This window comes from Arachis duranensis, chromosome 10 (assembly GCF_000817695.3).
Source record: "Arachis duranensis cultivar V14167 chromosome 10, aradu.V14167.gnm2.J7QH, whole genome shotgun sequence".
NCBI classification, from domain to species: Eukaryota; Viridiplantae; Streptophyta; class Magnoliopsida; order Fabales; family Fabaceae; genus Arachis; species Arachis duranensis.
This window is the reverse complement of record NC_029781.3, coordinates 6,412,518-6,474,169: the sequence shown is the minus strand read 5'-3', so window position 1 is coordinate 6,474,169 and position 61,652 is coordinate 6,412,518. Positions and strand designations below refer to the sequence as shown.

General features: G+C 29.7%; 3 protein-coding genes and 1 long non-coding RNA gene across 11 annotated transcripts; 2 read left to right on the top strand and 2 right to left on the bottom strand.

Moving 5' to 3' along the window:
- The first annotated feature begins 1,002 nt into the window (after window positions 1-1,002).
- LOC107468832 (uncharacterized) lies at window positions 1,003-6,757 on the top strand. Of its 7 annotated transcripts, XR_008003873.1 has the most exons (8): window positions 1,033-1,508; window positions 1,593-1,671; window positions 1,752-1,806; window positions 2,786-2,896; window positions 3,205-3,510; window positions 3,754-4,424; window positions 5,172-5,279; window positions 6,176-6,757. It is a non-coding gene; the product is annotated as an uncharacterized LOC107468832 (long non-coding RNA). The 7 variants fall into 7 exon arrangements; XR_008003874.1 differs by lacking the exons at window positions 5,172-5,279; window positions 6,176-6,757 and having other exon boundaries at window positions 1,003-1,139; window positions 1,290-1,508; window positions 3,754-4,599; XR_008003872.1 differs by lacking the exon at window positions 6,176-6,757 and having other exon boundaries at window positions 5,172-6,169.
- A 7,980-nt stretch (window positions 6,758-14,737) lies between these two features.
- LOC107468819 (uncharacterized) lies at window positions 14,738-17,365 on the top strand. Its single transcript, XM_016088190.3, has 7 exons — window positions 14,738-15,348; window positions 15,465-15,608; window positions 15,985-16,057; window positions 16,345-16,450; window positions 16,550-16,646; window positions 16,760-16,855; window positions 16,938-17,365. The coding sequence occupies exons 1-7, from the start codon at window positions 14,827-14,829 to the stop codon at window positions 17,091-17,093; spliced, it is 1,194 nt and encodes a 397-aa protein (XP_015943676.1). The 5' UTR covers window positions 14,738-14,826; the 3' UTR covers window positions 17,094-17,365.
- A 4,223-nt stretch (window positions 17,366-21,588) lies between these two features.
- On the bottom strand, window positions 21,589-26,506 carry LOC107468823 (sterol 3-beta-glucosyltransferase UGT80B1). Of its 2 annotated transcripts, XM_016088196.3 has the most exons (15): window positions 26,380-26,506; window positions 26,085-26,156; window positions 25,483-25,576; window positions 25,235-25,377; window positions 25,011-25,081; window positions 24,676-24,757; window positions 24,376-24,477; window positions 24,153-24,208; window positions 23,926-23,960; window positions 23,074-23,278; window positions 22,753-22,962; window positions 22,459-22,518; window positions 22,307-22,346; window positions 21,956-22,177; window positions 21,589-21,788 (listed from the first exon to the last, which is right to left on the bottom strand). In XM_016088196.3, the coding sequence occupies exons 1-15, from the start codon at window positions 26,446-26,448 to the stop codon at window positions 21,735-21,737; spliced, it is 1,515 nt and encodes a 504-aa protein (XP_015943682.1). In that variant the 5' UTR covers window positions 26,449-26,506; the 3' UTR covers window positions 21,589-21,734. The 2 variants fall into 2 exon arrangements, with proteins under 2 accessions (XP_015943682.1, XP_015943684.1); XM_016088198.3 differs by lacking the exon at window positions 21,589-21,788 and having other exon boundaries at window positions 22,095-22,195.
- Window positions 26,507-32,478: 5,972 nt separating this feature from the next.
- LOC107468769 (protein SUPPRESSOR OF GENE SILENCING 3-like) lies at window positions 32,479-35,509 on the bottom strand. Its single transcript, XM_016088132.3, has 5 exons — window positions 34,694-35,509; window positions 34,194-34,488; window positions 33,554-33,798; window positions 33,168-33,298; window positions 32,479-32,701 (listed from the first exon to the last, which is right to left on the bottom strand). The coding sequence occupies exons 1-5, from the start codon at window positions 35,507-35,509 to the stop codon at window positions 32,479-32,481; spliced, it is 1,710 nt and encodes a 569-aa protein (XP_015943618.1).
- Between the last annotated feature and the right edge of the window lie 26,143 nt (window positions 35,510-61,652).

Genomic DNA, 61,652 nt, shown 5'->3' with positions numbered 1-61,652 from the left:
ACAATTAACATTTAATGAATAATGCATGATTATACTAATTTAGAGAAATATTTTTATTATAATTATATAAAATCAATATTTGATACATTATCAACTAATAAAAGTGAAGTGTCAATTCCTCATGAATGTATTTTTCCTCCAAAATGAAAGTACTATTCTCTCTTCTAAATTTATTTTAGAAAAATATATTTATTATAATTATATTACAATATTACAATTAGCATTTAATGAATAATGCATAATTATAATAATTTAGAAAGTAAAATAAAGTCCAGTAATTTATCTTCCGACTGCACACGTGTATAGAATAACTTTTAAGAATGAGTCATGTATAGTAAATACGGTCGATAATTGTAAAAATGTATACTAACATTGATATAATATTATTTCACGTATATGTTTTGCAGGCATCAAAGAAAAGTGTTGAGTTGTTTTTTAGTAGATTTAGATTATTTATTGTTTATTAGAGAATTTTATGCATTAGAATTCTCTAATAATTTCTTATTTATTTTGAGCTAATTTTGATATATTCTTACTTTACAGTAAAACAACATATAAAACTTTGTTGGTGGATCTAAATATTATTAAGTTATTTATGGTCACATTTAATATATATGTTTGATTTATTAAAAAAAGTAAATTACTAAAACCAATTAATAACTATTTAAGAATTAATATATTTAACTAGCTTAAGAAAAAACAAATAATACATAACATGTTATATTTTTATTAATCAAATTATTATAATTTAAATTAATTTTAATAAAATAATTTAAAATTATAATTTTAATTTTATCACGTGCATGGCACGGATAATTAAACTTTTATATATAATAGGAGAGTAGTAATAGATTTGTTATCCGACAAGTGTCCAGCTTCAATGATCAACAAGTGGTATGTCTGCACTCATGACAAGTGGTACACTAAAAAAACTAATAATAATAATCAATATATGATATGATGAAAGATAATCCTACCGAACGAAACAAAAGCCTGAAGTTGTCAGTATTCAATACAACAACAGAAATTAGGTGGGATATTTGAAATTAAAATCAAATTTGGATTCTTCTCATATTTCACCTGTGGGCGCGTTCTTTCCCTTTTGGATCAGAATTTAAACTTGAGCATTTGAAATTAGGGTAAGAGTGAACAAAATTAAAATTAGAAGTTTAAAAATCAAAGCTTTCTTTGATTTCTTTCAATCTCTCTTTCTCTTCTTTCTTTCTCGCGCGCTCTCTCTGGTTGATTTTCTTTTATTATCTTCTTCGTCCATAACGACGACGTGGTAGAAGTACTGGACAAGTCACAGGCAAGAGAGTTGAATATCAAGAAGAGGAGAGGAAGATCTAAGAGACGAGGAGGCGGAGGAGGAGATGCAAGCTTTAGGAGCAGAGGCGAACAGAGCTTTCACGGTGATTTCAGAGGCGACAGAGTGGGGAAGAAGCAGCACAGCAAAGATAGGATGTTCATCGCACCCCCTTCAAGCAACTTCCTTTCTGTTGCTGCGCGTAACTACTCTCCGTCTAACTCTCCCTAAGCTTCCCCTTTTTATGTTAATTATCTCTTCATCTTATACTTTTTTAACAATTCAGGCTTTCATTTACTCCGTTTGAATATCCGGTGTACACAACTGATGGGAGTATATGATAAATTGGGTTTGCAAATTTACTGGTAAGCCATCACAAGTGTTTTTCTTAATCGAAAGTTAATGGGCTGTTATATGATAAATTGGGTTTGCAAATTGGGTGTAGGAACATAATCTTGTAGCATAATCCCGTGCAAATTGGGTGCAAATTGTGAGTTACTGTAAGCCATCACTCTCTCTCACTTCCGCTGCATTGACTTGCTATTCCTTTTGCTTTTTCTGCGTTGAGATGCATTTGGTTGAGAAACCTCGAGCTTGAGCTGAATGGTGAATTATAATTGCATGTTTCTTTGTGTATCGTTTTCTTCAATTTTTTAGGAAAGAATATTCATGATTGAGGAATCGAACTGTGTTTTTTTCTTCTCCTATTCTTTTCTGCCATTAAATATTTTTTTTATTGAAATACAACGTCTTGAGTAAAATATTAAGGAAGTTTATACTGTATGAGAAGGACAAGAAACTAGCGTTAAGAGCTTTTCTCACATTGTCGATGATTTGTTTGATTTCCTTCTCTTTTATTTGGTGATATAAGCTTCAGGTTTCCATCAAGCTGGTCTGTGAGTCTGTGACTCGGGTTTTAATAAACTGAAAATTGAAAATTGTAAAGGATATTCATACACATCATTAGAGGAAAACCTAGGGAGAAAGTACGTCTGAGTATTCAAAAAAAATATTGAAGTTTGATTATTAAACCGTATTATCATTGTGATTGTTCATCAGCTACTTATTCAATGTAGCTTTATATTGCTGATTAGGTTGTGGATGCAATTCAAATATCTATGCATATATACTTTTACATGTAAATATATAATTCCTTTTAATACATTAGCCTCAACAGAAAAAATAATTAATTGCTTTCCTTTACTATAAACTGCAATCAAAAGCCAAAGAACCAACAGTATAATTGTTGATCAGTTTTTAAGGACTGTTTGCTGTGATATCAATTTTCAATCTCTTGGATATGAGTCTTTCATCTAATATTACTGTGTAAGGCTCTGAACTGATGTATAGATAGTGAAAATTGTTGTATTCCTTAAAACTGTGATTGAATCAGAGTAAAAAAGCTTTGTTTTTTGAGAATGTTGATGCCATCTATGTATGTTCTCCATGTCTTTTAAAATTTTCATAATTATTCTGCAGTGTCTGTTAAGGGTCCTTAGAAAGGAGAACTCAATCTTATTAACTGCCTCTTCAGTGTTTCTTCCAGTTCACCCAATGATGGTTTCAGTTATTCACACTAGGCTGATGGAGGTAATGTTTGTGAGAACTTTGTCCTTAACTTTTAAATGTTGAATGGTTTAGGGTTTCTTTAAATATAGCATTCATGTGACCACCTTAATATTTAATATAAAGAAATTAAAAATTAATTGTGGGATTAGAATCAATCTTCTTTAATTGTTTTTGTAGCAAAATCTTAATAAATATGATAAACTACATGAACTATATATGAATTATTGAGAATTTCTGATTTGTCCTCTGATCAAATGATATTGGATTTTGGATAAAATTTAATTTGTGCATTTGATAGTTGTTTATTTATTCTTTTTGTTGTTTGATAGCTTACAAGCCAGCCAGAAGCACCAGATAGGGCAGTGGCTCAATGGCATCTCTGGAAGAGTGTAGTGGCAGAATGGTGTGCCGTACTGGAAGAGGAGATGATTAGGAGATCTTGATATCAGAAACGGTGGAATGATTCGACAAAAGAGGGGAGCACACAGACAAGCTTTTGGTGGTTCGAATTCACTCCCTCAAAGCATCAGAATGAGTTTCCATCAATGCCTCCTGTAAACTCAGCTTACTCTATCCAGTCAGATGCAGTTGAAAATGAATCATATCAAAGCTCCCTAAAGTACCCCAGCAGACAGGTATTATTCTATCATTTCATTTTTGGATTTTGATTATATTTTGTTATGACTAAAATAACACAGATTTATGGATTTGCACCCACCATCACATTGTTAGAAATTTTTCATTTGGTATGTCAATCCTCTCATCACTAGCACTTCACATACGCCAATATAAATTTTCTCGAAAGATGTTGAGTTCTTGATTTATTAGCTGGAATTGGTTTGAATAAAAAGGATTTGTTTTTGGAAATTCTATAACAGATAATTTTGGAGTAATGAAGATCATCAAGTAATGCAAAAAATAATTCTGTAAGAGAATTTTTTGCTGAAATGTGAACATGAGTTGTGGTGTTGTGCATGTCTTTGGTTCAAGGGAGGCTTACCCTTCAAAAGCAGTGCGAGCTGAGTTACTTTGAGCATACTTTCGAGTACTGGTAAGTGGTAACTAAGCTTTGTCCCTCTCTTTTTCCTTCTATAAGAAAAAATTAAAGATAAAAAAAAAACAAACAAAGAAGGGTCTATTTTGAGCATACTTTCAGGTAAGATATTTTGAGCATACTTCAATATCTTGGATTGTTTTTTATGTTACATCATTAATGCTATTAACTATGTTTATATTATATGGATTAATTCTGTGGATTACAAGATAAGAAGATTACAATAGGCTAAGGCCATTGAGTTACAAACAAGCTGATGTGTTTCCTTTGTATTTTTCTTTCATCAGCAAGCCCAGTTGTGAGAATGTTTCCAAAAAGGTTATCTCATCAGTAGGGGTGTGGTCATTAACAAAGGATTATTCATGGGATACTATTATTTGTCATGATTCTGTTGATGTGAGATGGACAACACTTGGTGATCTCTTAATTAATGGAAAACTTTTGGGATGCTTATACTACCGAAACTTTGTTGTAGTCTGTGTAGCAGATATATCGGTAGGATTATCTTTTGTCAATCTGTTATTTTCAGTGGCAATTTTGAGTTTTTGAGTGCCAAATTTTTAATTTTCAATAGAGATTTGAGAAATTACATGTGTATTTATAAACTACTCTATGAACTCAGTAAACAAATTGATTTGAGTTTCAAAATGATTTTGTTTTTAAAAAATTATATGACATAAAGAAAAGAAAGGATAAAAACATTTCGATGTTATATCCATTTTGTTTTGAATATGCTCCCATCATCACGTTGTTAGCAATTTTTAATTGATCAGTTGGGTTTTAATTAATTGGATCCTACACTAAAATATATTTATGCTTTCCTCTTTATTATGAAGTTCGAATATATCTTTTGTTTTGAGTTAACAAACTAAGACTAAATTCTAAGTTATTTTGTGTTTTGCTCTAATAAAAGAATGTAAGTTTAAATATATATGTCAGTAATAAGCTTCAATGGAGAGTTTGGTTCAATGCATATTCATTAAGTACTTCCTCAGATGAATGGCAGAAAAATGTGTTACATGCATATCATTCTGGACTTACTTTCAAATGCTAACACCAACAAAATGTGAGAGATTATAAAATGTTTGCAAATGTTTTTTTTTTCAAAAATAAAATAAATTGAGCCCTTATATTGAATCCAACCACTATGAGGTTGTGAATATTATATGCATCACTTTTGTATATGATTTTTCTTTTAATATTTAAAGTGAAAATCTATTATGGTGCTTGGTAATTGTGCAGGGAGTTTTCATATTTTTGTAATTAGAGGACTTGCGAGAGATAGTGAAATCCAAAAAGGTAGTGTTTTGGAAGCTGAAGTTGAGATGTTCAAAAAGTTTTTAGAGATAAGTGAGTGATTGTATATTTATCAAAAAGTTTTATTTGTTTTGGACATTGATTTTATATGTTATTTTGAACTTTGCAGCTTTTATCTTGATCATTGATTAGGGAATCTATTTTGTTTTTTTATTGGTGTCTTTTATATTAACCATGTGGACCTTTCATAAGTTCTCTATTCTATTTAAGTTAATTTTCAATATTTTTGTGTGTATTTATTATTTGTTACTATTTTGGATTTTTATGTTCTCCTCCATTATGGGGCTCGCAATGTTCAAAGTGTTAGGAATGCTATAGTTTTAATATTAATTCTTTTATGATGTTCTTAGTGTGCTTTTGATCATTTCTGCTAAGCCAACTTGATAGAGAATGTGAATTCCTAGACACACAAGAGGATAATGAATGACAATCTTCTAATTGGTCTTCAAAAAATGAGTTGTATTCCGGTATGGGATTTATTTTTCTTTTCATATGAATTTATTAGATCATTGTGAAATATTCTTATTTCTTTTCATATGGTGAATCCCACCCCCATTGGATATTTTGCATTCCAATAAGAATTTGCAAATGGTAGTTTTGTTTAAAATCCTAGAATGGGAGAATAATAGGTTGGTTTGGCAAGGGCTTCTTTTTTTACTTCTCTTTTTAAAGAATATAATCTTTTGTCATGTTTTATGCTTGATTATATTTCTTGCATTCTGTTATTTTTTATTATATTTAATAGATTAGTAATTACAATTAGTTTCTAGGTGTTTACTTTTAATTAGTTGTTGGGCTTTAGGCTGTTCAATTTGATGTGAGTTGTCTTAATTTACGTTAAAAATTGCTGTTCATGATATTCACATCTATCTTTGTTATCTTTCTGATTTTTGTTTGATGGCAAATCTCAACTTTGTTATTATAAACAGAATTGTTTGAAGATCAAGCAAAGACATTGGTAAATATTGCTGTTGATAGTGGATGTTACATATATCAAAGTCCAAGCTTAAATATTCTCATGGATTATCCCAACTTTAAAAAGATGACTTCATTGCAATTTCATGATTGGCCTAAGGTACCTTCCTTTAGGAAAAAAAATATCTTACAGGAATTTAGATACCAAATTCACATATTTGTATGCACGGTATGCACTATCTTGGGCGGTTTTCGTAGGTGTGTATGTTTATACTTTGGATCTTTCAATATTTTTTTATGTTTTTGGTAAATTTGTATATAACATAAAAAAAAGAAAGACAGCGAGAAAAGGAAAAACAAGATAACACTTGAATTTTAAAAAGGAAAGACGGTGAGAAAAAGAAAAATAAGATAACACTTGAATTTTTTCTTCTTTCTGAAACTATGCCACCTTTGTTGTGGCATATACTATACAAATGTAAGGTGATGTAATGTTCATGGTAGATAATATTTTTGTTTAAATAAAAGAATTTTGGTGCTGGACAACAAAATGTTCAAATTTTTTGGAGAAAAAAAAAAAGAAAGTGACCCAAGCTACTGATGCAAAACTACATAGTAAGTATAAAATATAACATTTTTGTGTATTTTTTAATTTTAGTCTAGAAGATTTTAGCAAAAAGTTATGGAAGATAAAAAAAAATTATTCATGACTAAATTGTATGATTGATGGTGTAATCTTTTGAGAATAAATTTAGTTTATCTGATTCTTCTTTGGATTTGTTCATAATGTGTTTGAACAAATTGTTTTTTGTTAGCAATTTAAACATGTGATGCTTTGATGAGATGGTTTTATGTGTGATTTTAGGATTTGGGTTGAGACAAACCCAACTATTAACTATTCGAGATCTATTTGGAAAAGGTAATTTTGTTAGTGTTGAACAGAAAGCTTAGCGTTTATCCCAAACTTGCTAAGATTCAAGATGTTGGCAACAAGGCAAATTTGTCGGTTGAGCATTTTCTTATTTTGTTAACAGTTGAGTATTGTTCATTTCAGCAAGAAGTCAGATATAAGAATGTCAACCAACCCAACTAATTCTGCTGTTGGTGTCTTTATTTCATGACGGTAATGAATCCAAGGTCAAAACTCACAAACACACCTTAAATTATGAATTTTTGAATAAATCAGTGTCATACTTGGAGATGACTTATTGATTATGCTCTTAGTTTAATTTCCTTTGGCACTTCGTTAGTCAATATGAAAATGCAAAAAAATCTTATGACTAGAATGTATAATGATGTAGATATTAAAATAACCACAGTTTTGTAGGCCTTTTCATCAACCAGTCCTATGATATACTGTCTTCATATGATGGTTACACCCACCTTCAAAGCATATGTCATTAAATCATATGATGTTCTACAATAGCATCGTAGCTAAATTAATAGGGTGAAAAAGTGATTACTTGCTGTATTTTACATTCAAAGATGCTTTTGAAATTTTTAAAGTGATGTTATACATAGGATCAAATATAAGGAAAGGAACTGAATTATACATTGAAATTTTAAACATTTATCAAAAGAAGTCTCTTGAAATTTAAGAAAAAAGAGTCAATGTAATATTGCTGGTGGATCAAAAAAACTAAACTTTTATCTGAAAATTATACTTTGATAAGTAAGCTTGGATAACGTTTGAGGACGTATACCAAACTAACGAGAACAAGTGACCCAAAAATTTGATTCATGTGAATTTCTCTCTAACAAATGATTGGTATAAGTTATGCACAACAAATTTGTATCGTGCCTTGGTCCATTTTTGGAGCTTATTGCGACTAGAATCTTCATTTTCGGACAACTATTTTGTATATCTTTGGGTGTAAATTTTGTTGGTTGATCCATGGTAAAAAAAATTTATCATTCAATAAACCTGAAAAATATATACTTCATTGTTTAAAACCCTTGATAATACCCGTCCAAAAAAAAAGCGTTGATAATAACAAAATAAGATTTTTTATTTAATTGAATTGAATTTTTATGAACATTGAATTGTTTATTTTTTGTTTATAGCTTAAATATGTCATGAGTTGATGAGATAATTTCATTATAATACTATTTAGCTCAAACAAAATTTGCATATGAATACATCAAATACTTATCGTATAATGTGCTAAACTATAAAAGTTAAATGAGTATAAGTAGTGGCAATTTTATCCCCCATATCTTTGACATTGTCAACAAGCATCAGTTTATAAATTTCATAATAGGCTTTTGCTTCTTACTTTTTACAACTAAAACACATTCAAATAAGATAACATTTTTATTTTTATGGAAAAATATATATAGACTTCTTTCAAGTACTACTTATATCAGAAAATAAAAATTACACAAATACCTCTATTTGAATATTAAGACATGTTCAATTTATTATTCATTGGCAAACCATTGTGGTTAACATTTTGTATTATATTTTGTTTTTTCTTCGTTTAAATTGAACTTTACAAAGTGTGGTAAGTAATAGGCAGAATAATAAAATAAATTAGGATTATCAAAGTCGAATGCAATTTTAGAATTGTATTTATTAAAATACTTTTTTTAAAATTTCTAAGTGATTGATATTTGATAGTTGACACATTTACATAATAGTTTATATATATAAAAAGAGAAATCATTTCAATAATCTTCTTTTAATAGAAAGTTTATTTATTTTTTATAATTTTAGTTAAAATGTGTTATTAAAATTATGAATTGAAAAAAAAAATTATAGAAATGATAAAAAAATATTAATTAAAATATTAAAAAAATTATCCACTGCAAATATTAATATTAATTTTTTAACCGAATTAAACATCAATAATATAATAAAGATTAACCACTAAATATGCATATATATTAAATAAATTAACTCTTTCAGTAAAAAATATAAATTTAAATATAACAAAATAGATTAATTAGTGCATGAGCCATACACATGATAAATTTCAATAATTTTTATTTTAATTTCTACTTATTTTTCTAATACAGTAAGTGTGTTAGATTGGCATGATCAAATTGTTAGTATGAATGGTTATTAATTTTCAACCTTTGAAAAATTAGACCTTTTTTTATATGTTTGTTATGTAACAGTAAACTTAAACTTATAAATGTACAATTAAATTCCTACGCCTAAATATAATTTTAGCAGTATTTATTAAATATTATTTGAAAAGTTAACATAAATATCATATATATTAATGAAATATTGTTTGGCCGGGCGTAGCCCGGGTTTTAGACTAGTTAGTATGAAATAAGAAAGAGATGATTAATCAGATTAAATAAATTAAAAAATATTACTAAATAAAGTAAATATCACAATAATTATATTACTAATTGAAAAAAATTAATTTAATCAGAGGAAATGTTTATTGAAAATAGACAATTAAAGATCATCAATGAATAAAAATAAATAGGATGTAATACATTAAAGAATAATTTGGTAGTATAAATAATAAAATCAAATTATTATATACAATTTTTACTTTTTACATTATTATGATTGAAGTTAACATTAATGGTAAAAAACTAATTTTAAATAGTCCCAATTTATATTTTACAACATAATTAAAGCACAATTAATAATTTTTTATTTTGTGATTAATCAAAATTTTTTAAATTTTTTGATTAAGTCTTCTGTATTTTATGATGGATAAATTTTTTCTACAAAACACAAAGTATATAATTAATTAAAAAAATCAAGAAAAAATTATAAAAAATCAAATAAAAGATAAAAATAGAGTAAATATTTATTTTGAAACTAAAAATTATTTGTTAATTGTGCTAGAAATTTTAAAAATTTGTATCTTATTATATAATTAATTTTGTTACTCACTTTAATTTTATTATTCATTTATTGTATCTAAAAAAATATATAATGTCACACTTATTTTAAAAAAGATGAAATTTTTCAAATACATGGTATAATATATAATTTAAAAACAATAAAATAAAAATATCTAAAATTTTATAATAGTATTTAAAATTTTCAATGGCAATAATACAAAGTGTTTAAATCGACCAAATGAATTAAATAGTTATCCTTTGCACATCTTATTTAAATTTGAATTTTAAAATTTAATTTGTATCTTTTTTTCTAATATAAATTATTTTTGACAAAAAATAGAGAAAATAATTTATTAGACCAAAAAAAATCCTATTAAAAAATTATTATAAGAAGATTTATAATTAGAGAATAAAAGAATAAAAGTATTAATAATAATTAAAAAAAAAGAACGAAGCTTGTATTAAAGAATGTTAGAAAAGAAATAATAAAGTTTATATTAATAATAATAATACTGAGGAATGGTGTTGTTGCTTTAGGCTTCTAACCTTTGTTTTTGGCCATTTTTCTCTTTTCTTTGCTTTTTTTTTAAATTATCAAGTCATAAAAAAATAAAGAACAATTCAAGAAAACGAAAACAATAAGATCGAAAACAGTAAGATCAATAGTAACTATACAAATCAAAATACATAGGAGAAAAACAAACTATTATATGATAGAATTAACATGAGTATATTTCATCATTAAATAAACAAAGTTAACGCACAACAAAATTACATATAAAGAGAAAAAAAAAGAAAAAGAAAAAAAAGTCAAACTATCGAAAGTGATAAAAAGATTATTTTATATAAGATTATAAAATAATGAATTTCTAACTAAATTAAGTTATATTTATTATTATTAGAAAGGGTAAGAGAGAGCAGTAGAGAAAATGTTTGTGTGTTATCAAGTTGTGTAGAATGATACGATATAGAAGGGTATTTATAGGTGCTAAGAGAATCGAAATAATAAAAACGTAATATCCTATAATAAATATTCAGATATGTTAAATAATGCTAGTTGATCTAATTAATCCTAATTGTACTTTAACAATTATATTCAATTAATTGATATACATAATATTAAATTGTGTGATACTTAAATATCTAATCAAATTAATTAGTTGATATAATTAATCCACCGTAATAAATTGTATTTAATGCCACGTCAACTTTATCGTTAAGTGCAAAAATTTGATTTTTATATAATAGAATAGATAGATATCTCATTATTCGTTATTTTAACTTATTTATTATATATTTTTTTATATTTACCACTCAATATATTAAAATACAATTTATATTTAGATAGGAATTACATAGATATTTAATTAAAAGAGCATTTAATTTTTTAAAATATAAAAATAGTTTTAATTTCTTTGAATTTTTTAACATTTTTTGTATTTTTTAAATAAACGACAAACCTATAGCAAAAATAGGAAGAGATGGAAGTTTTATTGAAGAGGAAAAAAACAAATATAATTAAAATTTGTACATTTAAATGTATTTGAACTTTAAAAAATGAGACGAGATATGAGAACACACAGATACTTGGCTTCAATGAATTTTTTTATACCATTCAACTCATAATTCTTTAGTTTTTTATTTTATTTTCTTTTATTTCATATGAATTTATCAGTGCCAAACATGCATCATATAGAGTGTTTTTTTAACTTCATCCTAATCCATATATTATCTTTGCTAAACAAAATATAAAAAGAAAAAAAGACAATAAATAAATTAAAATTATTATTATTTAAAGAGAAAAAGATAGATTAGTATTTTTGTATTTTAAATTAATTAAGATCTAAATAAAAGATAACGTTAATTTAAAAAAGTTAAATTAAAATTAACTCAAATATTGATATTTAAATTATAAAATAAATTGATTTTCATATTTTATAAAATATTATACTCGCAGTAGTTGTAAATATGATGCTACTTAAAATTAAATAAAGTAACACAGATAAGATAAATAAAAAAAAATAACTTAATCTTGTATAAAATTCACCTATAAAATTCTGTACCGAAAAATGAATTTAATTTTAATATATTAATAATATAAAATATTTTATATAGTAATTCAATTCAATTAGATTTATCTATTTAGATCATTATTGAAAAATAAATTTTTTTTTGTGACTGAAATAAATTAAACAAAGAAAAACAAAACAAATAAAACAAGGAACTGCTTAAATAGAGGGGCAGTCCTGTTTAAGACTACTCTTAAACTCTTCCCAAGGTGAAAGAAGCTCCACATGCGAAAGTTGTAACTTCATCGCCATCTTTGCCATAATATCTGCCACCGTGTTTGCATCTCTCATAATCAAACGAAAGTCAACACGCCAATTCCAATGCATGATATCTCTTATTTTGAGCACCAATGGATCAATAAACCAAAAACTATCTTGGTGATTAGTAACAAGATTAAATGCTTCCACACAATTCGTCTCACAAATAACATCTACAATCCGTCTCACAAATAACATCTCGTTGACCCACATCCCAAGCTAAGAGATATCCTCTCCAAATAGCAAACAATTCTCCTTGAAGAATACTATTACTCTCAATCATTCCCAAACACCCCCTTTGCCAACTCCCATTACAATCTCTAATAACACAAGCAAAACAACACTATCACCCGAACCAAAATAACTAGCATCACAATTAATCTTAAAAGTACCAATGGATGGGGGATTCCAAAAACCATTTAGAGTAGAGGGAAGGGACATACGTTGTAATTCAAGAATATTCCTAAGCTCCTTTTCTGAAGTTAATGCCAGACAAATCACTTTTTCCGGAGGCCAAGTTTCATGGGGATTAAATATGTCATTATTCCTTACTCGCCATATCCACCAAAGTCCCGAAAAAAACTTGAACGGATGCTCTCTGCTATCCCGAAAAGAACTTGAACGGATGCTCTCTGCTATGATACAAGAATCAGTTCTTCAAATCCAAAGGATGACAAGAAATATCCAACCTATGCCAGACAAGCTGAGCTTTTGGACAATTCCGAATACAATGTAAAACTGATTCCTGGCTAGAAAGACATCTTGGACACCTATCCGATGACGACATCCCTCTTCTAAAGCGAAAACTTGCATTAGGAAGAGCCTCTTTAAGACACAACCAAGCCAAAAACTTATGCTTTCCGGAACAAGATGACGCCAAAGCCAAAGCCAATTCTCCCGCTCCTCCCAACCAAACAGTTGCTTACACAACCACAAGTAACCATTGCATGAGTTATAGACTTTGGTAGCAGACCCACTCCAATACCAACCCACTTCCGGACTTGCTTGTTCATCTGGATTGTAAGAGAGAATATTACCTTTCAGATTTTGAGATAAAGGAGAATAAAGAGTATCCAAATGCCACCTACCAACCGATCAAATATCTTGTATCCGGAGATTCGAATCAGAAATGTGAACATAATCCATCTCATTAGATAACCGTCCTTCTCTCCTCCAGCTAGAAAACCAAAAATTCTGGTTCAAATCTCCAATACACCAAGCAAACACATCCTTCAACACTTCCCAAGCCTTGCAAAGACATCTCCAAATGGGAGAGTCCTTGTTCTTAGGATAACTAAAACAGTCATATAGAGATGATCGGTATTTGGCATCCAACAATTGGACCCATAGCTTGTTTGGCTGCTGGAAAAAAGTCCAAACTAGCTTCCCAAGAAGAGCAATATTTACACGATAAGGATCTCTAATCCCCAAACCTCCATATTTTTTTGGAGTAACTAGTACCTTCCAACTAACAAGATTCAATCCTCTTCCATCAACTTATCCTTTCCAAAGAAAATTCCTCATCATAGACTCCAATTTACTAATGATTCCTTTGGGAAAAATAGAGACTTGCATCTGGTACGTGGGAATAGCGGCGACAACAGAATTAACCAAGCAGAGTCTACCAGCCCGATTGAGTAAACTCCCTACCCAGCACGCCCGGACGAACCGCGCCCCGCACGCCAAGGCGCGTGCAGGCAAGCGGAAGCATACGGGAGGGCCGAGCCAACGCCGCTCGGCAGGATTCAAAGGAGGCGACGAAGGATACTCGAGGGACAGGCCGAAGCGTCACCTGCTTCGGCCAGAACCGAAAAGCCGCATTGAAAAATAAATTTAACATATCCACGTACAACTACTTTAAATTAAATAATAATTATCAATACTATATGAGGATACATTATTCCACTAAGAGTAATTGCCATAAGAAATAATTCTCTAATTTTCTATACTAATATTAGAAAGTTTATATAATACTATATAATAATATTATCATTATCAATATTATATGATATCAAAAAAAAATCACCGTGCTAATATAATATTATCAATATTATATAAATCATCCTTATATTTATTTTTCTATGCATATATAATTAATTAATTAACTAATATAACAAATTATAATTAATATAGTAAAATTAATTAAGTAATATATATTATAATAAATTATATTAATATTTAAATATCTAATCAAATCAATTAGTTGATATAATTAAGTCATAATAATAAATTAAATTGAATGAGTTAAAATAATTAAATCGAAAAACATTTTTTGAAACATACCACATTAGTTCCACCATTAAATGCAGAAATTTAATTTTTATATAATAGAATAAATTTGAACACCTAAATTTTCACCCTTCAATAATGAGCATTCCGAATCAATTTGTACATGTTGACTCATCAAATATTGACACAAAAAGAACTTAATTAGAACTCAGAAAAACAAAACCTAACATGCATCGTGGAAATCGAAATCACCGACCAAAAGAAAACAAGTATGTGTTGTGTGTGTGAGTTTGTTGATGTACACGTTGATGAACATGGCTCCTACTGCACTCTCCTATCTTCTCTCATCGGCAAATCTTCACCGTTTCCCTTCCCCAAACCCTAACCCTAATTTCCTCCATCCGCGTACCACCACCCAATTCCTCACCTTCGCATCCAATTCTTCACCGCAAAACTCCACCGCCACTCCTCCTCCTCCCACTCCGCCTCCGCCGGAACCCTCCGAGAAGAAATCATTTGCGGTGTCCACCGGCGAGCTGTTCTTAGGTATCGCGACGCGCCTGATCAAGGGCAGCAGGGGAGGAAGCATCGTAGCGGATTCCTCTTCGGCTTCGGTGAAAGAGGAGGAGAGGATTGGTGCGGTGGTGGAGGATGAGATCCAACCCGACGTCATTTGGGAGCAGAGAGTGAAGGACGTTGAAGCTGAGCGCAAACGCAGAGTCGTCACAAGCCCTGGCTTTAGTTTCTCTGCTGCTGGTCTTCTCTTCCCTTACCATCTTGGTGTTGCTCAATTCCTCATTGAAAATGGTTACATCAAGGTCTTTTTTTTATAGAACAACTCTTGTTTCATGTGCTGTTCTTTTTGCCTGATTAATTATTTGGGAAATGATCAAAATTATTGATTTTTAGATTGGAATTGTTTGTATTGATGCAGGAAACTACTCCTTTAGCTGGTTCCTCTGCAGGAGCTATAGTATGTGCTGTGATTGCTTCTGGAGCTAGCATGGAAGAAGGCTTGAATGCTACTAAAATCTTGGCTGCCGATTGCCGCGACAGGGGAACTGCATTTCGACTTGGGGTTTGACTCGGCACTTGTTTAATATTTAGTCGTTCTTGGTATCTATGCTTGTTTCTCTTTCGGTTACCAATGGATCAGTGATGATTTAGTTCAAATAACTTGCCATTATTATACTCTTATTTACACTCATGATCCTCTTATTTTGGACTTTTTGTGTTCACAAAGACTTGCAATAAGCAAGCTATGATCTGTTCTGTTCTGTTTGGTTAGACCATAGACTCTTTAGGTGTGTCTGATTTTCTTTTATTTTGTAACTTGCGCTGCTAATATTGAGATATCCCTAGATAAGGATCATAAAAGTTGTTTTATTGTGATATTATGCTTGTGCCTTATTTTGCTTTTTGAGTGTAGGCTGTTCTTTTGTTTTTCTGTGTAGGCTGTTCTACGGGACGTTCTTGAGAAATTTTTGCCAGATGATGTTCATGTCAGATCGAATGGGAGAGTTCGGGGTGAGATTGGATATCTAGATTATTTTTTAACAGAATTATAAAATCTATAGCTAGAAGTGATATGCTATAGAGGAGGAAAAATGTGGCGTGTCTTGTATAGTGTTGTCTACAGTAATCATATACTATTTAGTTATAAAGTTGCATTTATAACTTAATGTTATAATTATATTATTTGTGTCTGGAACAAAATAAATAACTCCAAAGTGAAGATGGGGAGCTGTCTAATTTTCCTTTATCAGTAGTAGACTGGATGCGGCCGAGCCTTATTATATTACCTTCCCTTGCAGTTGCTGTGACACAGCTTCTTTGGAGACCCAGGGGTTTGCTGGTGGATCAGTTTGATTCTAAGGAAGATCTCATCAATGCAGTTTTTACTTCTTCCTTCATTCCAGGGTGATTTGTTAGTATACCATTTTTACTTGGTTGGATGTGATCTTCTTAACGCAGCATATATGATAAGTGAATTTGTAACTTATTTTGATTGTACTCTAGATATCTTGCACCAAGACCAGCAACAAGGTTTAGAAATCGACTATGCGTTGATGGGGGCTTGACATTGTTTATGCCACCAACATCTGCAACACGAACGGTATTCTTGATCTTTATGATTGTTTTGTTTCAATTCTGATATGCTTAAAAGAATTTATGATTGATGAGACTCTTGTCATATTTCGACCTCAATAAGCATATTCCTCTCTGCAGGTTCGTGTTTGTGCTTTCCCAGCTAGCCGATTGGGATTGCAAGGGATAGGGATTAGTCCAGATTGCAATCCTGAAAATGTTACTAGCCCCCGACAGGTAATTATGCAGTTTTTGAATTGTCATAACAGTTTTCTTAAGGACAGGAGATGATTGATCGTTATGCATTGAACTATTTCAGCTTTTCAATTGGGCTCTCGAGCCAGCAGATGATGCAATTCTTGATAGACTCTTTCAGCTTGGATATTTAGATGCTGCTGTCTGGGCGAAGGAAAACCCAGTCGAAGAAATAGTTCAAGATGGTAGTCCTGCGCTTGGAAATAGCATTGCAGAATAGCTCATTATGTAGACTGAAGATGCACGAGGAACAAATTATGTTACCCTTGAAATGGAGCGTCAAGTCAACAAGTAATGATGTCTTGAAGTAAATAACTAGAGGAATGAATTTCGTTGTTTTAATGTACATTGCCATAGGCGAAAGAAAAATGGAGAGGTATACATGTTAAATTTCTAAGCCACAAGGGTCATGTAGTTTAATTTAGAATCCCTGACCCTCTATCTGATTTATTGTGAAATAAAACAGAATTTATTACCTTATCGGTGACAAAAGTCATAATTGTACTTGAGTTCTCCTCCATAAGTGATGCCATTTTCCCATGTGATCATATCAGAAACTATCGGGTCCTTCTAGTGTTATGGTTATTGATACCAATGATGAAGTATGGACAGGCAAAAATATCAGTATCAAGATATTCTAAAGTGGAGGAGTTGGTAAAGTGATAAAGTGAGAAATTAATTACTCTTAAATTAAGATAGTGGGGTACACATTTTATGGAAGTTATAAAATCAATGATGATTAGCTTTTTATTTTACCACTTTATTAACTTCTTCATTTTAGAATTTAGATTCATTTTAGAATTTAGAGAATTCAAATTCAAAATATTATATATGCGTATAGTGTGCTTATTAATAGGTTCTCACATTAACTTTCTAATGCTTTATTTTATAGTTAAAATAAAAGGTGGATAGCTTAAGGAATATTGTTATTTTAAATGACACAAGTATCATAGATATTTCACAGAATAAAATTATAAACCAATAAAAAACTAACTTGGGTTGATATAATAGTTAGATCGCTAATCCGTTTAAACAAATATCAAGAATTTAAATCTAACATTGCATATGCAGTAACTTAGTAATCTAACATTGCATATGCAGTAACTTAGTAATCAACAATACATCTACGACGATTAGCATTTAGCTAGGTTCTTTAAATATTTAGACTAGAGGTTTAAATTTTGATATATAGTCAATTTGGGGCCGAGATTAGTACATAGGAAAGGAGCAATGACCCCTCTAAATTTATAATATTTACATATAAAGTTCTCTATTTTATAGTTAGGCTCCCCTAATTTTATTTATTTTCTCTTCTCTCAAGTTATGGAATTAACATTAAAGTAGTCTCTAAAAATGATTACGACTATTAAGATAATTTCTAAAATTTCAATTGTAATAATTACTTTATTAAAATTGACAGAAATACACTACATTACTCCCTAACAACAAGATAAAAACTATTTTAGTATAGATATTTAAGAATCACTTTAGAACTTAACTTTAAATTATGTCTTTCATGTTAGTCTCTTCCAAGCAAAAGCTCTGGCTCCATCTCTGAGTAGTTGGTATATCAATCTTGTACGGATGACTAAGGGGTAATAACAAAAAATTGATTTATTAAAGGCATCATGAAATGCCTTCAAAGTTAGTTCAAACTAATAATGATGAATACATAAACAAGATTAATTTCGTAATAGAATAAGGCCTGTTTGAAACCTAGTAGGAGTTTGAAGTGATAGAGATATATAATATATTGTATAATGCATAGTTGACAAAGAAATTAATAGAAACTATATAAAGTGAGTGGGAGACAAGGACAGCCCATTTCGCATCTATCAAGCTTTTGCAGCAGCAAGTCAAAAAGCATAATAATGAAAGTATGAAACCTCATGGCCACCGGGGTCAACGGACATACAAGTAGCAGTTAAGTCATATTATTATTATTATTATCATCATCATAGTATATGAACTTCAGTTTCAATTGCATGATGCTATAACAATAATAATCCTTTTGCATAACCTTGTTTACATTGTTCCACCTAAAAAGACACCAGTCATATGTAACATCAACATATATTAGCAGATATTCCTTTACACCATTCACGTAAATATTTAATAATAACATAAACTTGGACAGACAAATGCAACCTTAAATTCAAAGTAGTATTAATTTCACTCTTTTTCTGAAGCAACATATGCGCCCACCATGTAAACATGTATCCCCACAAATAGTACAAGCTCCATGCACGCTAGTTTATGCACCCATCTTTCTTCAGAAAAGCTACACCCTCAAATTCAAACCAATTATAGAAAAGGAAAAAAAAACACAATAAGAAAGAAAAATAAGGTATATAGTATGTAGCACTTTGTTTCTTTCTGGTTTATTTTTTCATTATATTATAACTAACCTAGCTAGCTCTCACTTGTTCTTCAGAGTTAGGCTAGGTTTTCTTCCATTTCCTAAGCTTTGTTTTTGCTCTTTAGGGTTTCTCAGGTTTCATGTTCCATAGACATTTTGGCATTCTGTCCACCTCCATTTTTATTGTTAGCTGCTAACATTCTTTGTAGCATTTGGAGGTAGCCAGTATGCCAAACAGGCTCTGTGAACTTGTCTCTGAGAAGCCTCTTAGGGCTCTTTTGCTCCAAACCGCGGCCCGGATATCTTTCTAAAGAGGTAATTTTATTCAAATAGAAAATCTATAGGTGGAAATTCAGGCGCAGTTAATTTTATATAAAGTTAATAGTTGAGAACGGTTAGATAATAATTTAGTTAAATCTGTCAAATCATTTAACGACTCTCAATTATTAACTTCACACTAAATTAATTGCACCTGAATTTCTATCAAATCTATATCGTTATTATTAGCTCTTAAGAGAAAACAAGTATGTAACACTATGATGAGGGCTCTACATACATTTTGACATCATTTGTCTGCACTCTTTTTATGGATTAGGAGTTAGTTTTTTCAGATATTTTAAGCTAACGGGTCTTAGTCTTTAACTTTTGTAGGTTCCAACTTGATTATTCCTAACAAGTAGGATTTTAGTTTGTTTAACTAAAGGATGTGGTATATATTTAGTTATCTTTGCATATTGATTTAATAATTTCTTTGCCAGTGAAGAGAGATCTGCATGCTATGGACATCAAGATTCCAAGATGTTTCATGATCTTGAAAAGTGAATATTTACATATTATTTTACATTGAGCTCCGGCAATTTAACGATTTCGATCTCTTTAATTCATTGAGGACTTGTAATTAGAAAAAGATACTTAAAGAGTTAAGACTTAAGAGCATATAATAGATGCATTATCTTGTGTATGTCTATTTTTTTTAGTCCTATCCTTATAAAATTAAATTCAGCTTCAAACATGAGTATAGGTGATGATATTACTCTTTCTCCCTCCTTTTTTTTTTTGGTATTTGTGTCCTCAACTTTTGTCTTGGCTTGTTAAATAATGGGGAAATTGCAGCTTTTGCATGTTTCAAACTTTATATATTCTTGTCCCTCGTGTTGTTTTACGTCCATATGTTTTGAACCGCACGGTTTCTTGCATTAAAGCATTGATCTCTTTCTCGTAGATTAATTGATTAAATCAATAAATAGAGATGTTATCTATATATGATCAACCTTTTTTATTGCTTTATTTAATAAAACATAATATGTACACGTCAAAAACCAATAATTGTGTATATTTATATATAAATACATATGTTATTTTATATCATTTTATATATTTTGTATATCAATGCATATTTTATATAAATTGCTGATTTAGTAAAAGCTTAATAATTTAAAAAAAAAAGACATGAATATAAAATATCAAATACAAAATTATGTTTAAATTAGAGACATGCATGTAAAAGAGACTGTGACAGCATGTGTTGTGAGTACAGTACTTCCATGAAGACAGTTTCTGCACTTAACATACACACATTTATAGGATATATAAAAGTCAAACATGCTCATCACCACAACCCACTACCAAAAGTTATTTTAAGTCAGCTCCATATATACATTCATTCATTGTAAATTTTCCTCCCATTCTTAAAAGGAGCTGCCCTTCTATTTATTACAGAGCCAACATAAAAGAATATTAGGTTAGTGTAATTGAATTTTGAAGAGTAAACAAAGGCACAAAGTCCAATTATACTACTCATAATCTTGCAAGGTTGAAACTATGGATATCATACCTTAGTCATAATATTTTTTTGGATTATATATATATATATTTCCAGTATAGATGATCATGATTTTACCACAACCACATTTGTGTGTGTGTGTAGAATTCTAAACATACAACCCCAGTTTATAGTCTTTAAAGATTCTTGATTAAACTTGCAATGTATAATAGTGTTTACGGTGGCAATTAGCTTAGTTTAATCAACTTTCCTACTTAGAAATTATGGGTACATCATAATTCCATTTTTCTCGAGAGATCACGTTGAGGTTCAAAGTCTTTAGTAAAACAGCGTAGTCATTAGTAAAAAACCATGGTATGAGATCAACCACTTCAAGATACAAGTGACCTATGTACAATAAAGCTCCCTCACATCATAAAATTATATTTAATTTAGTGATTGTCATGATATCTAAAGTTTGGTGCTTAATTTGTCAAAAAAGATTAAAAGTCAATATTTAATTTAAATAGTATAAAAATAAATAATTTTTAAATATTTAATATTTACTTTAAAAAGAAAGTCGGCAACTGAGAATTGGCCTATTTAAATATGAATCTGTAAGTAGAATGATTAACATATGGTACAAGAATTATCTATAAAAAGAACCCCCAAATATCCAATGATAACGAGAAGAAAAACATGAATGGATTCTTGGGAATATTTCAATTGTCTTGAAGATCTCAATTTATACCAAGCTCTTCTTTAAGGCACTTAACTGCTTCTGATACACCGTCCTGCAAGTGTTTAATAACATGAATACATTCAATTATTGCATATAATGAACTAATAATCTTACTGTTACAAAAGGAGACCAAGAATGCATATAGAGCAGATGAAGTATGTAACATCATCAGCCATGAAAATTAATTAAATTATGCTTTGTATTAAGAATATGAATTACCTCAAGTGATATTCTTTCAGAGATTTCTGCAGCTCTTGCTTTGACTCTTGATGATAATGCATCATGTATTGCCTTTGATAGCACATGTGCAGCTTCCTGTACACTTGTTTCATCATTTTTATCAGGAACCAAATGGTTTCTACTGAGCGGTTCTGGCGAAACGCCAAGCCAGTGCATTCTCTCGGCCCAGTAGAACTGATCTAGCATGAAAGGGCACACTACCTACAAGTTTTGCTCAACCTAGTCAAGTACATCAAAGAGTGATACTCATTGCAAAAATGAATAGAAACCAAATGAAGTGGATTCTTCCTTGGTTGTAACAAAATATGGTAGCAAGGGTTTGATTCTAACCTGAGGCGTGCCTGCTTGTAATGCAGCAGCAGTAGTTCCACTAATTAGAGGCAGAAGACAATCCATGCAAAATATACATATTAGTACACGTTATCGTATATGTTTCACTTTAATTACAACTTTGAGGGGCTCAGAATAAAATTTGGTCCTACCTGCCTCCATGATGAATCACAGCAGCACAGTTTTTGAAGAGCCAACTATAGGGTAGGGAACTATTTGCAAAACATAAAAACATGCCATTACTTGATGCTGAAAAAAAAGTCGTTAAATCGTCTAAATACGGATATGGTTTCTGTTCATGACAAAATATTATGGTGTTGTTTGATGTATGTAGGCTAAGCCCAAAAGAGGCTTACATGGTTGCTTTTTGGTGTTGATAAAATCTTAAAGGGTGCATTAAATAACTGTAACTGTAAGTGACACTAGAGTAGCTAAAGAAAACTCACCCAAAAAAGCAAAAGAGTTGTCCATCACAAAGACAAACACAATCTTCATTCCATTTTTTCTGGTCAGATGATTCTTCAGCAGCAAGCTTACGAACAATCAATTCTAAAGGTTCATAGCCAGCTGTAAAGAGAATAAATCTGTACCTTGTAGTGTTCAGGACAGTCTGAAGAACAGAAAGAAATGCATGGGGGTCTTTCAAAAAACCCATGCTGCAAGTAAATAAGAGAAAAATCAGGTTGAAAAGACATAAAACTACAATGACTGAAACAACTACTATATCTGACTCAAGACAATGAAGAAAAAATTGAAGCAAGGTGTACCTCCCAATGGAACTCAACCCAACAAAAACTGGATTAGTCTTTATAAAATTATGCAACTCCAAATGGCTCGGACATAAGTCGTCTTTAGCATATTGGCCTCCAGATGAAAAATATACTGAAATTTCTTGGCATCTCTTACATGTAAACTGCCATTCAATAGGTGGAAACCAAAATCCACAAACCCGTACTTTCGGTGGCCAGTATGCTATCAATGAACTAACATTAGTCAAGTGTTGAAACATAAAACCTATAATAAATAAATAATTTACAAAAAAAAAAAAACACACTAGAGGAACCATAAACCAATCAAGAACACAAATTTTCTCAAGAACATGTTAATAAAACAATAAGGAAACAGATTTAAGTACATTGCATTTCTCAGTAACAAAATAATGAAGAATTAATCACAATATTTTTTTCTCTTAAAAGGTCACAGATCTTCCGATTTACATAGAATTTTCTGTTCGATCTTTTTGGTATGAGAATACTTGGTTGAAACAAAATTATAAAGATACTTATTTAAACCCACCACGGGTCTTGATACATTCCTCATTTTCATTCTTCCAATCTCTCCTACCTAGTAAACTCAAAACAGAATTCAGATGCAACTATTATGAGCATTCATCGGAGATCTACTCTTCACCTCTCAGAAAGTTATGGCAGCTGTCATATGAAACCGTCTTAACGTTATGGTTTAATACAGGACATTTGCTACGAATGGATATAAAATTAAAGAAAGGGTATAGATGCAGGCAGAAGAGGACTAAAGCATGAATTAATAGGCAACATCATGAATATATATATATGCCATGTAGTGAAAGAGAAGCTTTTATCAAAGACCACAAAACATACCAGGGCATTCAACAACTTCTTTACTAAACCCATACCTGTTGAACAATGTACCTAGTCAGCACAAAGATCAGATCTAGTATTGCACAGCCGTTCAAAAGACAATTAAATGTATGTATCACACAAATATACAATTTAAAGGTGTTTTATCATGAAGTTGTATCAAAAGTGAAGTATTCTGTATCAAAAGCTAATTGAATAGACAAATTTTGAATTGTGTCCGCGCTTACATTACTAGAGGAGATTGTGGCCTTTGATGCCAAGTCGGAATTCCTGTCACTGGATCCTGAAATCACCAAATAAATAAATAATGGAAGTTCCTGTGGAAATTTTAAATAATGAAGGGTTCCTCATACTAATCTGCAAGTTTACATGTCTAAAGCAACCTAACTCAGGTGGCACAGACATGGTTTTAACGAATGCAGTGGAAAGATAAGTATAGGAAACACTTACTGTAAAAGGACATGAACTCAGATGCAGGTTGTCATTTCTCCACAATCCCCAATTTTCTGTGAAAAGAGGCCACATCCAGTGAATAACATCCTGCCAGCAAACCTATGGGGGAAAAAGATTAATCAAAATGAAAAAAGAAAACAACAAATTAATATACAAGCTGTATTTCCCAATCGTAGACTACAGCATGCTCTCCTTAATAAAGGGAAGAACACAATTGTAAGCAGGAAAAATCAGAATCAGCTGTTAGCATCTTTCCAAACTTAAAACATTAGAATATAGAAGTTTGACGAGCAATACCTTTCCAGAAGGAGATTCAGTGAGATATCTATACAAAAGAGGAAGTTCTCGTTTGAATTGGCTTTCAAATGTTGCAGGTGCACTACACAGGATATCAATGACCATAGTCATCAACTGGACATGACCTTCTATATTCATATATCTTGAGATAGTAATTTTTAAAGGACAAACATAGTGCATTTCTGTTTTTTCTTTTGCTGTCAGGCAGGGCCACTGGGGATGGGGGCATTAGAGGCAGCATGTATACCAACCAAAAGCAAGGAACTTGAAAACAGGCATTGCATTACAATTTCAGGAAGTTTAACAATACACAAGAGGATGAACTTCTTTAGTACCTATATGGAACCACATAAGGTGCAGCTACAACACAACGGACACAAAAACTTTCTGCAAGGCTCCATCCTTCCTGAACCATTAGGTAAAGCTCTTCGTAACTATACACTTAACCACTTGGTTAAATTTGTTTATGTCTATATCTATATAAGCAATGGAAACTTTTAAAATAGCAGCTTCTAGATTTCAAATGGCAATCTTGACAACACTATTCAAATTTGAATACCAAAGCAAAAAAATTTATCACAATAATGTCACCATCCAAGGCAGAGCCATCTCCAAATATCCTCTCAATTAAAGAATAGCATTCTTGTTGATGATCTCGTGTAATTTTCTTTTTTTGCAAGGAAAAGGATAAATCTTCCTTCCCTAATAAAATAAGAACATGTTAGAAACTGTAGTCACCCCCTCCCTTAACCCTATATATATAGCATTCCCCACATCATAAAGGGTTATCAAGTTGATAGTTCAAACCTTCCAAATCATTATTCTGCTCAGCAGAAAGAACCGGAGGAGATGAAACTGGGCAATATTCGACATGCTTTTCAGCCAAGTGAGAACTTAAGCTCTGTAAGAGTGATTTGTGAGTTGGGATTCGGAGGGTAAGGTAGGGAAGGGAATGGATTGAAATTTAAACCCTTCCCTTCACTCTCTTTCCAGCCAAGACCTCAACTCACAACAGTGTTAACGTTTTGTTCAAGTGTCAGATATTAACAGCATGAATATCAAATAAAATGCAAATACAAAAAATAGTGACTTGATTTGGCAATAAAAGTCATCTCTTATTAATTTTATAGATATTTTACATTTATTTATTGGAAGGACAGTTGATTAACTCGTTTCAGCTTCCAATTACGAGGAGAAAAATGACTAAGAACTCTAAACTCTAAATCTATGTATGGTATATGATAGTAACCTGTCAATAATTTACACTCTTTTTTAACAATTAATCCTTAATCAACATAATTAGATGTTACTCTGGCCTCTGTATCGTATAGACTATTTAACTAGCAGCTTAGAATTCGCAATTACAGTAGTAAACAAGTGTTATGCTTATCAGTTAATAATGCAAACACCTGGTGTGCGGAATGAGTTATTAGAATGACTTCATACTGCTTCTGGTCACAAGCAAAAGCTGCAGCAATGGCCTGCAATTAACAACAGTGCAATGCAAAGTTTGAGAAACAAAACAACCGTCGAAACGGTTGAAGTAAAGTCTTAACCTTTATGTATGAAACAAAAAAGGCATAACTTTTGTATTGTTGCTCAGTTCAAGAAATTTCAAAATAGAAACAGTGACTGAGCTCATTTATTTTCTTCTTCACTTCGATTTTGGAAATGAAACAAGGAAGAAGAAAAATCACTACTCACAGAAAGAGGGTACACGTCGCCTTTGGTTCCGAAAGCCATGAACACTGCTTTCGGTTTCGTTCTCTCCATTCTCCTCCTCTGCTACAAAAGTTCTACTATTTCTGTCCGTTTTCAACTTCAATTAAAAATTGTTGTCTTTGGATATAATAATTATAGGAAGAAAAATTTTAATAATAGGAAATATGATATTTAAATTAGGATTTCACTTATATTACAAATTAACCGAATCTAAATTACTCTAAAAAGTAAAAACTAGCTTAAAGTTAAAGATTGTTGTGATAAGTATGGAACGTGGATGTATGAGGATTACATTCTCAAGAGAGAATGAAATTAATGAAGGTTGAAAATATTCTTTCTATATGCCTATAAAAGAAGGTTAAGCCTCTGTTGATATTATACTACAACATATCAATAAAATAACTCTCTTTCTCTTTTATGTTGCAATATTTCTTTCACTCTCTTTATATTTCTTTATATTATATTTGTTACATCTTTTTTATTTATTTATTTAGTTATTTTATAACACGTTATCAGCACGAAGTTCTAACGAAATTTTAGAAAGACTCCAAGTAACAAATTTTCATTATGTCGAAACTCTTTCATCTTGAATATAATGCTTTTGATATATCTGGAAATAATTATTTATCATGGATACTAGATGCTAAAATTCATCTTAATTTAATGGATCTTAGAGATACCATTAATGTTGAAAATAATACATCTCAGAAGGATATAGCCAAAGCCATAATTTTCCTTCGTCTTCATCTTGACATATGATTGAAAAATGAATATCACACATTAAAAGATCCTGCAGATCTGTGGAAAGACCTTGAAAATAGTATAATCATCAAAAGACGGTGATACTTACTCAAACCCGATATGTTAGAGAAAATTTTCTCGACCTTTCATGTCTCGAATGTGCTCCTGCAGCAGCAGTATCGAGAAAATGAATTTAAAAATATTCTGAGTTAATTTCTTACCTTTTTGTTGTTGAATGCAACAATGAGTTATTTTTGAGAAATCATGAAACGCGCCCAGCTGGCGCCGCCCCATTTCCTAAAGCAAATGCGGCAAATTATAACCCCAGAAGAGATAAATGACAAGGTTTTAGTAGCAAAAAAAATTATGGAAGGAAAATGAATTATGTTCACAAGAAAAGATCTCACCAGAAGTGGGATAAAGAAATAAACAATGGGTAAAGTAAATCAATTGAGGATAAATACTTCCGTTGTGGTGGAAAGAGCCATTGGTCACGTACCCGTCATACTCCAAGGCACCTAGTTGATTTTTATCAAACATCCTTGAAAAAGGATGACAAAGGAAAGGAAACAAATTTTGTTTCAAATGATTAAAATTCTACCACTCATTATAATGTATCTAATTTCTTTAAGGATTCTGAAGGAAATATTGGTCATTTGACCAATGATGGAATAGTTTAATATGTGTGTTTGTTAAGTATTCATGTGAATAATTTTACTGTGCATGTACTTCTACTCATTTTATTATTATTATTTGTCTTTGAAGAAAAATGGCAAGGACATATCCTGAAGATATTTGCCTTGCGAATAGTGCAAGTTCGCACACTATTCTTAAAAGTAATATATATTTTACCCATCTTGTGCCAAAAGAAGAATATGTTAATACTATTATTAGCTTAGACAATGTGATTGAAGGCTCCAGAAGAGCTATAATTTTGTTTCCCAGAAGAACAAAATTCATAATAAACAATGCACTATTGTCTACCAAGTTTCGAAGAAACTTGTTGAGTTTTAAGATATTCGCCGAAATGGATATCATATTGAGACTATGAATGAGAGAAATCATGAGTACTTATATATCACAACTCATGATTCAAATAAGAAAGTTATATTAGAAAAGTTACCCTCACTTTCATTTGGGTTGTATTATACTAAAATTAGTGCAATTGAATCACATGCCATTGTAAACTAGAAATTTACTAGCCCAAATGAATTCATAACTTGGCATGATAGATTGGGTCATCTGGGAACAACCATGACGAGGAGAATTATTGAAAACTCCCATGGACAGTCACTAAAGAACCAAAAGATTCTTAAATCTAGTGAATTCTGTTGTGCTGCATGTTCTCAGGGAAAGTTAATTTTAAAGCCATCACTAGTAAAGATTGGATTTGAGTCCCCTGAATTCCTAGAAAGGATTCAAGGTGATATATGTGGACCTATTCATCCATCATGTGGATCTTTTAGATATTTTATGGTCCTGATAGACGCATCTTCAAGATGGTCACATGTTTGCTTATTATCTTCTCCCAACCTGGCATTTGCGAGATTATTGGCTCAACTTATTCGATTAAAAACACAATTTTTAGAAAATCCAATCAAAGCAATTCGTCTTGATAATGCTGGTGAATTTACTTCCCAAGCTTTTTAATGCTTATTGTATGGCTAATGGAATAAGTGTTGAACATCCAGTAGCTTTTGTTCACACACAAAATGGGTTAGCAGAATCATTTATTAAACGCTTCCAATTGATTGCTAGACCCTTGCTTATGAGAACAAATCTCCCAACCTCGGTTTGGGGCATGCTATTTTACATGCCGCAGCACTTATTTGTTTGAGGGCAACGAGTTACCATCAGTTCTCTCCTATGCAATTAGCTTTTGGCCAGCATCCAAATGTCTCCCATTTAAGAATATTTGGGTGTGCGATATATGTTCCCATTGCACCACCTAATCGCATCAAAATGGGACCCCAAAGAAAATTGGGGATATATATTGGATATGATTCTCCCTCTATAGTGAGGTATCTTGAGATACAAACGGGAGATGTATTTAAAGCCCGGTTTACGGATTGTCATTTTGTTGAATCAAATTTTCCAACATTAGGGAGAGAGAATAAGCTTCCTGAAAAGGAACTTAATTGGAATGCATCATCGTTGATGCATTTAGATCCTCGATCAGGGCAATGTGAACTAGAAGTTCAAAAGATTATACATTTGTAAAGAATAGCAAATGAATTATCTGATGCATTTTCTGATACAAAGAGGATAACCAAATCTTATATACCAGCAAAAAATGTCCCAATTCGAATTGATGTCCTAGTAGGACAAGTAGCCACTGAAGTAAATTCACGACAGAAGCGTGGCAGGACGAAAAATGTCCCAATTCAAATTGATGTCCCAGTAGGACAAATACACGCCAGAAGCGTGGCAGGCCTATCGGTTCCAAAGATAAAAATCTTTGAAAGAGAAAAGAGGTAAATACTATTCTTGTTGAAAAAGACATAGTAAAGACACCTGCAGTTGTCCAAAATTCTGATATAGTTTTAACGCCAGAAGACGTTCAGGTACCTGAAAATTGTGAAAATGATGAGATCTCGATAAATTATGTCTTTACAGGAGAGAAATGGGACCGAAATAAGACAATTGTTAATGAAATATTTGCATATAATGTGGCATTAAATATCATGCATGAAAATAAGGATCTTGAGTCAAGATCAGTCGAAGAATGTCGACAAAGGAATGATTGGCCAAAATGAAAAGAAGCCATGAAGGCTGAGTTAGACTCACTTGCAAAATGTGAAGTCTTTGGACCTGTAGTCTGTACACCAGAAGATGTAAAACATGTTGGATACCGATGGGTATTTGTGAGAAACGAAATGAGAAAAATGAAGTTGTGCGCTATAAAGCCCTACTTGTGGCACAAGGTTTTTCACAAAGGCCCGGTATAGATTATGAAAAAATGTATTCCCTGTAGTGGATGCAATAACATTGCGTTATTTGGTCAATTTATCTGCATATCATAAACTGCATATACATTTAATGGATGTGGTAACAGCCTATTTATATGGCTCATTAGATCGGGATATCTATATGAAAGTCCCTGAAGGACTAAAGATATCTAAACCATCCAATGAATATTCGCAAGGGTTATACTCAATTAAATTGCAAAGATCTTTATATGGTCTAAAGCAATCTGGACGAATGTGGTATAATCGTCTTACTGAGTATCTGGCCAAAAATGGATTCAAGAATGATGATATCTGTCCATGTGTTTTCATAAAGAAATCTACATTTGGAATCATATAATTGCTGTGTACGTTGATGATTTAAATATCATTGGGACTCTTGAAGAGATTCCAACAATTATAAAAACTCTAAAAGAAGAGTTTGAGATGAAAGATCTTGGAAAGACTAAATTTTGTCTCGGCCTGCAGATCGAGCATACAAATGTGGGATCTTTATTCATCAAACAACATACACAGAAAAGATCTTGAATGGATTTTACATGGATAAATCACATCCATTAAGTACCCCAATGATCGTAAGATCTTTAGATGTGGAAAAGGATCAATTCCGTCCTAAGGAAGAAAATGAAGATATCCTTGGTCATGAAGTACCATATCTTAGTGCCATTGGAGCGATGATATATCTTGCTAATAATACGCGACCTAACATATCATTCGCGGTGAATTTACTAGCAAGGTATAGTTTTTCTCCAACCAGAAGACATTGGAGTGGAATCAAGCAAATCTTTCTATATCTTCATGGAACGGTTGATATGGATTGTTTTATCTCTATGGATCCAAGTCACAATTAGTTGGCTATGCAGATGCTAGATACTTGTCTGATCCACATAAAGGGAGATCTCAAACAAGATACCTGTTCACATATGGTGGAACAGCTATATCATGGAGGTCCATGAAACAAACGATTGCTGCAACATCCTCTAATCATGCCGAAATACTAGCGATACATGAAGCTAGTCGCGAGTGTTTTTGGCTCAAGAGTTTGATCCAATATATTTTGTCATCATGTGGACTGATTGATCATAAGATAGCTCCAACTGTCCTGTTTGAAAATAATACAGCATGCATTGCTCAACTTAGGGTGGATACATCAAAGGTGATAGAACAAATCATATTTCTCCCAAATTCTTATTCATTCATGATCTTCAAAATCAAGGGACAATTGATGTCCAACAGATCCGTTCGAATGACAATCTGGCAGATTTATTCACAAAGTCACTCCCAAAATCCTTCTTTGAAAGATTGGTACATGAGATTAGGATGCGTCGATTTTGAGACATTAAATGATGTCGACAAGAGGGGGAGACTGTACTCTTTTTTCCTTGGTCAGGTTTTTTTTCATTAGGTTTTTCTTGACAAGATTTTTAATGAGGCAGTCTCCATCACAAAGGATATTGTACTCTTTTTCCTTCACTAAGGTTTTTTTCCCACTGGGTTTTTCTTTAGTAAGGTTTTAACGAGACAATAATTCTAAATGGTCATCCAAGGAGGAGTGTTGTAATAAGTATGAAACGTGGATGCCCATTTCCTTTATGAGGATTACATTCTCAAGAGAGAATGAAATTAATGAAGGTTGAAAATATTTCTTCTATATGACTATAAAAGGAGATTAAGCCTCCCTTGATATTACATTACAACATATCAATAAAACAACTCTCTCTCTCTTTTATGTTGCAATACTTTTTTCACTCTCTTTATATATCTTTATATTATATTTGTTAAATCTTCCTTATTTATTTATTTAGTTATTTTATAACAAAGATGTCTCATTTATAAGGATTATTAGACTGTTATTTTTAAAATGTGAAACTTGTGGGATTTTATACGCACTTCATTGGACAAGGACTAGAAGGGTGAAACTTGACAATGTTAAGTTCTAACTTTGCTCTAAACTATATTAAAAATGAAGTGGGTCTAACTCATGTTACTTAATTTCTAATAAGTTGTAACAAAAAAAGTAATAAATAAAATTATAGTTTCAATCATATATTAAGGATTTAAGATCTAGGAATAAATCTTAATTCTTAATGCATGTGGTGATTCATCTTAAACTCAATAATCAGAATTTTATAATGTAAGCATTTTCAAACAGAGCATACAATCTACTAAAATACCAGAAACAACTGTTTAGAACCAGAAAGATGGGATGAAAACTCTCAATCTTGTGATACATACCAGATAACATAAACTCTACCATTTTTAAACTTCAAAAAATAATCCAAAAAATATTGTATCACTAGTTCACTACAAAATTAAATTATGCTTTCTTCAGCATGCGTTTCTCTTTCTCTTGCCGGTGTGATCCACCCGCCATTCATTTCTGAGAGTTTTCTTCTTGAGAAATGGCTGAAGCATTGTCCAAAAGTTGAGTCAGTTCATTTTCCAAATCCTTCACAAGTTCAAGCTGCTCCTCGAACTGCTTCTTCCTCAGAGCCATCATCTTCTGATGATAAATTTTTGCAATATTAATTCTCACCTCCCCAAATTGCTTCATCCTGCTCTCTTCAACACTTAGGAAACCAATGACTTTCTCAACACTGTTGACACAGACAAATATATTTGATTTGAGAAATGCCAAAATAGATCACACATCAAGGTATATTAAGGTGTAAATTTTTACATACAAGTCTAAAATTTTATATATCAAAGTTATTCGTTAAATATTTTCAACTCAATTTTACTTATAGCCAGACATACCCTTATATACAGAAAGAAAAAGTATGGGTAAGCAATTTTTAGTTAGTTAATATCAGTCAATTTTGTTTTAAGATTTATAATTTAGAGGCTACAAGTAAGGGTTTATGATTTAGGGTTTATATATATATGTATATAAACTAATTTGTAAAACATTAGCTGATGTTGGCTAAAAAAAAAAATTGACTACCTAGTATTACTTACAGAAAATATGTGTCATCAAAGACTAAAAGAGTGATAAACTAAAACAGATTTTGAGAGAAGCTTAGAATAATTTATAATATAATAAGAGGAAAGCAAGATGATTACCTATGTATGTTTTCCTCTACCCCTTTTTCTAGCCTTGCTTGCTGCAAAACGTCATAGTCATCTTCTTTTGAAACTATAGCTTGCTCTATGATTTGGAGTTGCTGTTTGAAAAATATCTCTTGTGCATCCATCTAGAAAAACAATATTATAAGGGGGTAGGAAAAAAAAATCAGCTCTAGAAGAAAATTTTTATTCATCACCAAGAAAAGTGTCAATTTTTTAACATTTCCTTTGACAAACAATATCACAATCAAGCAACTCAGAGGCATTTCAAATTGGATTTCGTTGGTATCGCTGTTTCACGAAAAGAATCAAGTTATCTTCTTAGACAAACAAATGAACACTAAGAATAATAGTAGTCCAATTTCAGTCTCATAACATGGTACCTCCTCTGTGCTCTCTTGATGATGTTCTTTAACACGCTCCCTCATAACACGGTTTTCTTCCATTGTGATGCGTAATTTTCCAGTCATTCTAGATAAAGACTCTTCAAGAACTTTTGATTTCAATTGTTCTTTAGCTATCTTATCCTTAAAATATCCAAGCAATCGACTATCATCATTTATATGCTTTATCTTGCTCTCTACTGTGCCTTGGTATGATCTCATTTCAAACTTCAATTTTGACTTTCCTGAAATAGTTATGTAGATACCCACAGTAGTTAAAAGATACAAATAGCAAAACACAGAGTATGAATATAATAAATTGAGATTTCAAGTTCATCTTAAATTCATTTCAGAACCTTTCTTAGGAAATGAAGTCATTCAAAAATTAAAACTTAATTATTTGATTTGAAATTAACAGCATATAATTCAGTTCTTCAAGGAATTAGATTGCTTCATACAGTTCAAAAGTAAATCAACAATTAGAATTCAATTTCTTGACTTGAAATTAAATAATAGTATAAGATTCAGTTCAATTCAATTTTGTCTCATCTTAGTTATCCAAACACCCTGATAATAAGAGTTAAGATTAGAAACCGGTGAGATGAAATAAAGAATGATGTTGAAAGAAAGTAAAAAAGACCTGCACAGTGCCAGTTGAAAATATCCATATCTTCTCTAGAAGCCAAGTAGCCATAAAGTTGGCGCTTCCCACCTGGAACAATTGGATTCTGACATCGGTTCCATGCCTCCTTGTCCCTTCCCTGCTCTTTGAAATGCTTGTGGAGGCGCACAGCTTCTAAATAACCTGCTGGTGATGCATCAAAAATCAACATACTCATCCCCCGGTGTCCTTGTGGACCATATGAGTGCCTAGCCTTTTGTGCAGCATAGTTACTGAAGCAATCAAGGAGCTCTTGATTCCCCATTCCATACCACTATAATTCAATTCACATAAGTCAAACCACAAAATAATAATTTAAATTCGACAAACAAGGGACTAAATAACTGTTAATTTGGAGTATTCAATGCAACAATATTTTGAATCAAATACTTTAGCAGTGTGATGTAAATATAAATAAAAGCAAAATAGTAAGACTATATCCATCTCCTATTAGAAAACAACGCAATGAAGTTGTATACCTTATTGTTTTCATCTTGCTCATGTCTTGTATTCATGATGACAACCATTGGAGGCCAAACTATTTCATGATCCTTTACTTTCTTATCAAGGCCCTCCCATTTACCATAAGCTTCGTTAGCTGCCCTCAATGGAATTCTTTTCCTGTTGCACTCCTCCTCCAAAGTGTCGGCAAACACTCGGTGCAGCCTTGCCCTCCTTGATTGTATTGTCCTTGAATGAATCAGAAGGGGCTGTAGCCCTTGGTACCAATCAATAGCCCCAACACCCCCTTGGCATGCAGGGCAATGCAATGACATCTCTTGTGAATTGATTTGTTCAGTGGTCATTCTATCTAATTTGTCAAAGAAATTTCTGAACCACTTGCTTTTCTTGCACCCTTCATGGCTTATCTCAAGAGTATCTTCATCGTTGCCATCTAAAGAAAGATCATCATCACTATCAAACACAATTTCAGACTCACTTTCAACGGTTTCTTCATCACTTATTTCACAATAAACTCCATTTCCACATGCCACGTTCTTTTGGGAATTGCTCTTGTCCACCACTTTGCTGCTGTTAAAACCTGCTGATTTGTCACTGCCCTGGTTCACCAATTTGTGAGGTGCATTTGGATTTCCCCATGCATTTGAACCAAAATTCTGAGGAAACCAAGGTCTTGGAGCACTTCCACCGGGTTGGTTCTGTGGCTGCCTAGAGTCAGCATTTTGTTTAGAATTGAATTTGATATCGTTAGCTCCTTTCTTGTTCTGTCGATTAGATTTCACTCTATACACTTTTCCCAACTCTGGAAAAGGATCAGCACTACCATCAGCCATGATTCAGTTTTTACCTGCAATGTGATGTGATTACAATTATTTTCAAATAATAAATTGTGGGTTTGGCTAAGATAAGGTCTTGAACTTTGAAAGGAAAAATAAATATTTCAAAGTTCCAATTGCATTGAAGCTTACAAAATTATTAACTTTGGAAACCATTACAATAAATGCAATAAAAATCATTGCAATAAATGCATTGGAAACTTGACATACATATAGCATAGAGCAGTTCATAAGACGTTATTTGATTTCATAAATATTGAGAGGCACGAGCTAATTCAAACGATCTTGTTCAACAATATAATTAGGTAATTTTGAAACACTTTATCTCTTCTAGTCCAACAAACAATGCAGAGAAAAAAAAAAAGTAAAAAACAGCAGAAAACCTGGTCACAACAACAAAACTGATTTCTTATAATCAATATAATTGAAAACAAGATCAGAGTCATCAAGACTCAATAAATCGTTTTCAGTAACACAAATACTGCACATTCAGCTGCAAGTTGATTCCAAAAATGTCATTCAGTTCCATTACACGAAGCATTCACCAATCGATTTCCTCGTTTTCCTTAATTTTGCTGGTTCTCGTGAGAGGAGAGGGGACATTGGTACATAACATCAAACATCTTGCATTGACACCATTTTAATTTCCGTTAGAATCGCAAGAGCGAATCATCGTTTCCAAATACAAGGAAATGACAGAGAAAGCGAAAATAGGAAGTTGAAACGCAAAACAACAGTAATGAATTAGAGTTGCTATTAATCTTTGTTTTGCATTTAAGAATTATAAATATATTATCATCATCATCATCATCATCGCATTATTATAATATGAATAAGAATGCATTGCATGGATGAATGAGAGGTGAGGTGAGCAAAGCAACACCTGAAGCTGATGAGTATTGAGTGATGCTAAAAGCGTTGCGCCACTATCACTCTCAGCGTTCCAGTATTATTTGACACGCTGAAAAGGTGTAAGGGGTCTGAAATGCAGGCGCCCCTATGGACGGTGAGTTAGTCGTTTTTACTTTTTAGGGACGTCGTTGAGGGACACCGCCTCAACGGTTCAACCTAAACCAACCATGTTATTAATAACATAAAAATAGTAATCTTTTTAACATGAATTCTACTTGGGAATCAAGAAAGGTATAGAACAAGCCAACATGTATATTTAAACTACATTTTATATTAATTAATTATCACTAATTATTAATTATTAAATTTTATTTTTTAAAAATACAAAATTAATGACTATTGATTACCTCTTTTTATTTTAATTCATCTTTTATTATTTATTGCACAAATTCTAATTTTTTTTAAAAATGAACGTCAAAACTAAAAAAAACACCAAAACATAAGATAAACAATCATTCAAATCCTAAAAAAAAACATACAAAATATCTATTATATATATCTAATTTTACAATTAAAATGTGTCACATGTCACTTTCTTATTACAATTGAAATCAATTTTTTCACTCCAAAATTAAAGAATTCTATCTTTCTTCCTACTAATTTTACAACCAAAATGTCTCATATGTCATTTCCTCATTGCAATTAAAATCAAATATTTTTCTCCAAAATTAAAGAGTTCTCCCCTCCTCCCTCTCTCTTTATCTATCTCTCTCATTCCTTCAACCACTCTATCTCTTTTATATATCATTATCATTATCAATGAATAATTATAACTTTAACAATCAAAATGTGCAACATAACATTTTTTAATTATATTAAAATTAAAATATTAAAATTAAAATTAAAATATAACTATATTATATATTATATTATATTATAGAAAAAATTTCACCTGTGCCAGTGTATTTTACTAGTACACTGGTGTATATTAAATCTATACCATCAAAATATTAATTTAAAAATATAGATGAATGTGGTCTTTTAGGTTGCGTTTGTTTATTGTATTTCAAATACATTAACACAGACACAAATACACAAAAAGACATATACACAAAGATACACAAATTTTTTATTATGTTTGGTGATATTGGACAAGACACACAATATAAACTAAATATCAATTTTATCCTTATATTATCACCAATGGAATAAGGACAAGAATAAATTACTAAGGATAAAAGAGTAAATATTTGTGTTTTATCAATATGTCTCTGTGTCTCATCTTTTTTAAAAGATACCAAATACATGTATTTTATGTATGTTTGTGTGTCATCGTATCCTTCAAAAATTTGTGTCTTAGCAAACAAATAATAGACATGTACCACCATATCTATGTATTAATGTCTTAGTCTCATCAAACAAATCCAGCATTACGTAACATGTGCTTATAATGAAAAGCATTGTGAGGTGTGTACCAAATTTTGCGTTCCACGAGGTATGATTTATGGAAATTACATCCTGCTGCCTCTTGACACAAGCTTCCCTTGTTGGTGGCGAGGCTTGGTGGCTTGGTCGTTGGTTTCTTGGATGGTTTACCTTATGTTTTCGATATATTTTTTTTTGTCATGACCTTTTGTTTTTGGTTTGGCTGATTTCCTTATTACACGGTTAATAGACCTTTTTGGTACATGATTTTTCTTATATTAGTTTGAGAATAATGAATGATTTTTCAGTGCATTATTTTTGTATAATTTTTGGCTAGCATTATTTTATGAGATTACAAACTGTGAAACCATAATTGTTAAATTGATACTCTTTTTTATTTTTTATTTTTTTTATGATTTAGGCTGAGAAATTCAACCCACACACAACAAATGGAACTAAGTTTTATATATCTATTAAGTATTAATATAATATAGTAAAGAATCGTGCCACACTCTTTTCTTCATAAAGTAATATTTTTGGTTTTTTATATTTGGAACAAATTTTAATTTAGCCTTTAACATTTTAAATACTATTTTCATTTCAACAAATTTTAAACAGATTTAATATAATTTTATTATTAAATTTAACACTAATAGTTAATAAAATAAGTGATATAGACGTTAATAATGTTACTAATTAAGTCATATCTTCTCCTATATATTAAAACAAATATAGCCAAAATCTTTTTATAACATTTTTTCTCATTTTTTTGGTACAAAATTTTAAATCTTAATAATCAATCATGAACACTTCAAAATCAAAAGAAAAACTTTTATATTAGTGACCGTTGGTAAATCGATATTACTTATATACTGAAATAGAATATTATTAGTTATTCAATATGCAAATTGTTTGTGTCAAATTTAATGATGGGACAACATTAAATCTACTTAAATATTTTTTGGGATTGAAATAGGAGATTTGAAATTTTTTTTATTGAAGTATGACGTTTGAAACATTAAGGACCAAATTAGAATTTGGTCAAAACATTGAGAACCAAAATAATATTTTATCCTATTAAATAAACTAAATAGGTTCTCTTGGAGAAAATAATATTTGATCCGATTAATAACTTTTTTTATGTTTATTTGTACTGAACTATTTAAAATAAATGGTTTCAAATTACAATAGAGATAAACATCAATTTTAAATTATTAGTGTACACGTAAAAAATTACTAATTTTTAGAAAAATATATGAATTTACGTAAAATTAGTGAATTAAAATTGTCCATTTAAAACCACCAACTCATTATATTTATATAAACCAACACATTTAAATTTTTAATTATATATGTTCAAATAAAATTTATTAAAATTTTTAATTTTTTTATAATTTTCTATTCTTTTTTAATACTAATTTTTTTTGTTTGAATACTAATTTAAATGTGTTGGTTTTTATAAAAATAATGTATTAGTTTCAAATGAACAATTTTAAACTACATCGATTTTTTTAGAAATTAATAATTTTTTGTTCGTATATGCTACTAATCTAAAATAATGTTTAAAATTTTAAATTTAACTAAAACAAAAAAAATGAATACGAAAATTTAGTGTATCCATAAATATGGAGAATCGAATAAGGTAAAAACCGTATATGAGTAATGTAAAGTTATTGATAATTATTTAAATTATCAAATGAATAAAAAATTATGGTTATGAAAAAATGTTATATGGATCTCCCTAATTACTTTTCTAAGTAAATCGAATGAACTAGACTAGATTTAGTTATCTATGTAAATCTAATCATCTTATTTCGATCTATGCATGTGTAAATCTAATCACTCTTATTAGATTTACTAGGATAGCATGTATGCATGCATAAATCGAAACAACCTGATTAGATCTACTAGGATAACATGCTAATGTATATAAATCGAACTAGACTATTTTTATTTATATAGAAAGCTAAATCTAGTATGCCTCATTCGATTTACATAGAGATGTGATTAAGGTGATTCACGTTACATTTTTCATTTTGGATGATTTGCGTAAAATTAGATGAATATTGGTTTATTAATGTGTGAATTACTTTTTATTTTATTTTGTTATTTTGGTTATATTATGGACGGACAAAATGATTCCACATGCAACAAATAGACCTGACCCCAGAACTTAATATTAGAGGGACCAAATATTATAATAGATTAGAATAAATGACCACCATTTGTATCCATAAAAGATGAAAACACTGACACATGTACCCACACTCAGGGACGGACCCAAAAAATTTTAAGAGTGGGAGCAAAAATATATACACTAAAATAAAATTTGTTGAACATTATTAATTATTTGAAGATATAAAAATTTAAAAAGTTAGTAAACACTTTTATTCTTAAAATACTATTCATTATATATAATTTATAAAAAAAATTATTTCTAAAACTTGAAATTAAGATATTTTAATTAAATTATAGAAAACTTGTTATCCTAACTAATTTTTTTATACATATTTAATAATAAAAGACTGAATTAATTAACACATTAGCGGCTAATGATACACTAGTATATAATTTAAAACTAAAATTATATATAAATACTAGCAAAATTAAATTTGTATATAAAAAGTATGTTTATATAAAACAATATAAACATAATTTACAATTTTTTTCTTTCTTTCTTTTTAAAATAATTAATTTTATTATATATTTTTTAATTTAATTTTGATATAATGTTAGATGAAAGATTTTATACATCTATTTAATTATGTATTGTAATTTAAATTTTGTTCTTATTATTTCTAAAAATAAAAAATATATTCTAAAATAGTAAATTAACCAATTTATTTTAAAATTTTATATGAAATATAGGTACATATAATAGAACAAAAGATATAAAACAAATAATAAGGATGAATAAATTGAGAATGAAATAAAATATATAAAGTCATGAAGAAAATAAAATATTAGATTAATACTTAAACTATAATTATTTGAATTAAAATTTATAATTTAAAATGTCAAAAAGAGAAACAATAAAATTGAAAGATATACATAGTCATAGAGAGTTATATAAAAAAATATGAAAAATTTAAAATTTATCTTTTGATGAAAAAAGATTATCACTAGACAAGAAATAGAAAAAGAAGGTTGAAAATATAAAAATAAGAAGAGAATTTAAGAAAATAAAAGAGTGATGACACAAACACTAAATTTGATTAGGTTAAATAATAATCAAAATAATAGAGAAATAAAAAATTAATTTAAAACTTTGGCAAATTAAATTTAATTTATTTGTAGTGGGATCATTTAAAATTTAAAATAGGTCCGTGTCTGCCCACACTAGATCGAAACTAAACTTGTACCCACGCAGGATGCTCTCTATGTGACAAAAATACCTTACGTGGCACTCCAACTTTTCAAAGACAAGATACTTTTGTCACACAGAAGGCATTTTACATGAGTACAAATTTAATTTTGATTTAGTGTGGATACATATGTCAGCATTTTTATCTTTTACTGGTACAAATGGTCATTTATTCTAATAGATTATAAGTAAAATTTTTGGTTCCGAGATTGAAAAAAAATCCTTTATCATATGGTAAAATTGAAAAAGCGAGATTTGACAAAATAATATTTTTAGCAATATTAAAAGTATTATAAAGAAATTAGAGAAAGATAGATTTAATGTATTTTTTTATAAAAAATACTAGAGGACCATTAGAATTTATTATTTCTGTCCATTTATTAGTCATAATTATTTAAAAATATGAGATAAAATATATTATTAAACTATTAAACTAAAAAATTGAGTTAATAATTAAATAATAACAAAAAATAATAAATTCTAATAACCTATAATATTTTTTATTTTATTTATAAAATAGTCTTCATCATATGTATATGGATAAAAAACATATTCTTTTTTCAATTTACAAAACTTAAACCCAAAATTTCTTAATTAAATAATAAGATATTCATATACTCGTCATCTTTATTAATCTTGCATTGTAATAATTATATATATTTAATAAATAAAAAGAAATTAAAAAGTACTTCTATACCTACTAATTTACTAATTTATCTATCTATCTATTTATTAATAATGTATTAAAAGGTACTTTTATACCATCCTTTAGTGAGTAGGGGTGTAAGTTACCGAACCGAACTGAAATTTTTCGCAAAATCGAGCTGAAATTTATAACAACCGAATATAAAACTGAAAAAATTGGTTTTTTGGTTTTTTTTTTTCGAATTAAACCGATCGATTCGGCTCAGTTTTTTATTGGCTCGGTAGAAATCGAACCAAAGAAGTGGCTTAATAATGCATTGAAATACAAATTTTAGACTCAACAAATGTATTTGTTTTATGTTTAGTTGTTGGGATGAGTTGAAATTGTGTTGAATTTGAATGTAATATAATGTTATTTTAGTTTATTGATTGTTTTAAACATCATTTTACGAGATTAATTTTCTATTAGTTAGGATTTAAAAACCGAAAAAATCGACAGAACCAAACCGTTTTTTATTCGGTTTGGTTCGGTTGTTGCACAGAAAACAAACTTATTGGTTGGTACTCTGTGAAAACCGAACAGATCGGTTCAGTTGGTATTTGGCCAAAACCGAACAAAACCGAACCGACACCCCTACTAGTGAGTATCAAACCTGAAAAAAATGGTTAAGAGACACAAACCCTCGTCTATGTGTGCCATCTTGCGTTGGTAATTAATACATCTTATCTAATTAAATTACCTTTTAATTCTTCTGTTTCTATTTGAAATATTTTTTAATTTCCTTTACAAAATAAAAAGATCCGGTATTCTATTTTGAAAAATAAAATAGATAATACTAAAAAAGTTCTATTATTCAAATTATTATTTATATTGTTTATTTAAACAAAATTTTTATTTCTAAAAAAAATATAAAAACTAACACGAATACTAATACTTTTAGACGAAAATCTCATATTAATCAAAGATACAACAAAAGAAAAAAATATAAAAGATCAAGAGATATTTTCAAATAAAAAACTTATATACAAAAATAAAATAAAAAGAATATATAGTACAAAACTCAAACAAGTTGATATTTTCAAAAATTGAATTTTTACAAAAACATATGGGAAGAAGAACAAACAAACAATTTTAATAGGAAACAAAAATAAAAAAGTAAAATAAATACCACTTAAAAAAATTAATAAATTCGTTAACTAAAAATAATATAAAAATAAAAACAAAACTTGAATATATAACTTTGTATATTACAATATAAAATATCTATATATTTTTTTAAAATACATAATATTTTACTTTATATTTTCTTCTAATTAAATAACTACGATGAATTATATACAAATCACAAAATTAATACTTTGTATAATATTTTTAAATTTAATATTAATTTATATATTATTTAATCAATTTATAAATAATATAATACTTTTAAATTTATATTATAAATTATTTTTTCTATTTATTCATCGTACGGATTATTAGTTTAGTTATTATAATATTATTTATTACTATTATAAAATTTTTACTATTCATTAATATTATGACTAATTTATTACCAATGTATCTATTTCACTTAGCGCTGGAAGAGATCCTAATAATAAAAAATTAAAAACATGCCTCTGACAAAAATAAAACAAATAAACATTGTTCATATTGATAACCATAGATAGAGCAAGTTCAACTTACTGAAACATAACCTTTGATTCAACAAAATTTTATTAAACTGGTTTTATTTGGAATGCAAAATTATTATTTGTCGTCATGTCTTAGTTTGAACAAAATTACTAGTTTTAATCACAGTAAATTAGTGCTAATTAATTTATGACTGGATCGATATTTAAGGAAATTTTTATGAAACATTATTTTAGTTTTCTAATAATTTTAATTATCAAATCATTGTTTAAACTTTTATTTTGTTAAAAAAAATTAATTTTTGTATTAAATTATTTATTCTATATTATCTAAAAGTATGGGATAAAATATGTTTTTAGATTATTAGATTAAAAAGGTTAAACTAAAAGAATTGAGCCAATAGCTAAGTAACGATAAAAAATAATAAAAAACATTTTTCTAAATAATAATGAAAGTTAATTTGTCTATTTGTTACAAAATTTAAGATGAAAATTAATTTATGTAATAAATTTAGTAACTGATTTAATAATTAAAATTTGTTGAAAATTAAATTTTTTGACCAAAAAATTTTAAAAACGAATTTATTATATTATTCTCAAATTTATTATTTTCTACAGAATAGGTAAATAATTAATTATATAATTTATGTATTCTGTTGGGGTCATTATAACGTATTAAAATACTAATTAAAAATTTAGATCGTGTGAGTTTATGGTATAGCATATCCTACTCTATTCATACCCCTAATATATTATATAATATATATTTAAAAATTATATGTGTAGTGAAAAAAATGAATATTAAAATTTTTTTTTTTGTAAAAACTCAAAGTAACTACTAAACTAATCATTTGAATTATTAATTTAGTATGTTTGTTTTTTTATAAAGTTAACCTAAAATAAATAATTAATTTATTTTTGTTTGTATTATTTTATTTTTATTAAAAACTTGTTATGCTATGTTAAATTTTTTTAAAATCTTATTATTTTTAATTTTTATTAGAATTTAGTATTTTATTTTTTATTAATAATATAATATATATGAAATATTCAATGATTGAATTTTTTTATATTTTATATTTGCTTTTAGTTTTATTTTGATTTTTTTATTTACTTGAATTTTATTTTATTTTTTGTTTTAAAAATACTTTTGTAAAAGTCTATCAAGTCGAGGATCCAACAAAGCAAAATTTTCACATACTTATATGGCTGGCTCGGCTCTACATCCACACATGCCTTATAAAAGAACTACCCTCAACCGTCTTTATCATGTCCTTGCATGTACTTTTTTGCCATTTCACATAGCAGAAAAAGACAAAAAACCTTCTACTCATCGAATCCGTACTTGGTTTACCGAAGTACCACTAAAGTGGCTGGTACAGGTGAAAACTTTCCTATATTATAAATGTATCACATGGCACTCTTATTAAATTTGAGAAAAAATATTTTCTTCTAAAATTACTAAATTTCCTTTCTAAATTCTCTCATCTACCCCTCTCTCTCTCTCTCTTTTCTATTTCTCTCTATCATTCTCACTCTATATTAGGGGTGTTATCAGTTTGGTTTGGTTCGGTTTTAGACCAAAAACCAACGGAACCGATCTGTTCGGTTTTTACATAATACCAACTAATTGGTTTGCTGTTTGCGCAACAACCTAACCGAACCAAAAGTGGTTTGGTTTGGTCGGTTTTTTCGATTTTTAAATCCTAACTAATAAAAAATTAATCTTAGTAAAATGATATTCAAAACAATCAATAAACTGAAATAATATTACATTACATTCAAATTTAACACAATTTCAACTCATTCCAATAACTAAACATAAAACAAACACATTTGTTAAGTCTAAAATGTCTATTTCAATGAATTACTAAACCACTTCTACGGTTCGGTTCAGTTCGGTTTCTACCGAGCCAACCAAAAACCAAACCGAACCGATCGGTTTACTTCGAAAAAAACCAAAAAAACCAATTTTTTCGGTTTTTATTCGGTTGTTGTAAATTTCGGTTTGGTTTTGCGGTAAATTTCGGTTTGGTTCAGTAACTTACACCCCTACTCTATATATAATTTTAATATATTAATATATTATTATCTAATTTAATAACCAAATGTATCACATGACATTCTCTTATTTAAATTGAGAAAAAATATTTCTTTTCAATATTAATAAACTCTCTTCTTAAATTATCTCATCTATCTCTCTCCCTTTTTCTATTTCTATCTACTCTTTCCACTGTATATATATTTTGTAATTTATATTTTATATTAGTAATTTGACAAATCAAAATGTGTCATCAGATATTTTTTTATTATAATTAAAAGAAATTTTTTCTTTTAAAATTAATAATCTTCCTCTCTCAGTCTTCATCTTTATCTTTCTCTCTCTTTTTTTTCATTCTCTGTTTTTTCTATCTTTTTGTTCTACAAAAAATTAAAATTAACAAAATAATATAATTTAAATAAAAATATTATTATTATTATATACATATTTTTTTAGTTTTTTATTTAGTTTTAATTTTTTACTGTTTATCTTTCTAATCTATATTTTTATTTTTCTTCTTTCAAATATTTATTAAATTTAATTTAGAGAGAATACTAATGTTATGATTAAAAGTTAAAATCAAGATTCTATTGTTTAAAAAAATAAATTTTGAGTTAATTTTATAACTATCAATATAATGTTTTCATGCTAATATCTAATTATATTTTTATATACATAGAGAGAAAAATATTATTTTTAAATAACAAGCATAAAAATTAATTATTTCTATTTGTACAACAGACTTAACACCTAATCAAAAGTATACAAGTTAAATCGTTTCAAATTTTAGATAAGAAATATTAAAATTAATTATTAGTAATAAATCAAAGTCTTTCACATGAAAATAACAACTAAAAGTCTCATTATCTGATTTTTTATTTACGGGGATCCTGGTCTTCTTAGCCGACGGAGACTTTTGGCCTCTACGATCTTTTTGTAAGAGTAGCTTGATTCTATAAATTTTTTGTGCTATAATCTATAATATCAGGACAAAACCGACATAATTTTAAAAGATTTATATTCCCGTAATTACATTACGGGTAAAAATATTAGTAGGAAAAAGAATCATCTAAATCTTAAGAAAAAAAATACAAAATATGGGAAAAAGAATCGTCTAAAACTAATAAAAAGAATCATCTAAAATTTAGTAAAAAGAAACATAAAAAAACTAGTTAAAAGAATTATTGAAAACCAAATAGGAGAGGGGAAGAAGAAGAATTGTAGGGTGACAGGCGACGACACCTTGGACGGTGTTGCGTGTACGGTAAGGGTGGCAAGCGGGGAAGCCCGCCCCGTCCCGCTAAAAGCCNAGCCCGCCAAAACTCTTTTTTTTTTTTACTATTAACTACTAAATAATATATATAATTTCACAATCATATTAATAAATTTATAATTCAAATTATAAATTTTATATTCACAAACATTAAATTCTTTGTAATTATAAATATCTAATAAATATAATTATAAACCAAGTTTTCATCAAAAACATAATTATAAATATTATTCCTAAAGCAAAATAAACATAATCCAAAACATAATTATAAATATTGTCTCTAAAATAAAATAAATATAATCCAAAATACTCAATTTTCATCTTCATTTTCTTGTAAGTTGGGTGGGAAGAAGTTGAGTTTTGGTAAAAAAAAATTATAAAAATACCCCTTGCTAAAAAAATTCTAAGCCCGGCGAGGAAGCCCGTCCCTTCCCGCCAAAGTCCGTCAAAACCTGCGGTTTAAGCGGTGCGGGTTAAGCGGACTTTTACTATTTGACGGTCCCAATTTCTAGCCTAACCCGCCTTTTTTGGCAGGTTACGCGGGTCAGCCCGGCGGGTTTAGGCATGTTTGCCACTCCTAGTGTACGGTGAGAGACTCGTGGTGGTGCATTGCGAGGAGGAAGCCACGGAAGCCACGCATCACGAGTGAAGGAGTCGCCAGGAATCAGAATAGTTGATCGCGCGTCGCGAATGGGGACCGGCGGTGGCTGTGCCACAACGGATGGGAGCCGCAGCGGTGCAGATGCGTCGGGACGGTGGGTGACAGCGTCGACGAAAGAAGGATGGCGACGGAACATGTGGAAGAGACCACACAGTGCGACGAAATATGTGACAGTGGTTGGTGGGCGGCGGCATCAAAAATGCATGAAGACGTCTGGTTTGAGGAGTGAGAGATTTGACAGTTTTTAAATGAATGGAAAATTATTAGGTTTTTTATGGATTGTTTTTATTGTGTATTATAAATGTAATTAGAATAAATGTAAAAAGAATTTTTTAATTTTAATTTTTAAATTTTTATTTATTTATAAAATTTAAATTATAATAGAGTTGGCTTATGTTGGCTTGTAGGCTATGATGCACGGACACTGATATGGGCACGGGACACGACACGATACGGGGCGCGCCAACACGTAAATTTTAAAATCTTATATAACATAGGTTAATATTTTTCATTTTTCACTAAAAATGTTAATTTTTTGGTATTTTTCTTTTAATCATTCAACTTCGATTTTTGTTATGACTATATGGTTTTTAGGTATTGACTATTATGCGTGCACACTAATATGATACGGATAAGGAATACGACACAAAATACGCAGACACGCGAATTTTAAAATTTTATAACACAGTATATATATATAAATATAATATTTTTTAGATAAATTATAATAATATTTTGATATTTTATAGATATTAAAATATAAATAATTTTGTAACGATTTTTAATATCTTCTTTTAGTTATATAAAATATTTAAAATATTTTTTATTTTAATAAATAATAATATATATTATTTATAAACTCATTTTAAAAATATATGTTACGAATAAGATTGGACGCGCTAACATGTGATGGTATTTAACTGTATTCAAGCGTGTCCGGAGAAATTTTTTTGATTATTTTATTAAGATACGATTGGACACACCAAACATGCATATCACATGAGTGTTGTATTTACAATGTGTTCGATACATATACACGATAACTCAACAAAGTATCTGTGTTTCGTAGGGTATAAAAGATTTTAGTTATATTATTATAAATTTATAAAAGTTAAATACATTCTATATTCATAGAATTATTATAAGCACAACATAACACATGATAATTTTCATTTCATGTCTTACATTCTATATTCATAGAATTGTTATATACCTCTTAAACACTTACTGACTTGAGCGTCGGAGTGTCTTTTGCAGGTACCCACCCCCTTGTTCTCTCCTTGCCGACGTATAACTCATCCCGACGAGAAGCTTGAAGACATTCATCGACGGACGAGCTATACACCGGCCAAACTCAGCAAGAACAATTGGCGCCGTCTGTGGGGACGAGTAAAATTATTCCCACTCCCCTTAGGTTCATAAAACTTGATTTACATTCAAATTTTTGAACCAATCTCAACAATCTTGTTTAAGATTTTAATACCTCTTATCACATTTTAATCTATCGTAACTTTTTTATAAAGTATATACTTTATACATTCAAATTGCTTCATTTTTACGTATCATAATATTCCACATCTCATAATCGATTAATGAACCAATCCGAGAATAAACTCAGCTTTCAATCAATCCAAAACGAACTCGGTTTTCAATCAATCCGAGCACAAATTCACTTATCAAATTTGCTTTTTTTTTTCAAAGTTCTTTATTTACACAAGTAAAATTATATATTTTATTCAACATACTTTTACATTTATATTTTGAGTAACTAATACTTACTGATTTATTAGTTATATTCAAACCTCAATATATGTTCTATACAATAATGACATATAACAACCATGTCAATTGTATTTTTATTTCATTATGTATTATATTCTATTGCTTAATAATTTCATTTATACAATTAAATGACAATAATGATGAGTTTAAATCTTAAAATTGGATTCTATCAAAAAATTAATTATATATCAATTGTATATAACTGTTACACTATTCACTTTATGCTATTAAATTTTATGTTACTATTTGTTTAATGTAGAAAATTAAACAGGCAATTTACTATTATTGCACGGAGAATATCCCTCGTCATACTGTAACTGCTAGAAACATTATACTAAATGTATAATTCAATAACTGTTATCTTATTGTTTTATTATCAAATTAAAGCATGTCCTACAAAACAAAATTCAGATATTCACATTTGGCATGTATGACATTCATATATGTCGTCTTCTTCTCTACAATTATCAACTTTCAAGGTATATTTTTTTTTTTACTTTGAACTATTTTACTTTTACAATATATATTATTCAATATATGTTGCGACTTTATACCTATTCATTTTCTCAATTTATCTTATTCATGTCAAACATTCACTATAAATTGTAAATATTCAATAACTAATTGCTTTGAGCGAGAAATTTATCAATAAGTTGTTGTGGGCTGGAAAAATTCCCAAGACAATTAACCATTATATCATCGGATCATACAATCGATTCCGTCAATGGATATCTATCTCTGAACTTTTCAGTTCATATACAATCAAATGCTAAAATTGTTCTTAAGCGGAAAAGTATCCCCCACACAACTATCTTGATTGAACGACTCTTATCACTCAATTATTTTTTGAATAAGTGCCGACATAATAACCCGACTAAGCTTGGGGGCTCACCATATCATTATTCACTCATCTTTTAACCGAGTTATAACTCATTTTATTTTCTAAGCTTAGCCTGGATCATATGATCGGCGGACAAAGCTTGGGGGCTGTGATCCGTCACCTTATAACTCAGTCTTTATTATGCATTATGAGTTATAACTCGGCGGTAACTATCATTCATTCTTTTGCTTGTAACTGACACTTTCATTACCGACTTAATGACCATCATTTCTATCTTAATGACCAAACGGTCATAACATCAATTCTATTCATCAATTTTATGCCTATAAAAAGAACCTTCTATATCTAATCCCAATATTACATTCTATATTCATAGAATTATTATAAACACAACATAACACATGATAATTTTCATTTCATGTCTTACATTCTATATTCATAGAATTATTATATACCTCTTAAACACTTACTGACTTGAGCGTCGGAGTGTCTTTTGCAGGTACCCACCCCCTTGTTCTCTCCTTGCCGACGTATAACTCATCCCGATGAGAAGCTTGAAGACATTCATCGACGGACGAGCTATACACCGGCTAAACTCAGCAAGAATAATTATATAATTATCTAATTAAATTTATGTATTTAAATTTTTTTAAATAGTATATTTAAAAACAAGCAAGCCTAAGATAAAAATTTAGTTAGGATGGTGTGTAATTTAATTTGGGTTGTTTCGATAGGTTCATAAATTATTTTTTTAATTTTTAATTTATGAAAATGTATAGTATTAATGTCTGGTACAATTTTTAAAATTAAATTACAACTTTCTAAAAAGCTATTTTAGTGCTTATAGAGAAGTTTAAAAAAATGACTTCTCTCGTAATAATTTTTTTTAATAATTTTTTTCTTAAAATAAGTATTTTTATAAATAAAAAATCAAATACAAAATAACTTATTTCTAAGTTACTTTTAATATAAACATTTATTGTTTAAGTTATTTTTTCGAAAGAAACTTAATTAAGTTGTTTACCTAAACTGGGCCTTAGCTCCCTTCTCACTGCTTATTTGTTTGTTTTTTTAAAGTTTAATTATTGTGTTGGTGTTTATAGTTTTATCAAAATTTTAATTAAATTTTTATATTTTTTTTAATTTGTTTTTATATTACTTTTAATTTTATAATTAGGTTATTCTTAATATAAAAAATATTAGAATTAATTCAATATTTCTTTACAAATTAAAAATATTTATAATTAAAAATCTAACTAGATCTTTGACATATATTTTAAGAGAAACATTAGGTTAATTTTAATATTTTTATATGAAAAATAACTTAATTATAAAATTAAAAATAATATGAAAATTCAATGAAAAAAATATAAGAACCTAATTAAAAATTTAGTAAAATTATAGAGACAAACAAAGTAATTAAACATTTTTTAAAATTTTAGCTTGAGGTAAATACTAATTCGGTACTTGAAAAATTCAGACGCTGACAAAATAGTATCTGAAAGATGTCATCCACAAAAAAGCTCCTTAAAGAAGATTAATTTTGACAAAATAGTATCTGAAAGATGTCATCCACAAAAAAGCTCCTTAAAGAAGATTAATTTTGACAAAAATAACCAACCATCAATTAAGTTATCTAGAATTAAAATTAAATGCTAACGTATCCATTAACAATAATTATAATTATAATTCTCATTTTATTTGTTGCTAGTTCTACCTTTTTCTTCTGACCAACCTTTAATTCTGCCTCATTTTAATAATGTTGCCTCCTCCTTTCTTCTTTTTCTCTTTCTTACAAACTATATCATAAAAAAAAAAAGAACGAGAGTACACGAATAAAAAAAAGCAAGATCCATAGAACTAGATCTACAATAGTAGAGCAGGGGAGAAGATAACAACAGCAATAAAAATAGCGACAATGAATCTATTCAAAACGACAACATTTTGGATCGATCCTAGTGCTCCGAAAAGGTAGGTAGAATAGAGGATGAAGAGACGACATTTTCGAAAAAGAGTAAAAAATCGCCGGTGGAGGGTGAAATTGAGAGAGAGAGAGAAAGAGCGTGAGATAAGTGATGCTTAATTTTTTTGTGAGGAATAGTCATTGACAAAATAGTTGGAGTTTAAGTCATTGTGCTGCTTAACAACAATGTAACCACCACCATGATAACAAAGAAAGAGCAAGAGCCATTGTAGAAAGAGAAAGTGAGTGCATTGCTAGCATAGTTATCAATTTCGGATCAAACCGACATTTTTAACCGTTCTTACAATTAACCCGCAAAAATTGGTTTGACTCGCTTTAAAGACTTAAACCAATCAATTCGGTTTGAGTCGGACATATTTGACCTGGTGGGTCAATGTCCTGCCTGCGCAGCTTCATGATGCACAAAAATTAACACAAATATGACTCGAATTTGGGCCTCCGAGATAGAGGAGTATCAATCTTTTACTAAGGTAACATGTCCTTTAATATTATTAGGGTATATAATTATATATATCATAAAAACAATGCCAATGCACTTATTAAGTTATCATACTAAAGACAAATAATTATATATGTTATACTAAAAGTAATTATATTTAAATTAAAGCAATATAATTTAAATAATATAAAATATTATTTTTATTCTTCCATAATAATATTGTATTTGTTTATTTTATAGTTTAATTTTGATATACTGACAATATAAAATATTTTAGGTAATTATTAATCACCTTTATTCTTTTGAATAATCATATATGCGGTTAATATAAAAAATAATTATTTTTACTGATGTAATATTACATAATTAAATATAATGCATCAAAATTTTAATTTTATTATAATTGTATATATTTATTTAATTATTACCGGATCAAACAGTTCGACCAATGATTTACCGGTTAAACTATTAACCTAATGACCCAGTAACTTAGTCGGATTGATTTCTAATTCGGTTCTGATAACTATGGCTGTTAGTTGGTTTTGTTAGAGTTAGAGAAAAAAGAAGGTCGTGTGTTGGAGGTTGTGTGAAAAAAAGGAAGAATCAAGAAAGGAGATGAGAGTTTTAGAAACAAAAAAAATTAGGATTTTTTAGAAATTAAAATTGAGGTATTTTTAAAATTATAAAAATTAAAGATACGCTAACTTTTATAATTATGATAATTGTTAGTTGACATGTCACTATTTTAACTGTATTCTGTATAATTCAATTGACGGCTAATCATTTTTGTTAAAATTAATCTTTTTTAGGAACTTTTTTATCGATAATATTTTTTAGGTATTATTTTGTCAATATCTAAAACTTTTGAATACTAAATTAATATTTATCTCTTTTAGCTTTCTAATCATTAGATTTTGGTTTTTTTTTCAATTTTAATAACTTGTAATGTGTTTTTTCTTTCTGTGTTGTTCTTTTTTTTATATTGGGTGTAGTTGAGGTTAAGATTTAAAAAAAATATATTAGGAATAGTATTTTGTTTATTAAAATGTTTTCAAATCAAATAAGCAGCACAGTTTGTGTCATTTTAGAAACAAAATAAATTAAAATTTATATATGTTTTTACATGTGAAGATTTTATGGAATCATATGTTATGTTTATTTTAATTTTTGTTCAACATAAAAATATTTAATATTTTTTAAAGAATAAAATAATAATTAAAACTTTAAGGATTTTGATTTTGAACTAATTAGTTTTTCAAAAAAAATACCAAAAGTCCTCTACAAACATATATGTCATTTTATAAATAAATAGTGTGAACTAATAAAATTATCTATGTATTTCGTTATCTATAAAGTAGATGTCCCATTCTTATTACAAGAGTATGAAAACTATATAATTTTAAATGGTAAAATATTATTATTTTTTGAATTTTCCTATCATCTTTATCTACTATTTTTTATTTATTATGAATCTTATCGAAATAGGTGAAGTTTCATTTAAAAAGTTTACAACTACGTGTTGATCTTTTATCAATAGACACAGTATTTAACGACAAATATAAATAAGATGGCTAAATTTTACGTGATAAATTGATAAAAGGATATATGGTGTTTGTCGTTTACTATCGTAAAAGACTAAATTGGTATTTTTTTAACGGCTAATTAGTCCAAAATTAAAATCTTCATAAATCTAATTATTACTTTTTTTAATTTAGATTTAATATCTTTTTATTATCTATCAGTGTTGTAGAATTTTTTATTTTAATAAATAAATTAATTATAATAATTATTGAAATAAATAATTTAAAAAATATTTATCAAAATAAATACTTCTCTCTTATTTCGTTTACAAATGAAATAATTTTGCATGTATCTCATTTACAGTGTAAACGAGATAAGACAGGTAGATGCAAAACATGTATATCTTGTTTACAGTGTAACGAGATATATGTATTTTTAAAAAAATTAAAAATAATAAAAAATATTAATATTTTCAATAATCCAAACTTTTAGCATGCAATTAGTACATACAAAGGTTGGTAGAAGAGATTGAAATAGATATGTTTGATCAATTAGTACTAAAAAAGTTGATGAAATAGTAGAAAGAAAATTGAAACGGTTATCTCTCACGTTATCTCCCACTATTCACGCGAGAGATAGCCGTTTTCTTCCCACTATCTCCATCAATCTCTCCTAAGCAAACGGTTATTTTTATTTTTCAAATTTAAATAAATCCAATTAGATAATAATTTAATTTAAAATTTTTAAAAATGGATATGTTTGAATCAATTTGTACTAAAAAAGAGTATATAAAAATTTTTAGTTTAAATTATGATCCAATTGGATTGATTTAAATTTGAAAAATAAAAATAATGGTTTGCCAATTGCTAAGAGAGATTTGATGGGGATCGTAGGAAGAGAATCGAAACGGTTATCTTTCACTTGAATAGATAGTGGGAGATGACGTGAGAGATAACCATTTCAATTCTCTTTCCACTGTTCCCATCAATGTCTCATAACAACAGGCAAATGATTATTTTTATTTTTTAAATTTAAATTAATCCAATTGCATCATAATTTAATTTAAAATTTTTTAAAATGGATATGTTTGATCAATTAGTACTAAAAAAAGTACATAAAAAATTTTAGTTTTTTTTTGTGACTAAATAAAAAAGAAAGAAAAAAAAAGAGACAAAACCAAATTAATTGGCTAGGTTCATATCTAAATCTATTAGATGTTGAAATTTACTCAATGGTTGGCTCCAATTCGAGTGAATGTCCGCGCCAGAAGCAGCTGCTTTAGCCATACAATCTGCAACACTATTTGCATTCCTCTGAATTAAAAGAATAGAGACTCTCCAATTCCAATTCATAATCTCCTGCATATGCTTTGCCAAATCTCATTCCGGAATATCCTTACCAAGCATTCTTTGGTTTACCAAGAAAAGAGCTTCTAAAATGTCTGTTTCACAAATAACTTCACGAAATTCACTCTCCCAAACAAGAAGTAAACCTCTCTAAATTGCATACAATTCGGCAAAAAGAACACTACACACTTCCCAGTGCAACCTTTCAACCAACATCCATCAGGATTGCGAATGATACAACCAAAACCAGCATAGCCAAAAGGAGCAAAACAAGTAGCATCACAATTCAATTTAATAGAATGAACTGGAGGTGGAGCCCAATGCAAACAAAGCGAAGGATGAGACAAAGATTGATGCATAGCAAAAATAGTGTGAAACTCCCTTACTAAACTATGAATCAAACTCACCACTTTACTAGCACTCTACGAATCATCTATATTAAATAAGTTATGATTCCTGCTTCTACAAATCCACCAGATGGTCGAAAAGAAAAGAAAAGCATCTCCACTCCTTGCACCTTTGTAAAGCCAATCACATAAATCTAAGTTATCTGAATACAGGCCTAAAAGGTTCCAGACCTCCTTGGCACAAGGACACTCCCAAAGACAATGAAGAATGCATTCAGAACCATTCTGACACCGATGACAGGTGCTAGATAAAGCTAAGCCACGACTCAAACGAAACTCTGCCGGGCCAAATCAAGAACTTGTATTTCTCAAGAATATGCAGTCACCATACCCACAACCAATTATCATGCTCATTCTAGTCAAACTTTCTTTTGGCTAGCCAACTGTACCCACTCCTAGCTGAATAGAGTCTAGAAGATGCCACACCCCATGACCAACCTGAACTCTCTGCAGCATTCAAATCTAGATTATAAGCATTCAAACATTGTTTGACATCTTTTGGAATGATAGATAAAATATCATGGAGATTCCATTGGCCATCTTTCCAAACGTCTCTAATAGTTAAATCAGAGTCATATATATGTATAAAAGGGACATCTTGAGCAATTGGGCTCTCAATACTCCAATTGTCAAACCAAAAAGATTGATCAAGTGATCCAACGCACCAAAAGAAGGCATCCTTAAGAGCACCAAAAGCCTTTGAGATACTCTTCCAAACATGAGAAGCATTGCAATAGACAGGGCCATCTAAAACTCCCTCATTCTTCTGATACTTCGCCCTCAATAGAGCAACCCAAGGCTTGTCCTGACAATAAAAAAGTTTCCAAATCAATTGACCAAGTAAAGATATATTAACACACGCATGATCTCTAACACGCAGGCCACCAAATTTCTTTGGAGTGATCACGGTCCTCCAATTAACAAGAGAAATACCTCTACCATCAACTTGACCCTTCCAAAGAAACTGTCTTATCATAGAAGACAATTTATCGCAAACCCAATTTGGAAAAAAAGATACCTGCATATGATAGACAGGAATGGATGCTGCAACAGAATTGATCAGGCAAAGTCTCCCTACTTTATTTAGAAGCCTGGTGCGGAATTTATAATCACAAACTAACCGGCAAGTACACCGGGTCGTACCAAGTAATACCTCGGGTGAGTGAGGGTCGATCGCATGAGGATTGATGGACCAAGCAACAATGGTTGATTAATTTACTTAGTTAGACAAGCAGAGAATGATGTTTTAAGAGTTCAAACACATTAACAGTAAATTCAGAAAATTAATAAAGCAAGCAGTAAACAAATAGTGAAATATGTATGGAGAAACAGTTAAGGCTTCAGAGTTATCTATTTTCCGGATTGACCTTTCTTACTAACTATTTTAATCATACAAGATTTAATTCATGGCAAACTATATATGACTAAGCCCTAATTCCTTATACCTTCTTAGTCTACTCTAACTTTCATCAACCACCAATTCCTTGGTCACTTAATTCCAATTAGAGGATGAAGTTCAATTCTAGTTTATATGTCACAAAAACTCTAATTACCCAAATATAAAAGGATTATATGTCATGTATCCCATTAAGTCCAGATAATTAGAAATTTAGGAGAATATATTTTCAAACTGTTGTTCAAGTAAAGAGCTTTTCCAAGTTATACAAGAACTCAATTAGAACAAGGGTCATACTTCCGTTCCACCCAAATTCATAAGATAAAGAACGAAAACAATTCTTTAAATAGAAATCAATACATGAATTAAAATAGAAAAATAATAGTATCAATCCATACAATAGATAGAGCTCCTAACCTTAATAGTAGAGGTTTAGTTGCTCATGGTTCAAAGAGAAAACTAGGATTCAAATAAACTGTAAAGTGCAGAATGAGGTAAGGTAAGAGAGCCCGAAGGGCTGATTCTTTTTCCTTTTTATATCTAATCCTAATTAATGTAAAATATATTTTATAAAACAAAAATAATATCTTTTCCTAATTGTAAATAAAATAAAAGTTGAATCAAAATTAATTTGATTGATCCGTGCAGGGCTTGAGGAGTGTGGGGACCATTAGATTAATTAAGTTTCACGCTGAACTTGACTTTTTCCAAGTTCAACGTGGAGAAGGCAGCAAGTGCTTCAGCGTGTTCCTTTGAATCCATGCTGAACTTGGCTTTTCCCAAGTTCAGCGTGGAGAAGGCAGCAAGTTCTTCCCTGGAAGTTCTCCAATCCACGCTAAACTTGGCAGGAACCAAGTTCAACGTGGAGGATGCAGAGGTTGCTGGAGGAGAAATGTGTACTATTATATATCATTGGAAAGCTCTGAAAGTTAACTTTCTAATGCCACATAAATCACGTCAATTAGACCTCTGTAACTCAAGTTATTTTCGTTTGAGTGCAAAGAGGTCAGGATTGACAGCATCATTTGTTTTTTTCCTTTTCTGCTACAAAACTCTGTCAAATCCCTCTGGATGCTACCTGAAATAAATAGAATTGTGCACAACTCAAAGTAGCATCTATAGTGACTAAAAGATATTTAAATTTTGATTTAACTTAGTAATTCAAGTGCAAATTCACAAGGAAAAGATAGATAAGATGCTCACGCAATAAAGCCTTCCTTTCCAGTTAGCTAATCTTCCCCCCACCTTTTCAATCACCAAATAAAAAGAAGCCCTACTGGTATGGGAATGATTAAGGTTAACTCCAAGATATCTTCCTAAGTCCAAAGCAAAATGTATTAGAGAAACACTAGTAAAAATATCTCTTCTACGAGCAATCATATTTTTAGAACAAAAAACTTTAGACTTTTCAAGATTTACTTTCAAGGCAGATGCCTTGCAAAAAATGTTAAGAGAATGTATAACTATTTGGACCTGACTCTTTGTAGCTTGACAGAAAAGTAAGAGATCATCTGCAAACATCAAATGAAAAAATTTTGGGCCACCCTTAGTGACAGAAACTGGTTTCCACACACTCTCGACCACCTTATGAGATATATAGCAAGCAAGTATTTCCATACAAAGCACAAATAAGTAAAGAGACATTGGATCGCCTTGTCTAAGTCCCCTTCTAGGAGCAAAACTATCCAATCTATTCTCATTCCACATAATAGAAAGAAATGATGTACGGACACAATTCATAATCAAATTAACAGTGATGATAGAAAAACCAAAAGCAATGAGAGTACTCTCCAAAAACCTCCAATCCACCCTATCATAAGCTTTTTCAAGATCAATTTTAAAAGCAAAGAGTACTTTTCTTGGATTTTGTGTGCTTCATAAAATTTAGAATTTCTTGAGCCACAATTGAATTATGATACAATTGGATTGATTTAAATTTGAAAAATAAAAATAACCATTTGCCATAGAAGAGATTGATGAAGATAGTGGAAAGAGAATTAAGACGGTTATCTCTCATGTAGATAGTGGGAGATAAGCTGGTGACAGATAACCGTTTCAATTTTCTTTCCACTATTCCCTTCAACTTTTTGAGTACTAATGATCAAATATATCTATTTTAATCTCTTCTACCAATCTTTTTATGTATTAATTGCATACTAAAAGTTTAGATTATTGATAATATTAATATTTTTTATTATTTTCAATTTTTTTAAAGACATACAATGTAACACTACATGTTTCGCTTCTACTTCTCTTATCTCGAGTGTAAATGATAACGAGATAAGAGAGAAGTATTTATTTTGGTATTACGAATTTAAAATTTAATTAGTAATTATTTATTCATATACAATAAACATTAATAATAAAAATATAAAATAACACTTATAAATATGCATCAGGTTTTTTTATTGTATATTTTTTGTTGTCTATTGTATCTCCCAACTCGATAGATCAAGAATTAATTCATCCTGAATTGAAGTTTCATTTAAGAGTCTGTTGCGCTAGTCATTAAATGCGTATTTGGATTACAGTTTACAAATGAGAGTTTGTATAAAATTAATTTTGATGAAAAATTAGTTTGTGTTAACCTGATTAATGTTTAGTAATTTTTATATCAAAATGAATTATAGTAAAATAAATGTTGTTTGGATTATATTATTCAAAATTATTTTTAGATGAAAAATTACTAAAAGAAACATCAATTTAAATATTTTTTATATTATCCTATCATTTTACTTTAGATATTTGAATAGATCTCAAGGTTGTGGTAGGTTTAGAGAAGGGGGGTTGAATCTATGTCTTCCTTTTAAGTTGCTGTTATAACCTTTTTTAAATCAAAACTTTCAATTCTGATTCTGTTTGTACTCAGCAGCGAAAATTTATGAGACAATTTATTTTTGTCTCATGAATATCAGAAAACAGAACACAGCAGAGAAGAGAAAAGTTAACACCAGCATATATCCTGGTTCGGTTGCCTTGTGCTATGCAATCTACGTCCAGTCTCCTCCACAACAATGGAGGAATTTTCACTATAGTTAAAAGTATTACATACACCAATTTCACATTCAAGTTCTAACCTAACTTGACATTGGCTATGCTAACACCTAACTATTCACTCTTAGTGCTAACCCAACTAAGAAAGGGATACCTAACAAGTACAAGATACAAGACACTTAACCAACCTAAAGAAATCAGAAAATAACTCTAGACTTTTCTCTCAAGTGTATCACTCAGCCTTTTTCCACTCATGGCTTTTACTTGAACTTTCTCACAATGCCTTTTCTCACAAGAAATTACAGAAAGATAAACATAGAAAAGCACGTTACAATCAGTAAAACATGAAGGAGATTGACTTCATCAACAGCCATTGTGTTATGCGAAAACTAGATTAGCAAGCCTCTGATTCAGTTATTCATACTGGCGGAATACACCTTTGATTAGGTTACACTATCTAGTTAGTTGAACCTTTTCAAAGAACACTTCTCAGAACAAAACCTCAATACTCTGGTTATCTCTCCTTGGTTTCTGAATAAACAACAAACCTCTTTTATTTCCTTGCATGTTGCTGGGTTCTTCTTCCAAGGTTTGAGCCTTGAGCTTCACCAACCTACAGATTCACTTTTTCTCATTAAACTTTAGAGTAGAAACTTTGCTTCTGACTCTTTCATCTTGGCCAAAAGCCATAAAGCAGCAACCACAAAAGTCTTCTAGTGGTCAACTTAATCTAAACCCTTGAAAACCAACTTAGTCCCCAAGACAAGTTTGGGACCATGGATACACAACAGAGAAGAACGGAAAACAACTTTTCTTTGTATCCCATTTCAGACTGAGCAGAGAGTTAGGAAGAAGAGAAGAAACTGAGTTGCATGTATGAGGAAATGTTTCACCTTTGATCTTTTCTTAAGCTTGATTTGACTTGAACTTGTTGATTTGACATTCTGTCTTTCAAGCTTAAACCTTCTCTCACTTGCTTCTTTGGTTACTAGCTTGGGGAAGAAGCTCTTTCTCTCTTTTTTTCTTTTTTGAAGCTCTGATTTGACTATGACAAAAGAGAGGGGAACGTTGCTTTGGTTGGAGCAAGATGGAGGGAATTGCTTGCTGAAATAAAATCGGACTTGGATCGAGTAGTGATATGCTTGGCCCGTTCTGATTTCTTTGGCTTTTGATTCCTTGGGCTTTGTTTATTTATTGACCCACCAGCCTTGCTATATTATCTTCATTTCAATTTGGGCTGCTATACTAAGTTTTGACCTGCAACATATAATAAATAATTAGTAACATATACTTATTTATAATCAACACTAATTATTTATTTTGCCAAAAATAATGTTTGTCATCACTAATTAATTTAGTTAATTTCTTAACTCAACAAGATCTTATTTACAAATTTTATAAAGTCGAATAAAAAATAATTTTTTTTACAAAATGAAAATAAAGTACAGTAAAAAAACTCATATAAATAAGAAACAATAAAAATTTTATAAAGCCAACAATATATATCATATAAACAAAAAAATTACAATAAAAAATA

Bases quoted from the DNA above. Each gene is read 5' to 3' on its own strand.
- LOC107468769 (XM_016088132.3), bottom strand. From the start codon at position 35,509: ATGGCTGATGGTAGTGCTGATCCTTTTCCAGAGTTGGGAAAAGTGTAT. The intron at 33,799-34,193 runs GTCTTTTTTACT...TAACTATTTCAG, and splicing joins TTTCAACTGGCACTGTGCAG to GAAAGTCAAAATTGAAGTTT. The intron at 33,299-33,553 runs GTACCATGTTAT...TTGTTTTTCTAG, and splicing joins ATCAAGAGAGCACAGAGGAG to ATGGATGCACAAGAGATATT.
- LOC107468823 (XM_016088196.3), bottom strand. From the start codon at position 26,448: ATGGAGAGAACGAAACCGAAAGCAGTGTTCATGGCTTTCGGAACCAAA. The intron at 24,209-24,375 runs GTAAGTGTTTCC...TGGTGATTTCAG, and splicing joins TGAGTTCATGTCCTTTTACA to GATCCAGTGACAGGAATTCC. The intron at 21,789-21,955 runs GTAATTCATATT...AAACACTTGCAG, and splicing joins CTGAAAGAATATCACTTGAG to GACGGTGTATCAGAAGCAGT.
- LOC107468819 (XM_016088190.3), top strand. From the start codon at position 14,827: ATGTACACGTTGATGAACATGGCTCCTACTGCACTCTCCTATCTTCTC. The intron at 16,451-16,549 runs GTGATTTGTTAG...ATTGTACTCTAG, and splicing joins ACTTCTTCCTTCATTCCAGG to ATATCTTGCACCAAGACCAG. The intron at 16,647-16,759 runs GTATTCTTGATC...TCCTCTCTGCAG, and splicing joins CAACATCTGCAACACGAACG to GTTCGTGTTTGTGCTTTCCC.